Source organism: Carex rostrata, chromosome 2 (genome assembly GCF_964058835.1).
Source record: "Carex rostrata chromosome 2, lpCarRost1.2, whole genome shotgun sequence".
In the NCBI taxonomy this organism is placed as follows: domain Eukaryota; kingdom Viridiplantae; phylum Streptophyta; class Magnoliopsida; order Poales; family Cyperaceae; genus Carex; species Carex rostrata.
In genome coordinates this window covers 14,732,043-14,804,131 of record NC_135919.1, presented here as the reverse complement: position 1 = coordinate 14,804,131, position 72,089 = coordinate 14,732,043, and the positions used below count along the sequence as shown (strand labels likewise).

Below are 72,089 nucleotides of genomic sequence, written 5' to 3'. Positions count from 1 at the left end.
GGTTTATTAATTTTAATAAAATGGTATTTTTAAAAATTTCGGAAGATTTCGATTATGTTCATTTTGGTTTCCTCTTTAAAAAACATATGAAACTGTTGTAGGTCACGATATTTGGCCTCTAAAAATCATGTCAACAAAATAATCCAATGCCTTCTCAATTTCACCTTCCTTGCACAACTCACCTATAATTGTGTTTCATGTCACGACTTCATGCCCTCTGGAAAATCATGACGTCAAGAAAATTCAATGCCTTCTTAGTTTCCCCTTACACAACCCACCTAAACAGTGTTATGAATCACAACATCAGGCTCGCACCATTTAGAATATTTGTTGCTGCCTCAGTTTTGCCTTTCCTGCAAAGCCCGTCTAATTTATTTTTTTTAGGTGATGACATTAGGTTCACACCCTTTAGAAATCATATAATGTAAAATATCCATTACCTTCTCAATTTTACATTTTTTGCACAACACATAGAATAGTGTTACAAATTTTGAACATTATTGCATTGTTTTGTCTGTGTTGGCACGCATAATTAAATTATATGTCTGAACATTAAAGCACGCACAACAAGATAATCTAACACGACTTCTGATTTTTGTAGCGGTGAGGACAACACATCAAGAGAATTAGATCAATATTACTTTTATCTCACGTAGCACAACAATCTAATACTTCATATTGTTAGTTTGTTATGCCCCTGTATATCCATTGCAATGTTATTACTATGTACTTATAAATTAAATCTAAAAAAATGTAAAATTTAGTTTACAAGTGCATATCCATATGGAGATCATGTTCAACGATTTGGATTGACCGTTAGAATTTTCAAATTGAAGATTTGAGTTCATAGCATGAACCAATATGCATAGTACCATAGCCTCACTCAAGATTTTCGGTTCTTAATTTGTTTATGCAGGTTGAAGAAATTGGAGAGTCCAAATTTATTATGAAACCTTCCGATTTGGGTAGAATGGCTTAAAATTATGCATGGTGATTGGCAAAAGAACCCAAAGATTATTTTGTGTTTGATTTTCTGCGGGGATCAAAAGAGTGATAGGCCTAAATTATATACATATTCGATCTGATTTTTATCACGAAATAACATCAAATATCTTGTATTTTGAATATAAAGTGAATAGAATACACCTAGGATCAAGTTACTGCGTTTGTTTGGTTTTAATTTAGAGAAAATGAAGAAAAATGAAGAAAACCGAAGAAAAATGCTCAGTACAGACGCATGGTTTGTGATACGGCCACACTAAGTACTTAGATGGATTTCTGGACGCGCACCAATTTTAAAAAAATATAATAAGCTATTCATCAAAATCCGTTCGGACGCACGGATTTCGATGCGGCCGAAATCTGGACGCACAGGAAAAAACTGAGCACAGTGCAGACGCACTGTAGCAGCCAGTGCGGATGTACTGTAGCAGTCTGTCACACCCCAAATCCACGGGGGTCTGACAGCCTGCCGCGTGTATAAATCAAGCGGCACATATACACGCAAGGCAGTGGATCTTTTATATGCATTGCCAATATCCTCATCTGCTGCGTCCGAGCAACAAACCTGAAAATAATCGGGAGGGTGGGGGTGAGAATAAATTCTCAGTGCGAAATTTGCCACAGTTTAGATTATTGGACTTGCAATCAAACTCTATATTAAAAAATGAAACTCAAACAATAACAATGCAAACAGTTATATAAGAAACATAAATAACAGAATGCCAATGCACAACAACAGTTAAATCAACCTGCAACACAGTTTACGGAATTTCCAAGATGAATTTCAAACACAACATATATTTTGGCTTAACTCGATTCATAACTCAGTTCATTAGGGCTTGTAGCAATTACAGGTGTTCTTTCGAGCTGAACCTTTATCAAACCCACATCTGTAGGGTTACTGACACCTACAGATGGCCAACCGCTGGACCCTTTATCTGACACCCATCTGCAATCGCTTGGCTTAACAGTTTATTAAGGTCTGGTTCGAATCATATAAAGAAAATCCACTTTGGAATCATTCCAATAGTCGTAATATTCAATTGACCTTTCAAATGCATTAGCACGTAGGAAAATGCCACCGAGTCATAGACGTTACACATGTCACCCACGACCTCAAATCACATATCATAACATATCACATATCATCACATAATCACCCTCCCTCGTCCCAACCGGTACTGGGAATATCGAGGGCCGTTCACCTAAGGCCATTTAGGATCCTGGGAATCCAAGTCAGCATACAGCCCGACTTGGCAAATTCATTGGATCCAAGTGCTTAACTTCGTAAATCCATTCACATACATTCACATATTCAAGTCCTAATGAACTGAGTTATGAATTCCAAGTGCTTATACCTTTCGGCTCATTTATAATCATTTCCATTCAAGTCCAATTCCAAAATTATATATATATGGTCGGCCCTTATATAAACTTTCACCTTATTACACTTTGGTCCATTGGACGTATCAATTATTTTATTCCAATTCAATTTAATTAAAGACTCATAATTTAGTAAAGGTTTAAGCCTCCTATTTAAAATTTACAATTCATTTCAGATTCATTATAACTATTTTCACTTTCAAGGCCCATGTATAAAATTCTTATGCATGTCATACATTTTAATACAATGGCTTACTTATTTAATTTAGTCCAATGCATACATAAACAAAGGCCCCCAATTCATTTAATCAATTCATCCACAAGCCAACAGTAACGGTCACGGCCTAATTTATCACATATACCAATTTGGTCTTAAATTACACAATTTCATTTCATTTATGCCATATTCCTCTCTTTTTTTTTTTTTATCACTTAACCTCCATAAAAATTCACACACTTGCACCTTAGTCATATAAACCATACACCTTTCCGTATATAGACACAATTTGCAAAATTTACCAATTTAGTCCTTGTTCAACCCAAGGCCGAAAATATAAAAGAGATGAACAAGAGTTATCAAATATACACATCTAATCAATTTATTCTCATACTAATTTGGTGGTTGTACGTATAAAAGATTTAAGAGGCACCCAATAATTTTCCCCAATTACACAAACCATAAATCAATTAAAACCAAATAAATTTCAGATTTTACAATATAACCCCTTATACTTAATTTATTCGAACAAATCGATCGAGTCGGGAAAATCAACAACCCGTACTCGAAACTTAACCAATTCACATCCTACGACATTAATCAATTCATCAATACACACAATTCACGAATTTTAGAAATTAACCGCAAGAGAGGATGTCAAGAAAAGTGATCGGTTCCGAGGATTTCGCCTCGCCTCACGGTCGTCTAAAATCAGCGAGCACCACATGAAATGAGCACTTCCAAGTACCGGGACAGCACCAATCGAACCGAGGCACCACCAATCCTAAACCCTAGTTTCTAGGGTTTCAAGGAAGGGGAAGGGGGCAGAAACCGAGAGAGAGGATGGGGGCGGGCTGGGGTCTTCCGAACCGAGAAAGAGAGAGAGAGGAGAGCAGTGGGGCGGCAGCGGCGCTGCTGGCCGTGGCAGCGGCGGAATGGGAGGGGGCCGCCCTGTTTTTGGCGGAGAAAGGAGGAGAGGGGGCGGGGGCTGCAGCCCTCACGGCCAGAGAAGAGAGGAGAGCAAGGCGGCGGGTTTGGTGGGGTTCGCCGGCGACGGGAGGGGGCGGAGCCCCTCTGTTTCTTTGGCGTAGCAAGAGGAAAGGGGGGCTGGGGTTGGGGTTGGGTTTCTGTCACGTAGAGGGAGAGGAGAGAAAGAGAGAAAGAGAGAATGGAGAGGGTGGGGTGTTAAATGGCCTGCTTTAAGATCCGTGCTGCAGCAAAATCAAATGGTCTAAACAATTCATAATATAAACATTGTTTCTTTTAATTGGTTTTAATTCCGTTTCTTTCATAAATTCAAATCGAAAGTTCATAATTTTTTTTGTAACTATATTTGTGCATATAATTTGTGTATTTATCTCTCAATTTAAGATTCGAATAATTCATTCTCAATTTAAGATTCGAATAATTTGTTCTCAATTTGTATAATTTTTATATATTCCATTAACTCTCTAAAATTCCTAAATGAACTAGTTTTATAAATTCTAAAATCCAATTGTACGAATAATTTTGTATAATTATGCTCTTATTTGGAATTCAATTTATTTATTTATTTACACGAATCTAATTAAATAAATTTCTTCTTTCCTAAAACTTAAAAAGAATTGTAACGGATTTTCTAAGTTTCTAATTTACCGAATAATTATAATTTTATTCCTAGTGCTATATTTTATTTTATTTCTAAATCTCTAAATTTTATTATACATAATTTTATACATTATTTATATTACGAAATTTTTGTTTCGTTTTAGTCGGTCATTAAATTTCTGAACGATCGTTAATTAAATTAAACTTTTCATTTAAGCAATTTGATCGATTTATCAATTTAATCAAGTTTTAAAAATTTCGGAATGTAACACAGTCAGTCAAAAATAGAGCCTAAACTTAAAGGACAGTGATAATTAACCCCGCAATTAACCCCGCACAAAATGCCAAAAAATTCCAGCTGTCATTTTTTTTTCATAAGGTATTAATACTTACGTACAGAAGTATTTATCTCGAAGAACGAAAGTATTTATCCCTAAGCACGAAAGTATTTAGGGGACCATGCACATTTTTTTCATGGAGGGTGGGGGGGAATCTCAAATCACATGGGGGACCATGCACATTTTTAGAGGTGGGTTTTTTTTTATCTCATTTCAATCTCGTCCATATTTCTCACGATCTATGAGAAATTTTGCGAATCTAAAATCACGAACGTTTTTTAAGTAATTTTCTCTTTCAAATGAGATCCATGATGATATACTTTCGAGCAAGTCGTTACAGAAGTATTTATCCCTCATCGTGCAAGTGCAAGTATTTATACTTATACTTGAAAGTATTTTTTTGCATATAATACTTATAATACTTGATATTAATACTTTCATATGTCAGTATAAATACTTATAATACATGATATTAATACTTTCATATATCAGTATAAATACTTATAATACTTGATATTAATACTTTCATATATCAGTATAAATACTTATAATAATTGATAGTAATACTTTCATATATCTGTGTAGGTATAAATACTTGCACGATGAGGGATAAATACTTCTGTAATAACTTGTCTGAAAATATGTCATCATGGATCTCATTTGAAAGAGAAAATGATCATGATTTTAGATTCGCAAAATTTCTCATATATCGTGAAATATGTGAACGAGATTGAAATGAGATAAAAATAATTTGGAATGGGGGGATGGTGGGGGGATGGAATGGGGGGGGGGGGGGGGGAGTAATATAATTGTTCAAACTTAAAATAGTTATAACTTTTGACTCGTAACTCTGTTTTAGGCTTATGACTACTTTTTGGAAAGCTAGCGAGAACATCTATAACATGAGAAACTAAAAAAGAAAATTTGGTCCAGCGTGGACGCACTCAGTACTTAGATGAATTTTCAGCATCTTAGCATTTCACAGAAAAAAAGTCTGAGCCTAGTGCGGACGCACTCACCTCCAGTGCGGCCCGAAGCACCCGCACTGGACTCGCAGAAATCAAAATTACATGTTTTTGACACGGTTTCTATTTCTGGCGCACCAAGGACGTGTTTTGACAGCCAAATGTGGACAAGACAACCTGGAAAACAATCCAAATATAACACCCACTAACTCCACTTCATAGCCTCTTAATTGGGCATAGCCCTTGGCTATAAAAGAGGGGGTTAATTTTCATTCAAACACATCCATTCTCATCTCTCTCTCCCTTAGTGCATGTCCATTTTCATAAAATATAACGATAAATCTGCGGTAATTCTTGGAGTTTCAGAAGCTTTTCTAGGAAGGAGAAGAAGATCTAAGCAAGAAGTCGGCAAGATTGAGGGTTTTGATCAAAGAAAGGGTGTAATCATTTCTTCTTATTTTTGTCAATCTTTGTAATGGATCTCTCCATGAGGGAGTAGATCTCTCTCTAGGAGTTTAGGTCAATGCATGAACTTGTTTAATTGTATTTTATTCGGTTATTTGTTTTTATTATGATTATTTTATGGGATTTGATTGTTAATTTCTATGATTTATCATTTGTGTTGATTACATAGTTTAGTACTTGAAATCGCAGTAGTCCCACTTTGGAATCGCTTTGTTATGCAAAGGATCCAAAGAAGTTAGGATGAGAGGAGAGTACCAAATTATGAACACAAATATCTTAGGTTTTGGGTTAGAAGCGACCGTACTTTGATATCCATAACCGGAACTATAGAAATTAAGGGTTAGGGTTTGGTGAAGAACGACCATGAAGTCAAACCTCTACTTAGGACACATAGATTGATTAAGTATTGATATGTATTTTGTGTAAACGTGATTGTTAAATATCCCTTTAGGATGGTGACAGCACCTAAAATTCGAGGAACATTAACCCAACCTACCAAAATACTTGTGTCAATAATTAGTCAATATAGGCTAACAAGAGCTCAATGGGTCTAGATAACTAAGGTGAAGAACGACCGTGAAGTCCGAAATTATCTAGGCACGTTATTAATTCACGACCGTGACCCTTTTTAACACTTTAGGTTAGAAACCTCATCAAATCATACATGAATTTAAACAAATACCGAATAGATAGAATTAACAAGGGATTGTAGACCGAATGCCCCTAGATCTCCTCAACTAGAAAGCAAACCAATCTTTCTTTCATTTATTTACTTTAATTGTTTTAAATTCCTCCAATTCGGGTATTGAACCCAAACTTAGGTTTAATTAGAACAAACCCCCTCATTTACTTTATTGTACTTTACTTTCTTTACTTTTTTCTGAAATTAATTAACAAAGTTTAAACCTAGCTTTTAACCATACTCTCTGTGGATTGATACCCGATAATATACTACGCGATAGGATCTGTGCACTTGCAATTTGAACCAAAAGTGTATTTAGGAATAAAATGTACATCTCGTTGTACTAAAACTTAGTACTATACCTTTTTGGTGTAACAAAGAGTTGTTAAGAAAGCAAAATGCGATTACTATAGATCTATGTTACAATACTACAAGAACTGTATATTACAACTACACAGCTAATCTTGGAACAAAAAAAGGTGCCCAAGATTACATATTATTATTCGATGGGTCAAATTAACTTGATATGCGTAATCCGATATAAATTGAGAGATCTATCTGTGTAATTGGTGAGGATATTAAGCCAATCCATGCTTGATACTTCCCTTCCAAAATGTAGAAGTCGTGCTTTGTTGGTTAAAAAAATGTGAGTTCATCATCTAGTTAACATGAAACTGTTCTACGATTTTGAAATTGGCATCTTATATATAAACACATCTAAAGCACAAAATAGTCGTGTCAAATGCGAAGCATCCATTCATGTGGAGTTAAAAAAAATGATAGCATCAAATGAGCAAGTTAGCAATTTTGTTTATAATATTGGAGAAAACTAAAATGTTTCATTAGAATGTTCTCATCTAAATTTTGCGCAAGATGGCTACATCTAACGTTGGTATTTTTTTTATTTATATATACATTTTTTACTTATATTTTCCTTAGTTTTTTTGTAAATATTTGAGGGACAATAGAGATATTGATGATGCATGGAGGAATTAATTAATAATTTTCATAATTTATGTTTAAATTGTTTGAGTTCTAATTAGTTTCTTATTTTGATAAAATTATTTAGTTATAATTTTATATTTCTCAAATTTTCATTTAGCTACTTTGACAAAAAATAATATATGTATATATATATATATATATATATATATATATATATATATAGAGTACGGCTAACGCGCTTCCTCTAGCATATGGGCCGAAATGCTTCCGGTGGAAATTTGAAATTTCAAAATACAAAAAGTCGATCTGAACCGTTCATCTTCTTCTCCATATTAATATCTGCTTGGAGACCAAATTTTACATTTTTCTGAAATTTTTTACTATTTATTAAGCCACTTTGAAAACCGCTGATCCAACGGTAGCTTCTGATTTTTACTGTTTGGTAAGCCACCGTTGGATCAGCAATTTTCAAAATGGCTTAATAAATAGTAAAAAATTTCAGAAAAATGTAAAATTTGGTCTCCAAGCAGATATTAATATGGAGAAGAAGATGAACGGTTCAGATCGACTTTTTGTATTTTGAAATTTCAAATTTCCACCGGAAGCATTTCGGCCCATATGCTAGAGGAAGCGCGTTAGCCGTACTCTATATATATATATATAGAGTTAGGCTGGGGTGCTATGGATAGCATAGTGGCCTCTATGCTACGGCTCAATATTCGAGTTTTCAAAATCCAAATGGTCGATCCGAACCGTTCATCTTATTCTCCATATTAATATCTGCTTGGAGACCAAATTTTACATTTTTCTGAATTTTTTTACTATTTATTAAGTATTTTACAAAATTGTTGATCAAACGGTTGCTGCACAAAACAGTAAAACCGTTGGATTAGCGATTTTCAAAGTGGCTTAATAAATAGTAAAAAAATTCAGAAAATTATAAAATTTGGTCTCCAAGCAGATATTAATATGGAGAATAAGATGAACGGTTCGGATCGACCGTTTGGATTTTGGAAACTGGAATATTGAGCCGTAGCATAGAGGCCACTATGCTATCCATAGCACCCCAGCCTAACTCTATATATATATATATATATATATATATATATATCATGTTTTGACTTGATAGTTTATGCACTGATATTAAATCAATTCTTTAACTGTACAGTAATTGATTATTCACTTATTAACTTACCATGATGATATTTATTCTTTTTATTAAGTAATTGTAGGGTCTCCTCTCTATTTTAGGTATGATTATTGCTGATTCCTCCTTTCCTCTTTTCCTCTTTATTTTTTTTTTGTCATCGTCTAAAATGTGAAAACCAGCTTCTACATTCTGCAGCAATTTCTGCTAGTATGAGTAGCTCTATCTCTGTTTGTTCCTTGAATATTCTTTTACACCTCTCTTCCCATATGACAAAGCATATGACCATTTGAGCTTCCCTTTCTTTGTTTTCTTTTGAGTGCTGGAGGCACCATGTATAGTGTCTTGTTTTTAGATTTTGACACCGCCTGAGTTCAGTTATTTCACTTCTCTTCAGTCTCGACAATCTCTTTATTAGTTAGATATGTTTCTGTTTCATGAACTGTCCAGGACAATTTTATTTTGTTGCTAAATTTTTGCTGACGTCTAATTACTTGTTTGAAGGAATTAATTTTGTAAATAAATGAAAATATTAAATGTAAAAAAACAAAAGTTAGTTATTTAGAAAATAAAAGGTTAACTAATCATCACATTTAGCATAATCATCTGATGCATAAAAAATAAAAATAAAAACATAATATAAATGAATATCACACAAAATAAAAATAAATAAGAAGTCTAAATAAAAGGGCAAAATGACAATCCCAGTTAAATGTTATATTCTAATTCGAGCCATATGTTACAACTTAAATAATTTATATTATACATACCGCAATAATATCTATTTATTAAATACTAAAAGATATTTATCTCTGTTAAAACTATTTGTAATTGCAGTTAAATATATAACTTTTAAATATATTATGCTATAGTTCAAAACCCACTTTTTTTATGTTTTAGCCATAACATATGATTTTGAGCTTGTCATCCGTGTTCTCCACTGGACAAAATCATTTCAATTCTCCACTTCTTCATAATTTTTTTTTAGAGTTGTGCAGAATCGACTATACAATCACCAAAATGGTAATTGTAAAAAATATGATTCTTCAAAGTTTTCTAACGTACATTTTAGATTTTGGCTAACAATTTCTAATTTTAGTTTTAGTGGTTATTTATCTCTGGTGCTTAGTTGTTACAATATTTACAAAAAGTTACGTGTCCGAGTTCTAATAGTTAAACATTTTAAAACTTTTAAAAATTTGTTGATTGTATTTAGTTTGATTTTCTCCAAAGACTAAATTATTTTAATATATTTTGTCCTAAAGTTTGAAAGATGAAAAATAATAGTTTTGAGTTCAATAGTAAAAGGCCATACTACATTTGTGTATATATAGCACGTCAAAATTGAAGAATTTGAATTATATGAGATGAAATAATACATTCGCAATTAATTATCTGGACATTCAAATATAGTGAAAATAACACAATTTGTGCATGTCATGTCACGCTATTTCTCATTTCATAAATTCATACCTACCGAAGAAATTTTTTTATTCATATAAATTATTAAATTCAGATATACGAAAATGAAAAGAGTGTCTTGTTTTCAATAAATATAGAAAGATCTGACTTATGGAGTCCGATCCATTGGTATTTTTCATTTTAAAAAGAAAAATTAGGCACTGATGGGAAAAAAAGTTATATATATTAATGGATTGGGATCATTAAGTCCGATCCATATTTTTGAATCAGACTCAATAATCAGATCTTTTTATATTTGTTGAAAACAAAACACTCTTTTTATTTTCGTACCTCTAAAATTCTCTTTCTAAACGGTGATTCATTCTTAATTTCTTATTGCCATTGAAAGTTGTCATCTGTGTTAAATCAATAGTTAATTCAAGATTTTATATGACCAATCATGTATGAGATTGTGTAGATGTACATGAGGCTTAGTGACTCGAAGTTTTTATTTTTTATTTTTACTTATTTTGGATTCATTTAAGTATGTAAAAAATTATTAAAACTGATAGTTAAGTTTCCAATATAATTTAATATATGTAAAAATATGTATTAGATCAATTCAAAAAATATAATTATTTTTCTAAGAAACATATCATATAGCATTGCATTTTCAGCTTGTTGTATGTATCCTAGATGTTTTTTATATTCATTTGGGACTCACTTGAAATGATTAATTGATTAAAACTGATAGCTAAATTTGAAATATGACCTAATAAATATAAAAATATTTTTAGATCACTTTGATAAACCACAGTTTTGTAGTTTTTGTAAGATGGTTAAATAACTTGCAAATGAATTAAAATGAGTTTGATCATCTTTACTTTTTAATCACCAATATTAACCATACATATTTATAAGCCTTACATTGAAGCATTGAGTTTGTCATATCTCAATTAAAGTAATTTAAAAAAGTCTTTTGAATTTATGTGGTACGAAATGTAACATGCATCAAGACTTGCGGATTAATGGACATAAAGAAAATTTCAATAATGAAAATGCCAATCATTGTTATTTATCCAACAGTATCGCCCAATATAAAATTTACTGTATTAGTTACTAATACGAAAAATAAATAACGAGACATTTTAACTCTACGAGTAGAGTAGGGTTAAAATTAAAAAATCTCATTATTTTCGTATCCCACTAGGGATGCAAACAGTGCAGATAATGATGATATCAAATTCGTATCCACCTTTCAATGAGTGAATACGAATATGGATATAGATAGTAAGCGGATGTTAAAATTTAAAATAAAATTCGTCTTAAACAGATATGGATACGAATATGGAGCAGATAATCTATAGATATGGTTTCAAATACAAATACGAAATAAATAATTGTCAGATAATTGAGTCATATAAACTTTAAGATATAAATACTAATTAAGAAAATAAAAAATTAAGAAAACTAAAAAAAAAGAAAAAAAAAAGAGAGAGTTAGAAATGCATGGGAATTAGAGAAAAAAAAATTGTCTGAAATGGAGGTGTAGAAAGGTAGCAGTTTGGATTTGATATTGAAAATAGTTTGCTAGTATCGTTGAATACGGAAATTACAAACACTTGATTCAAACCGATCAACATGATCTTTATATTAAAATGATCTTTATATTAAAATGTATTTGCAGATCAAATTTTATATTTTTTTTGAAAAAAATTTACTAGTTTTTAAGTAGATATAAAATCAGAAGACATTAGTTTGACTTAAAATTAAAATTATGAATCAGAAAAGACACTGGTTTAACTTAAAAGACGTGTAGACACAAAAATAAAGCTCTTGATTATTGTCTTAAAACTTGGATTTCAATTTAGATGGTAAATTCATAAAATTAGAATACTTGAGTTTTTTTTTTTTTAAAATTTAAATAGCGTCCTGTTATAAATTGTGTATTTGTACATAACTTGTTGAACGTTTTTATCCTAACAGGTTGAATATTTTGGCCATGGATCTATTATGAAATATATATATATATATAGAGAGAGATGGGCTACGGTGAGTTGCGAAGTAAAATGCGTTTCTACTTCACGCCGTATTTTTATTTTGAAAGTCCAAACGACCGATCCGAACCGTTAGATGTTTAATCCATATTGAAATGTGCTTGGAGACCAAATTTTATATTTTTTGGAATTTCTTTACTATTTATTAAGCATTTTTGAAAATTGCTGTTTTGCCGTGAACAGTAAAAAAACAGCAAAATTTTCTGGACCATCAGATCAGCGACTTTCAAAATTGCTTAATAAATAGTAAAAAAATTGCAAAAAATGTAAAATTTGGTCTCCAAGTACATTTCAATATGGAGAACAAGATGAACAGTTCGGATTGATATTTTGAACTTTAAAATCGCAAAATACCAGCGTGAAGTAAAATAGTTGCTTTACTTCGCAACTCACCGTAGCCCATCTCTCTCTATATATAAAACTAGTTACAATTAATTATTTGATTTTTACAAAGAGATTTGTATAATGTTGGTGAGACCATGGTCGTCGTTCATGTAAACTAATTAATTGCAAGGATTTTTACAAAATTGAAAGTTAAATGTGTGGTGCTTTCAATATCCATTCTACAAATAAAAGACCCTTTTGCATTTTAATATGTAAAAAACAATATTTTAATATTACAACAACAGAACCAGAGAATAACTACTAGCTTTTTATTTAGTGGCAAAAAAAGCCATCCTCCACATGAGATGTTGCCTGTTCAAAATACAAATAGACTCTTTTATAAATATTGAAACTTAATAACTAGACCTTCATTATTTTTTCTATAAAAAAATAACTCAGTGAAAGAAAGTTAGAAAGAGAGTCTATTTAATGCTATTACAATTTTTATTTGGCTTGAGCATATTTTAAGAATATTCAAATATTTTTAAATATATTTGAAACATATGCTTGAATAATAAAACTTTAGTGGTATCTAATACATTAAAACTGACAGTATAATTAAAAACACTTCAAAATATCAAGTCAACAGATAGGGGTATGACGTATGACTCCTTCCAGAGTCCTATGATAGGACTGTGAAAGGAATCCGTATCCTCTCCGGTTACGGTTTGAGATTAAATCTCAACCGGTTTGGGATCCGGATCGCAATAGGGGTAATATTTTTGTGCTTTGAGATTTGTGTCAAGTTAAAAAGAACGGTTCAGATCTAGTAATCGTAAAAGATTCCCTTCTCAGGTATTGGAGAGGATGTGAATTCCCACGGTTCCACCTCGTTTAGAAAAAAAAAAAGTTTTGATATATAAAAAAATATATATTTTGCTAAAAGTTGTAGTGTATTAGCCTTTGGGCATGTCAGATTCGCAGACGGGGGTTGCCAATTTTTTTTTTTTTTTTACCCGCAATGATTAATTTTTTATGTATAAAATTTCATAAATTTTTCTTGGTAACGTAAAAAATTGAAGAATCATGTAAATAAGTTATTATAAATCTAATGAGCTATATAAATAAAGTTACAATGGATTTGGTACGTTTGATATGAATCGGACGTATCGGATCATTGGAAATAATTATCGTTTCATCACACTATGACAATGAATTGAGACTGATACCAAAATATTGTTTTTGTTGTTAATTACAAGACAGGTTAAAGGCTATAAGTAGGGGTGTAAATGGGTTGGATATTACCCGACCGTATTCGACTCCGTATCCGAAAATTTAATATGGATATCCGATATCTGAATATCCGTGTGGATACGGATACGGATATGGTTTTGAATTTAATTATCCGTATCCGAATAGTAGATATATATTATATAATTTAATATGTATTTTGAAAAAAATTATGTCATTCATTATTATAAAAAGCGGATATCCGTATTCGTATCCGGTTAATATCCGTATCCGTATCCGTATCCGTATCTGTATCCGTATTCGTATCCGTATCCGTATCCGTATCCGTATCCGTATCCGTATCCGTATCCGTATCTATATCTGAAAAATAAAAACGAATACGGATATGGTTTTACCACTATCCGATCCGTATCCGATTCGTTTGCACCCCTAGCTATAAGTATGCTCTCAGCCAAACCTTTTCAAATTAGACATTTCGAAAATTAGTGCTGTGGCTCCAAATACCTATTTGGATCTTATCTACCATGAAGCTATATTAGGACAGTTGAAGTAGTCACAGGCCATTATGTTGGGCCATGGCTCATTTTTTTAGCCGATTAAAAATTATCTTAGATGTGCAATATTTCATGGGCCGTGTGTTCAAAAAATTATCGAATAGAATCGGCTCATGTAAACATTGTAAGCTTAGAAGCCCGTCCATCTCTTTTTCAAATAAGCCGTCCTGACGTCTGAACCCCTCCCAAATGTAAGTGTACATGATAATTTCAATTTCTTATAATCCGAATTTCAAAAGTTGGAATTTCTAAATAAAATCTGAGTGAGATTATTTTATGGTGATAATATGAAGCTTGATTATTTTTTTTTTTCATAGACGTGCTAACGACCAACATCTATCCGTACTTTTGATACACATACATTCCATTTCATTTCCCAAACCTGTTTAAAATTCTAAAAATGTCTCTTTGTACTTCGTCTATTTTATATGTGACAAAAAGAGGAGCATATTGAGAAAAAAAATTGAAGCCTTCTATTTTGTCTGGAAAGATGCAGCTAGCTCCATTTAAAATAAAATAAAATAAATTAAGGCTCTGTCAATTTACGGGTCCATTTGTAATTTAACAGTATTGTTTTTTTTTATATATTATTTATTATTGAATATGTACAGTAGTCAGTAGATGTTGTGAACTTGTGATGCTCATTTGTTTCCCGTGCAACAATAACACTTTGTTCACAGCCTTAGTACTTTTTAACACCATCCACATTCTGAACTCCGCTCTAATAAATAATTATTATGTGACTACCATGAAACAAAATATATTTTTAGTTGACTATATTTAGGTAAGCCAATATAATAAAATAAGCATAATTTACTATCACTTGCCATTGATATATTGTATGCATTTTTATTTTTAATTTGTTCAGGTTGATGTACTTGCTATATATTTTAATGTGTTTGCTTTTGTGTAAAATGTTATTTAACAAAAATTTCAAAGGCAATAACCGTATAAAAAACAAATGTGTCCTTCATTTGCATAGGGAGTTGTGACTAATCTGTGCCTAGGCTTCCTTAATTTAAGGCAAATCACTGTTTTTTTTTTTTTTTTTAAACTTTCGCAGCTTAAAATAAAGTTGGTGATTTTTTTTTGAATAATTATACTAATTTGTAAAATTGTTAAAAACAAATATTGCTCTCTTTTATATATATATATATATATATATAGAGTAAGGCTTGGGTGCTATGGATAGCATAGAGGCATACGGTGCTACGGCTCAATATTCGAGTTTTCAAAATCCTAACGGTCGATCCGAACCGTTCATCTTGTTCTCCATATTAATAAGTGTTTGGAGACCAAATTTTACATTTTTTGGAAATTGTTTACTATTTTTTTAGATAGGTAGAAAATCAAATATCTGAATGGTGAAGAATTTTTTAGATCAAGTAATTTTCTACCTAGCTAAAAAAATAGTAAAAAATTTCAAAAAAATGTAAAATTTGGTCTCGAAACACATATTAATATGGAGAACAAGATGAACGGTTCGGATTGACCGTTAGGATTTTGAAAACTCAAATATTGAGCCGTAGCACCGTAGGCTGGCCTCTATGCTATCCATAGCACCCAAGCCTTACTATATATATATATATATTTTTTAAATCATGAGCTGGAGACTTGGAGGAGCGACTGACCTTTGTGATGTGTGCGGGTTATGATTGAGGATCTAGATGTGATGGGGGAGCGACTGGTACTCCATCATCTCCATGTGAGTTAGGATAACTAGAATAGCGAAATTTGAGAATAGTAAATAAGAATAGAGAAAAAATAGTGATTTTTAGATTAGTGTGAAAATGGTGCTATTCGAATTAGTAAAAATGTTATTTGGATTGTACATTTGGAATAATGAATAGTTGTATCCAATAAATAATAGTGTTAACAGGGTGCTAATTAAGAGAAAATATAGACAAGTGGGGGTCTTAAACGAATTGTTATAACGTGGAGATAACATAAAATAGAGTTAATTTTGTCATTTCGGAAGTGTGTTAACGAAAATCCGAGAAAGAATCATTTTTCCCTCTCTCTTCACATTTTCGAATAGTAGTTATTCCAACATTTACAAGGAATAGAGAATAGCAGTTATTCTAACTATTCCGAATAGCAAAAATGTTGTTTAGATGCACATTGTTATTCCGAATAGCCGCTATTCTAGAATAGTCTCTATTCTTGACACTCTCCAGAGTGTTTTTGTTAAGCTATTTAAAGCCGGATCTTACTTCACAATTGAGGGACTTCTAATTTTGTTGTAGGATTATCAGCAGCCGTTTAAAAAGTATTTGAATTAGGCATCAGATATATATTGTTAAAACTCAGACATTACATTGGGCCATTTTGCTTTGATTGATGCTTCTTTTTCATTTGAGCACTGAAATATTCTTTGTTGCTATTCCAGCTAAGCTGCTTACTCTATAGAAAAGGTTAGATTAGAATGGAATTTCTAGTTCATCTGATGTAAAAAGGTTATCTCTAAAAGTATCATCAATCAATTTCTAATGTTATCACGAGATGAACCTTTTCCTTATTTTCTTTTTTTCATGATATTACATGAGATAAAACCTTTTGGAGAGCATATATTCAAATTATTTTTACTCAAAAATATATTCAAATTATTATTGTACTAATTATCATGCTCTCAGACCAGAAGTTCAGCATTAAGCCCACAACCGTTAGATGCTTTCTGTTGATACAACTTACCTTTTATGCTAGCTGAAGAAATATTTATTTTTATTATGTTTTCTTTTGTAATATATTCAAATATAAAAGAAAATATGTACAGCAGCAAAGGTATGCCCTAGCTGCCATAATCTCTGATATAAGAGGTGGTGTTCTCTCATATAAAAGCTAGCATGTACTCAGATTTTTACCATTAAAATAAAATAAGGATGAAGGATGAGAAGAGAATTTCACGAGAGTCGTGTGCTATTTACTTTATTCTCATAAATTGTCACTTTCGAACCTCAACAAATATTTCAAATCTCATCAGAATTTGACACAGCGTAGAATAAAGTACTTATTCTGTTTTTCAGGTTCAAAATCCTATTTTGGTTTAATTGAATCCACGCAACACTACCTTGTTGCAAAGGAACATGATTTTTTTTTTTTTTTTTTGCATTTTTATTGCAAAATTTTAAATATAAATTATTAATCTATATTTTTTCATGAAAGATGCATCCACAATAATATCACAAAATTTGAATTTCACTTTATACTTGAACTTGCACATCCCTACATTTTTCTGGAACCTTTTAAGGTGGTGTTTCGAACGGAACATTCTACGTAATTTTACGGAATTTGTACTGTCGGATTGGAAATGCAATGGCAAAAAACTCATGCTGTCTCTCGATGTCTCCGCTTTTGACAGTTTTGTTATTCTGGTATTAGACTTTCTGATATTCCAGTTCGTGAACAATCAAATCTAATGTTGTCTGCCATGGCTTGAAAATATTGTGTCGCAATTCTCAATTCTCGAACCTTTTTATCGTTGTTTGAAGGAGTGGGTCCCCACAGAGACATATCTAGTGGAGAGTCTATGGACAACTCTCCTTTACACATCCTCCAAGCTCTTATCCAATATCCACTGCCTGTGCTTGCAAATGGAATGCATGCTACCGTTGCATTTTTTTAATTATCTTATTGTAGGTATCTACAAAAAAAGACCTTCAATTTCGACATTTGCAAACTGTCGTTCACAATTTTTGAAAAGGATAAGTAATATTATATTGACAATTATTTTTGGGCAGACTTTCGAATGAAGATCAATCATATAAAAGAAAGAAATTAATGAAAAATAAGAGTTAATTTTACAGAATTATAATATTTTACTCTAAGTTATATAAAAGAATCACTACAAAAATTTAGAAATGAAATGATCCCCATTCCTTCACTTAATTAACTTCCCATTCCTTACACTTAACTTCGCCTCTAATTATTTATGACAACTTATTGAAAAGTCATTAATATAAAAGTGCATATATTTCTTTTTTATATTTTAAATATGATGTGTAACAATCTGGTATAATTTTAAAATAGACTAGTTATCCATAAAACAATTTAGTTTTAATAGCATTTGATGACCAAACCATTCTACAATTGCACTAAATTTGATACTCAACATATCTAAATTTTAAAAAAATATTGTAATAATTTTTTTTGGTAGCTACTTTTTTTTTATTGTTATAGTTGTCAAATGAATATGGTTGTGTGTATATTTCCTTTTTTTTTTTTTTTAATAAAAACAGTTGTCAAATTTTAGTTGCTATGAAGAAACATGATATTTTATTCTTTGTTGTTATACTGTGATATATTGAAGTATTATTATATAAATAACAGAGATCTTAAAATATCCATGGATACATTATTAACAATTAATAATCCTAATTAAAATATAATTTAGTTTATTTCGGATAATAAATGGCCATGGTCCATAACTTAAATAATGAGAAGGCAAGGTTACATTGAAAAATTCTTCATATATAGATAAGATTCAATTTACTTTTTTGAGTGTTTTCTCTTCTCTATATCTATAATTTTCTATATCAATTTGGACCTGGATGAGCGTGTAACCTTTATATCCCTTGAGCACTTTTTAAGTGCACTAAGGTTTCATGTATATATAATTAAGGACGGATCTTTGCATGTGTGGTCAATATTATTCTTTTGCACCTGCACCGGACATTTCATTTGCCTTTAAATTAAGCCTTCGCCATTAAGCAATAAATTTGAATTTACAATTATACACGACATTAAAATTGGATACTAAGAAAGAAAAAAGATTAATCCCGCCTCTCTATCTAGGTGTGATAAATCTCGTTTGATTTTTACAACAAACATCTTAAAAAATAGCTTAAGTTAGAGTTCATGAAGTGCTCAATTAAATTTTTTTTTTAATAGCTTTAGAAAATAGTAAAAAAATCCAAAAAAAAAAAAATTGTCTCCAAACACATTTTAATATGGAGATTATGTTGAGCAGTTCAAATCGACTGTTTAGACATTAAAAACATAATAAAAATGTGAAACGACATGAGATATTTGACTCCATCATATATAGAAAAGTAAAAACCCTTTCATTAGCAGTGTTTTTGTTTTCTAAGAGTTCATGAATAATTAAGCTATCTAAATAAAATTTTAAATATTTTTTATTCAAGCATTAATTGTAATTCTGGCCAAAAATTTATTAGTTAGGCCAGAAACGTTAAATTCTGATTTATTATTTAATTCACACGTGGCAGATCAGTATGGTAGGTGCAACCTTTTAAATGGACAAAGAGGACTTTTCTTTTAGATAAACAGATTAACATGGCAAAAGGTTTTATGCCGAAAAAGAATCATCACGGACCAATCTTTTGGTACTATTTTATTGGCTAGTATATAATAGATTTTTAATGATTAATATAGGCAACTTTTTTATACAGTATACCTTCTTTTGCAGCAAGTTATTTGATCTATCTAGGCATCAGCCGACATTTTTATTAATATTTAACTTAAAATATATTTTATCACATTTATCTAGGTTTAGAAACTTTTATTAAAAATACCCAAATCGCCAATTTTAATTGGCTATTTGGGGATTTTTTTTAAGATTCTAAAATCATGTAGTTTGAGAGAGTTTTGAATTTTTGAATCATAAATTTATGGTTTTGATGACTTTTGAATCATAAATGAAACCATAATTCATTGAAAACATCGATAAAAACACAAAATACGTTATAACTACATTTTAGAAGATTTGCATATGTAATTCTTGATATATCTCTTTGAATTTTAAAAAAAAATTACCGTGTAAAGAACATATATTAAACAATCATAGATAATTTTAATGATCTTTGAATAATAAATGAAACCGTAATCCATTAAAAAAAATAAGCAATCGCATACAATAAATAATAAATGCATTTTAAAATAAATACATGGGTAATTCTTGAATAATCTCTTAAGCTTTTGAAAAACTAATATCGATCGTTGTATGTCTACTATTGATAGAAAACTTAAACTGAATTTCTAAGGCACTAAACGACATTTTTTTGAAGCACTAAATGACGTTTTCTTGAAGCATCATTTTATATAACGTACACCAATTTACAGATCAACGACTAATACTTATAGTGTACTTTTATATTCAATAGTTTTAATGAAATATTAAATAATACTAAAATTGCATGAGATCTTGTACATGCCGAAGACACAAGTCCAACAACATGTATTGAACTTTTTTTTTTTCCATTTTTTTTTAAAATAAATAAATTTAATTTGAGAATGTATTAAGATCGTCAAAATATTAGTTGTCAGCAATCCCATCTCAAATATAAAATTTCAACAAGTAGTTGTTGGTGATAGCTAGGTTGTGCTTGACATGCTCTCCATGTTACAGATCAACACACACAGCACTAATAATTAGTTAACGGTTTACTTAAAGTGGAAGGATTTCAAATGAAATATAAATCGAAACTTTGACAAACAATAAAAGCAATCAATCAAGTCGTAAAGCATGGGAATGAAATGACAAAAGGCATCGCCATCTCGTCACCTGATTGCGTTCCTGAGTCATTGGTCAATTTTTAGCAAGGGATCATGAATTTATGATGTCAAAACCGGGACCATTTTTATTTGGGACGTGATATGAGTACCCGCACTCTCATCTCTCTAATTTTATTTGTTCAATCTTATCCACATTTTTCATGATTTATAAGGAATTTTGCGAATCTAAAACCACGAACGTCTTTTACGCAATTTTATCTTTCAAATGAGATCCATGATTACATACTTTCGAGCTCGTCATCACACAAGTATTTATACCTCGTTATTTAAGTATTTATACCTAATATTTTTCACATATGACACTGCTGACATTTAAAAGTATTAATATCAAGTATTACAAGTATTTATACCTATGCACGGAAGTATTTATATCTATGTGGTCAACTATTTTTGTTAGAGAAAGGTTGACGCAGGGACGATTAGAGAAATGTGATGCGGAGATGCGGGGTCCATGATTAGGGATAAAATACTTACAAAGTATAGGTATAAATACTTGCACGATGAGGTATAAATACTTGCACAATGAGGTATAAATACTTGTGTGACGATGAATCCGAAAGTACGTCATTATGGATCTCATTTGAAAGATAAAATTGCGTAGAATACGTTCATAGTTTTAGATTCGCAAAATTTCTCATAGAACGTGAGAAATGTGGAAAATATTGAAAAAAAAAACTCACCTTAAAAACGTGTATGATTGTTCTCCCATGTAGTTTGAGTGGTCCCTCTATATAGTTATATCAAGTTAGACATGCAAGTATTAATATCTTAATTTGCAAGTATTAATTTATTATCTTCTAAGTATTTATACCCATGAATTTAATTAAACTTGGAAGATCACAGTGTTGTGAATAAATTTAATTAAACTAGTTAGTTAAGTTAGTTATGAAAAATTTAAATCTGTTTAAGAGATGGGGGTACAATGCGGGTACTGGAGTGTGGGGATTGAAATAATTATTCTTTTTATTTATCCCAGATCATTAGTTTCCTCCATATTTTGTATAATTTATTTTGCAACTTAAAACCTTCACAATCTAAATATTCAGGATCTCAGTTTGCCAACTACTAGTAATTAATACATTTTTCAAATAATTGAATTATGGAATTAGGGGGTGCATGGTAATGAGTAATGGAATTATCTTCTGCATTAGAAAAGATATGAACTTTTTCATTGCATCTTTTAAATATATTTCTAGATAATTGAACATGCGTATGTACTTGAATTTAATTTGAATATATTTTATTAAATTTAAAATACATGCTCTCTCTCTCTCTCTCTCTCTCTCTCTCCATGAATCTGTGGGGTGAGCTGTGTGTGGGTGGACTGTTGGATGGTGGAGTTCGTGTAGCGGGTCGCTAGCATGGTGCGTCAAAATATGACCGGTCTCATGTGGTTTTCAAAGTGATTCTTTCCTGTGGTGGGTCGTTCTGCATGGCGGATCAAACTTTAGGATGTGGGAGCAGAAATGAGCTTCTCCAACTTCTGACTTTATTTAAAAAAATATTGTGTCATTGTTTGTTTTTCTTCTTATTTCCTTCTTTCCTAGTTTTTCTTTTATTTTATATGTTTTTATCCCTTTTTTATTTTATTTAATTAAATATAGAAGAAAAAAGTTCGCTACTTAAAAAAATGTATGTCCAATTTGGGATATCCTAACAATTTTGCTGCCATAAATCATAAATGTCATGACATTCCTCGCTATCTATTTATATTATGGCTTGATTATTTTTTCTTTTCTTTTTAACATGAATGGTATAACGTACAACAATTTACAATTTTTCCTATTTATAGAAGCATGATTTTATACCACCATGTACTAGTTTGCGAACAACTTGGGCTGCAAACGAATCAAATTTAATTCAGTTTGAATTTGAGTTTGAACTAATTTCGAACTGAATTGGTTTGAAATTGAAGTAGGATTTTGAATTGAAAAGAAGAGTTCGAGTTTGATTCGGTGCGATTCAAACTAGTTCGATTTAGTTCATTAATAGTTCGAATTGAGACGAATCAGAGAAGAATCACCATGTTTTTTTTTTATCTTGCTTTCATAAATTGAGAGCGAGCGAGAGTGAGGGCAAGAGAGAGGAGTAGTCGTTAATGAACAGTTAGCGAATCAATTTCGAACCGAGTTAGATCCAAGTTCGAATCAATTTCAAACTATACTTGTTTGATTTGTTTCGGAATGAACTTCAATCAAACAACTTAATTGCAAACTTTTTTTCAAATCGAACTCACTCGAATCAGGAGATATGATTTTTTTTTTTTTTTTGCCAGCTCTACCATGTCTTCTTATTTAATTTGGGAATAAAATGTGATATCGTCTCCACTGAAACATCTATTAACCTACGACAACTATAATCCATTCTCTTAAAAAAAGGTCAAAATAACCAAAACCAACAATATAGTTATCACAAAACATCCCTCCAAATTTATTAAAAAAAGAAATAGCAAACATATCAGCGGTCAATATAACCTAAACATCTCTATTTTAATGTTTGTTACAAAAATCTGAATTTTTAATAAAATAATATTAATATAACCCCAACCATCTGAGTTTGATTGTACAGCTAAACATCTCTATTTTAATGTTTGTTACAAAAAGTATAATACACACTGTGATACCCTTTTAAAAGAAAATAAAACAAACATTTCATTACTTTTATGTTTTCTTTCTTTCTTTATCAGGAGTAATTTGGTTATCATTTTCTATGTTTTAAATCCAAATTAGCCCTAGTGCTTGATGAGCACACTGAATCATTAGGATGCATGCATACACATAAGATATATTCTGATTATAGATATATTCTGATTATTTCTCATTCTTTTACAATTAGATATATAATTTCACTATCTCTATCATCTCATCTGTGCAATCTTTTTACCGGGATTTGAATCCGCTGCCACTAAATCAGTTGGTAATAGAGAATTCACACCTGATAGATACCAGAACTTGCTGTTAGATATGCAATCTGGACAGCTAATTTTATTTTGAGCAAAACGGTCTTAGAAAAAACAATGTAATAGGGATCATAAACAAATTCGTCTGAAATTACACAGGTACGTATCTGATAATTAATAAAAAAAAAAATGCACGAGAAATTGTCCTTTATATTCCACTAAAAGGCATAGGTTCTGTGGATGGTAGCCGACCGTGAACTGGTGCAACCGTGCAAGCATGCTCATCTCCTCTTCGATCTTCCAAAGGTAACTATTATTCTGTTAAAAAAAAGGGTAAAAATCTAAGTACGAGACTAATAAATTCCCTCTCCTTTTAACTTATTTTTATTTATGACTGAAACCTCATTAAATTAGAAAATGGAACGTCGAGTTCGGCAGAATGGAAATGGAAGTACTAAATAAAATTTCAAATTCGTTCGCACAAATCTCAACATAAATCGAACATTTGAAGCCCGACTATAAATAAAATTTATCTAAAATTCTTAAAACAAAATTCAATTCCTAAAATATGCATACAACATTGTAGGGGTGTCAACGAGCTGGCTCGGTCTGAGCTAGATCCTAGCTCAGGTTGTTAATTCTGGACCGAGCTACAGCCGAGCGAGCTAAAACCTCTGCTTGAACTCGTGACAAGTCAGCCCGAGCTAGCTCGCGAGCTGACGAGCTGGCTCTGGCTAGATCTTGTTTTAAGAAGAATTATACAAATTTTTGGATCGAGCTGAACCGAGCTAGTCAATATAAAATACACACAAATTCGTACAAATTCATAAATTGATGCCTAGCCGAGCTAGCTCGCGAGCTGGCGAGCAAGTTAGGCCCCAGCTCAAACTCGTTAATTTTAGATCGAACTAGTGGCGAGCTGGCTCGTTAACAGCTCAGTCCAATAACGAGCGAGCGAGTCACAATCGAGCCACGAGCTACAAGCTTTTTTGCCACGCCTACAACATTGTAGTAACTCAGTGCCCGGGCCCACCTATAGTACGAAGCTACGTATCGTGTCATTTAAACCTACTGCCTGATGCTATGGCAAGTTACATTTTCAATAGAAGTCCCAATATATATATATATGTACTAATTGGACAAAAGTATTTTGTACATGTACTCAGTTTAAAATTGGTATCACTCGAATCTTAGAATCTTACTCTTATTTATATGTTATTTGTAAAATTGACATCTTTTGTATCTGATATATGGAATTTGGGAGTTTGACTCCTATATTTCTCCTAAAAAAATGAACTAGTAACGAATAATTACTGAATGAATAAATTAATAACTCATATAATAAAGAGAGGGTTCAAATGCCTCCATTTCTTGTGCCTCCACCATACCTCTATTTTTAAATTATTAATAACTTAAAATTTAAATCATAAACATCAAAATAAAACCATTAAATGTGATATATGATATTTTATCTATGTGCGCATAAAAAATTATCACATTTCGGTTTTGTTTTTATGTGAATCAATAAGTTGAAAAAACAATGTCTAAAAATTATTTACATTAGTACGTTATTACAAGCACTTGATGACAACTAAAACAAAATTGAAATGTTATAATTTTTTACACGTGCATAGCTAAAATGATATAGATCATATCCAACGGTTCTATTTTGACTTTTAAGTTTTACATTTTAAGTTATTAAAGTTCTTAAAAATGAATACATCAAAAATGAAGATATTTGAACCATCCTCAATAATAAATATATAACAAACAAACAAATATATTGCTTTAGACACATCATGTTTATAATATCATAAAATATAAAAATATATTATCAATCTCGTTATTTAAAAAAAATATAAATTACTTATTAAATAAAACTATATAAAATGTTGTACAAATCAACTTATCATAATAATAATAACAAACAACAACAACAATATATTATATGTTTTAAATCGACAAATAAAAAATTATCATATATAATTAGTATGATATATAATAAAGACGTGACGGAGACAAAAAAAAATACAAACATTTGAATCCTCTTTCAAAATATAATTAGCACGGAATAATTCTTACTCGTATTCTTCTTTGATAAATTAAAAGAATGTTTTCTGAGCCGTATTCTTATATGTTAAGCTAACAAATATATATATTTTTTTTCATGTCTCACCGAATACAATATAAATAAATAAACAAATAAATGAACTTCATTAACACCTCTAATTCTCAGTGTTCAGTAGCAACTATAAATCTTGAACATAAAATTTTCTTCTGTTCATTAATAACTCCATCTTTTGAGTAGAACTAGGGTGCTCTTAAGCTTACCAAAGTTTTGGTGAACTTAACTTTAAAACTCATCAAATCAATTTCAATGATGAATCCGAACCGTTGAAACCCGTCTACTTTACGTGTGATGCATCTACATGTGAAATTTTTAAACATTCGAATTAATTTAGTATAAAGTCAAGCGGTCAAAATGTGAATTCATTTTTGAATGTTTTTTGAATGTTTTTTGACCGCTTGACTTTATACTAAATTAATTCGAATGTTTAAAAATTTCACATGTAGATGCATCACACGTAAGGTAGGCGGGTTTTAACGGTTCAGATTCGTCATTTGAAATCGATTTGATAAGTTTTAGAGTTAAGAGCACCCTAGTTCTACTCCCATCTTTTCTCGGAATTTCTAAGGAATTGTAACTAGATCTGCAAACTTCCGTTTGGATTCCCATAACTGGATAATAACAAATGTTTGCTTTTCTCCGGTTCACTTTGTTTCCGTCCTCTTACTTATTTCTTTTTATTTATTTATGAATTCTTTTTCCCTTCTCCTTTTCTACTTTTTGACGTAGCCGCATAGCCACCTTTGTTCCTCCCATACCCAGCTTTTCCCTCCCCGGCTCCCCCCTCCTCTTTCTCTCTCTCTCTCTCTCTCACACACACACACACACACACACTACACACACCCGAGTACACTGAGAAATAAGAGAAACATCAACGGGTCTGAATTTCTCAAACGGAAATGGTCACTACCACTGCACCCTTCTTCTCCCTCCTTTCTCTTCTCTTGCTCTCCACCTCAGGTCTGCTCTCTCTCATTCTCTCTCTATTCTAGTTCAGGTTTAATAATTACGTATTGCTAATCTGATTTAAATCATTTTATTTCAGGGAGTTTTGCGGGGTTTTCCCATGATGCAGCACAAAAGACATCAACTTATCTCCAAACCAACAAAAATTTCTATCTCCAAAACTTGATATTGAGAACCACTGGTACCAGTAAAGCCACCTCCATTGTACCAACTTGTTATCTTTTCCTTTACCCATTTCAGGGTACCAAATGGGTCGAAACAAACACCTTGACAGTTCTTCCTTCACTCAATATTTCTGCCATTGTAGTGATCGGCGGCAAAAACTCTCTCGTAACATCTCTCTCTTCAGTGAAATCTATTTACACCTCTCTCAAATCCTCAGGATTCAATTTGAATGTGAAGGTCTCTATTATGTTTTCTCTCTCTTCAATTGCAAACATGGTTGAGTACAATAACAAGTATTTTGAGAAAATCACTCGATTTATAAAGAATTCAGGGTCCTTCATGCTAATTGAAACAAGCTTGGATAAAGATTTTGTTGACAAGATAGCCTCTATACCGAATTTGGATATCCCATTGGTTCTCCACTTGAAGGGTTATATTCCCCAAAGTGAAATATCCAAATTTAAGTTTCCATTGTTAAAGAAAAGAATTTTTGGTCTTCTTTCAGAGGGACAAAATTCAAATCTATTCTTCAATTCCCATCACAGAGACCTTAAAGAATATTCACTTAAATCCATAAACCATGATGCCTATGACCAGGTACCGAATCCTGCTTACACCACACCAATTACTGTTCCATCAACCAACCCTTCCCCGCCAGTAGTTACTGTTCTTCCTGAAAATCCTACAATGCCAACTGGCACCACATCTCCCTTGAACCCATACCCAACGCCCATTACTGTACCGGCCACAAACCCTGTACCAACAACGCCTGTAACAAACCCTGTAACAACCCCTGCAACAAACCCAATAACAACATACCCATATCCTTACCCGCAAACTGGTACTGGTACTGGAACCATCCCAACTCCCACGCCAATATATACACCACCAGTTACCATGCCAGGGACTGTTCCAGTTGGTACTGCACCTGTTGGCACTGTACCAGGTGGTACCAGCACGGTGCCAGCTTCTGGTCAGACATGGTGCATGGCAAGGTCAGGTATACCAGATGCGGTACTACAAACTGCACTGGATTATGCATGTGGTATCGGTGGGGCTGATTGTACTGGTCTTCAGCCAATGGGGAATTGTTATAACCCTAATTCGGTACAAGCTCATGCCTCTTATGCATTCAATAGTTATTACCAGAAGAATCCTTCTCCAACAAGTTGCGACTTCGGTGGGGCTGGGATGCTTACCAATGTAAATCCAAGTAAGATAATCCTAGACTATGGTGACTTAAAATTGTTGTACCTGTACAAGTTGGCTTCCGTACCGTGCTTTGTAGCTTTCACGGGTGCTTTTGGGGCACATTTGATTTTAGTATGCACCTCTAGGGTTGTAGATGAGAGTAAGAAGAGGAAAATCTGTTGCTTCTGGTTTGGTTCTGGTTGGAATGTAAACTAGACAGATCAAAACAGAACCCTACTCAATTAAGCCGGTATGGCCAGTATAGTTAGTAATGCAGGTACATGACCTAGTTGATAGGGTACATAATATTTTTGTAAGGTTTTGGTACATGCTTCTAGGATCATTGATTTATTTATACATTGCTTTGATTTTATCAATAATTGTATATCTCCCTCTGTAGGTGTTGGTACTTGCGTCTTCGCATCTTCAAGGTAAATATTGTTCTCTTTGTAAAATAAAAACAAACAGTAAGCTCCTTGTTATTTAATTTCAAACATGATAAGACTTTTTTCTCCTTATTTTTTTAGCTCGACCTCTGGATATACTCCTACAACACCAACTACAACTGCTCCTAGCCTCACTCCCTCTCCCATCTATGGTACTGGTACTGGTACTGGTACTGGTACTGGTACTGGTATTGGTACTGGTATTGGTCCTGGCACAAGTACTGGTACAGGAGTTAGTCCTGGATCAACAGCTTTGAACTCTGGATCTAGTTCAGTATTCGGAACCGACACCCCAACAGGCACAACAAGCAGTTCAGTTTCTCTCTCCACGAGTTGGATAATTCTACTATTTATTTTCACTTTTATTTACTTGAGAGGAAACGTATAATAGCCAGATAGCCTCATCTCACATCCAAAAGGCAAGGGAAAATCGGGATGCAAATGAGAAGAAAAATAGGGAGAATACAGTTGATCTTGCAAAAGATGGCAAGTCCAAAAATGTTCCAAGACTTTGGAATATTTTAATTTTGTGTGTCAATGATATTGTACAGGAGTGGATGTGTATATTGTATGGTAGGTCAAGTTCACAATGTAGGGAAGGTGATCATTAGGTGAGCTTAGAACCGCTTAGAAGGATTTTTGTACACTTGATGTATCTACTATTTTAGTTATGTACTTTAACAAGAAACTGAAAGGGGAAAAACTGGATATTTCCTTTCTTCAGTTGGAAAATAATAATATTTCTATTAAAGATGCTTGGCATGACTGGTTCCAAAACTGGGTTCTGAAGTCTGAACCATGTTCGTCAGAGTGTGTATCCTCTGAGATATCTCATATTTTGAGGGACTGACGTGTCTGGTGTCTATTCAGGGATAGTGCAGGGGCCAGTATTATTTGAGTATTGAGATTCGTGCAAAACATATTTGAACGGTTGAGATTTTCCAAAAAGTCATGCAAAATATGAGATATGATGCGAGTTCTGTGCGTCATGGGACTTTGAAGGTAAATAACTTGGAGTTAAAATGGATAGTTTACACTGTGATCGGAACACTACACTTGGTGGAGTTCAATTGATTTCAATTCAATGGTATTCAATAGAAATGATTTCCAATTGAAATTTGTTGATTGGAATAAAAATAAAACAGAATTGAATTCAAGTATGGTTTTTGATTGGAAAGTCTATATAATAGAAGGAAATGATTTCACTTCAATGAAAATGACACTTTTATCTTTGCTTAAGTGTTTCTTTTATCTACTAATACTCCATTCATTTTTTTCTCAATTTATTTGACATGGATCAATTACCTACTGAACTTTGACACAAAAAGGTATTTTTTTTTAATTTACACAAAATAAACGATAGAAGAAAGAAAAGAAAATATAAAATACATAAATAAATGAAACAGAAGAGAAACTATACAAAAATTCAAAACTTGGGGCAAAAGACTAATGTATATGTACTGTTCATTTTTTTTTGAAGTTCAGTGAGCTTGGAGCTCTTTTGACATTTTTGTATTAAGAAATAAAAATTCTGTACACCTCCAGGCTAACCAGTAAGCAGTAGCCCTCAAATTTAATAAATTATACACAACATCACTAAGGCACCTGGAAAGAAATTATAAAAAGAATATCCTACGCTTCCTTGTTTCTTATGCTCATAAAAGCGCCATCTATTGACGTACTTGCGCTGTGAGTACCATGTATTGATGACTGGTACCATACCAGCAGTTGGTACTGTACCTTCAATCGGTACCGGTACCGTACCAGTAAGTGTCACACCTATTTCTCCACACAGAATTGTCCAGAAATTTTTTGCATATGCCCTCTCTAGTTACTGACCCCACAGTATCTCCTCCAGAGTACCACCTCTTCCATAACATACTGTACCAGTATGATGTTGGTAGTCTTTATTGATTTGTTTCTTTATCTTTTCCTTGATGACATCTTTAAAATGATGCAACTCTTCTATGATTATTCTATAGAAGTTCTCATGTAGCTAATTGTGATTGTATTCAAAACCAGAGCAGTATGACTTGCCAGAAATTGCATCAACTTGATACCTTTTGTATTGATCACTTCAATAATTTTGAATTGAGTTCACTTCCATCGTTATAATTTTGAATTGAGTTCACTTCCATCCTGCAAAATCAACTATAACAATACTTTAAAAAACAATTCAGAACTTAGTAAGAATTAAGCAAGTTCTTTATCTGATACAACATTTTAACATCACACATATACTATAATTAAAAACAAACATAGAATTGGTCCTGAGTATTCCCTTCATCCTCTCTTTCTATTTCTCTCATGCCCAAATCTTGACTTAGAAGAAAAAATAAATTACCGGAAGGAAAAAACTTAAAAGAAAAAATAGAGCTACATGATAACTTAGAAATTAAATAAAGTACCCAAATTAAAAGTTTAAACTGCTAGCTGCTCTCATATTCTAAACTGTAAATTAAGAAGAGTTGAGGGGCTCCTTTGCAAACTTAATTTTCCTTTCTGACAGCTTTCTTCCCCATTTACCAGTAATAGATTGCTGAAACACTATTTTCATCTTTCTCTGCATCGCAGAGGCTAGGCAACGAGACTTTGAAACTACAAGATAGTACAATTTTTAATAAAATCTCACCCCAAATTGCTGAATCTTTCTTCAATAGAAGCTTGTCTCTTGGATATGGCTAATCAATTGAAATCAATGAATCGCTGGAACTTGACTCCTCTTCACTTTGTAGAGTTGCAGAGACTAGTTGGATTGGGAGCGGAATATAAAGAGGAAGAAGAAGGGTATCGCTGGAAATAAAATAACGTCAAAATTTTGGCAAATGAACTCTCGCCGAATCTCTTGGTTTTTCACGGGAAAATTTTTGGCGGAAAATTTCTCTCCAATTCGCGTCAAAAGAAATCGTTTCTCGTCAGCGCCAGTGTTCCGATCTGAGAATTTCGAAATACGTCAATTCTATTTCTCATTTAACGAGAAAATGTTGGTTCCGATCAGTGTTAGTGTGTGCGCGCAGGCTCGTGTTTTTTTTCTTTTATGTCTGTTTAATGTTTATACTCCAGCGCTTGGTAGCCACTACCTAGCCTCTCAAAAATAAAAATAAAAATTGTTTATACTCCAGAGCCATTGCTCTCACAAGATCTGCAGAAGTGCAGATACTTCTAGGCGTAGTCCGTTTGATCTCTCTTAGCTCGAATTCTCATCCTCTAAATGTCTCAAACTTTCCGTTGATCGGTGAAAAATCCAGATCGCTCAAATTCTTTCTGCACGAATCTTAAATCACAATAATACTATCACCGTGCAATCCGAAATTCCGAATAGGCACAGAAAAATATTTGGCCCAACTTTATATAAACTGAAAATTTGAGATATCGAGGAACGAGGATGCATACTCACTCTGCTCTCCGTCAATACTTCTCCCGTTGTTAGAAATTTAATGTCTTATGCGTCCGACCAGAAATTGATTTGCTGTTATACAAAAGTCTCATCTTTTTCATTGCAGAAATTTATTGCCTTCTATAGAAAATAAACCAAGTAGACGTCACAAGCCACTATAACTTGGTCGCACTAGCATCTACTGAATATGCTTGCTTTTTGTAGCCAACAATTGATGAATACCGCTCAAGACTATGCAACAACATTACAAAACTTAAAAGCGGATCATCTAAAATAAACTAAGACATCAGGCACCAAACTTGGCTGCATAAACTATATAAGCAATCCTCTAAATATGAATTATCAGTTTCAAACGTCATCTAAGAAATACCAAGCAGATCTCACCAGCTACTAAACTTTGTATATAATAGCACCAGCATTCTATACTGTTTCTCTCCAGTTTATTTCCTTTACCATTGGCCATGTTACGTTTACCTTTTCTTTCGTTTGTTATACTTCTGGAAACTAGAGATGAAAGATCAGAACTGACACCTAATCATTTTAAACCAGATTTGACCTTAGGCACCTCATACAAAAGTTGAACAATATCTATAAACTACAAAGATTACAAAATTATGAAAAATTGATTTCAGACAAATAATAAAATTGCTTACACGGGAAAGCTCCATCACAACAAAACTGCTGACCCAGGAAAGAGACAAACCCCTTTGTTAAAATGACTTATATAAGATAATATTGCCCTGCAAATATACATTTAAGCCTTAGGATACCTTTCTTGAGAGGTTCTTCATACCCGACCCAAGACACTTGAGCAAGACGGTGCCAGAATTCGGATCAGGTTTAATATCAAATTTCACACCAAGAAAATCTCTGATATTTCTTAGAGTTTCTATGCCATATGGTGTGAGCTTTCCTACGCGCACCTTCGATATGTCAGGTGGACACAGAGCGCACAAAATAAATAATAAACCCTGTTTAAATGAAAACAGAGGTCAAATTAACAATTTTTGGAATATATTATAAATTTAAAAAAAAAAATCACAGTTAACCAGAAAGAGCATCAATGAATAGTTGAACACCTCAACAATAAAAGGAACTACTATTTGCCCCAAAAGGAAAAAAGAAAATCCATAGTTGAACGCCTTTATATGTGAAGTACCCAAAATATACTTATTTTCCATCTGTGTAGAGAGAAATATAGGAGAAAAAATGGGTATCTTAAAATCTTGCGAGTTCAGAGAGGGTGAAATTTAACTTGTAACTTTTGCACTATCCAAGTATCACCTAATGATGTTTAAAACAATAAGCCAGCTTGGCTTGATTGAACTTGGGCATAGCTCGTTTGCAACAGTGCAACCACCAGTTTCATGTAAAGTTTCTCAAAATGTAGGCTGCATTACAGCATCCATTAGAACACAAACAAAAGGTAAAGCCATTCACAGCCTAAATTTTTGGTATTATGCCAGTACTGCTTGGCACCACTTCACAGCCTTTGGTTTTCTCATACAGTGAAAAAAATAATAAAAATAATAACTGTTGCTGCATACAGTACCAGTAAAGTATGGTACAGGCACATATCAACCAGAGAACTGACCTGATGGGTTGAGTCAACCACTCCTCCCTGTTCTATTTCTTCAAGCAACATTGAGGCAGCTTGTACACCAAGCTCTTCTGGGGGTATCAAATTGGGCTTTTCATCCATTTCTTCTTCCATTTCATCAGTTTTTCGGTCACTAAGAGCCATATCAGCTGATATTAGACAACCTGTGGTTGTTTCGGCCACTAGAGATATGCCGTAACCCGGTGAACTGGCAAAATAAAAACAAATGTAGAGAAAATTTATCTGTTTGTAAGGCCATTTTTGTAAGCTGCCTATATTAGTTCAGATATTACTTCTATTAAAGCGGAATGTTTACTACCAAGCAAAGTTCATTGATGCAATTCCATTTTTTCTTTGCTGGGAGCTTGACTGGTTGGTATTAATTAATGAAACCTGTTTGACAAAACTAGCATCTTTTTTTCTCAAATTTTTGAGATGAAATATTTAAAAACTTTGGGCCAATCCTTCTGGTCTTGCTAGATCACAATATTGATGCTGGTACTAACAGGTTATACCTCTCTGTTCTAATTATTTAGGAGAAAATAACTATTATAAATGTCAGGGCAATAGAACTTGGTTTAAGAGCAAATTAATAATCAATATTTACCTCCCACCAGTGGCATTTGTTCTAACGTCACTGAAAATATGCACATCTGGTATGAAACTATTAAAAATCCCACGGGCAGCGTAAATCATGCTGTTCACAGTTTGGGGAGAAACCTTAGTTGAGAAAGCAATTCCTCTGATCCTCTTTACCATTCCCTCATCTATCCAATGAGCCGCCTGAACATGAAATTCCAAAATTAATAAACAGACAAAAACATAACAAAGATCTTGTTGTAATCCTTCGTGGTACATATACACAACATTCTAGCCCTATAAAACAGATGTGTACAAAACCAAAGAAAAGAACATTGGTCTTGCCAAAACCCAGACAACATTACCCACATTCCCCACCAACAACAAACAACCCAGGAGAAAAAAACTCAAGTTCGAGATCAACTACAAACCATTATATGGGGGCAGCAGCAATGAATTACCAGAATGACCCATTATGGAAAGAAACTATAACCGGAGACAACTACAAGGTAAGACAGAGGAAAAACAATGCAATGAAGACTCACCAACAAATTACTAGGGACGATCGGGATTTGAAGAAGAACATCACCACCTCCTAGAGGTGGAGCTCCTCGCCGCTCTATTTTCAAATCGAGACCATCACCTATGGGGACGCCAAATCGCTTTAGCAGGTGCAGTGTAGTTGTTCTGAAGGTATCAACTGATGGGTCTTTTGAGTCATTCGTGATCCCTGCACAAAATTACGTTCAAAGAAAAGATGGTGTAATAGATGAAATATCAAAGCAGTGTGAAAGATGAAAGCATGGTAATTTGTGAAATGTGTGTATATCATAAACCTGGTAACAAATTGAGTTCTTGTAAGGAATTACACTTTAAGGGTAAACCCTTATAGGTTTACTCTTTACTTCTAAATTATGTAGAAAAACATAGCACGTGATAATAAACATGTAAGAAAACTGAAAAAAAAAAAAATAGATAACTAGTTTTACAAAATGCCAATAGAGCAGACAAAGGTACACTCTTATTGTTTACACTTTACACTGGCAATTACTAACATGAACTGATCAACAATGATAATATATGCACCATCTAAAAGATAGACTAACAAACCTTTGAGCCTAATGGTGAGAGGTTTCTTTCCAAACAGACCAAGAATAATCAAAGGCTCAATGAAATAACCAATGGATCTGCTGAGGCCACAGTCATGCACATGCCTTTTGCCACCCATCAGTACTCCTGGTTTGTACCTCAGTTTCGTCCCTGAACAGAAATAATTATAAACATAAGAGAGAAATTGAGACTTGCATATCATTTGAGGTCAAACATAGAAGTAAAATATGCTCTAAATGTTTGCACATAGCACCCTACATATCTGACGTGCATCATACAGTAAACATCTTCGAGTAATTTGCAAATATCACTGCTATGTTAGTGCAAGGAAAAAAATGTTTGCCATATATTGACAACAGAAGTTAAGCCAATTTCAGATGCAGCTATTGCCTTCTATAAAATCTCATTACTTAGCCCATGAGCCAAAGATTTCAGTGAGGTAGTTGGCCGAATTCACGGATAACTGATGTCTATCCTCTTTATGAAAACCGTGTGTTTAATAGCATACATTAACCTAGAAATGTCTGGTTTTAGTTGCAAATGAAGTAAAATGGATGATGAAATCAACAAAAATAGGATACATCCCAAACGATGGTTTTATAATAAGGCACAAACCAGTCTCGTTGATTTCAACGAGGCAATCGTCGGAGATGGATTCGAGGAGGCGGAGAAGAGAGACCTCATACGACCTGAGCCCCGGAGAGGACTCCTCCGAACGTATGTCTTCTACCACCACCGGCGTCCCCGCCAGCGTCGCTAGAACTAAACGCTGTCTTAAGTGCCTACTCCCCTTCAGCCTCTTGTACGCCACTTTCCCCATCTCTCTTCTCCGTCGAATCGATGCTGAACCAAAACCCTAGCTGTGGTGATTTCCCTCTCTGATCTTGTCTAAACCCTACTGTTTTTATTTTTTGAAATTTTGACAGCCAAATTTTAACAGTCACTATCAAATATAATTTTTATTAATTAAATATAAATTATATCTATTGTATTACATTCAGAACATTATTAATATCAAACTACATTTATATTTAAACAATAATATCGACATCAAACATCACAAATAACTGAAAACAAAATAAACAAGAGGGAATTTCATGTATACCCCTCAAAAACTTTAAAATTACGTATTCCCCCCTCTAAATTCTATAATAACATATTTACCCTTCTAAATTCTAATAACTAAAAAATTTACTCAATTAATCGATAACTAAAATTAATTAGATTTGATATTCTATAAATTACAATTAATTGCCTAATCTCTAATCTCTTCCTTGACCGTTTCCGTGGACACAAAGACAGTCATGGCGGATGACCTTCTTTGATCCCCTAGCGATCATTGCTCCTTTATCTCTATTCTAAAATGAAATCCTAACCCAAAAAGCATTACCGCTTCCACCTTCCTTTCCTCCCTTTTCTTGCTCTCTCCTTCCTCTTCTGCCATATTGTATCCACACATGAGGCACGATCCATGCATATGTAACCACTTCTCTGTGCACTCCCCATGGTACGTGTGCCCACATAGCATCTCCTTCACTGCCACATGTTCTTTCTCCAAGCAAACCACATGGCATCTCCTTCACTACCACCTCTTTTTTTCCCAAGCAAACCACACACTCTGCTTCTTCTTTGTTAACAATTTTTTAGTGCTTCAATAGACGTCAATCTTATTTTGGCTGAGAGGATTCTCCGAGGAACACAAGGACAGATTTCGTGCTAATTTGTCTTCTATGCAATCTTATTTTGAGTATGGCCACAGTTGTAGTAGCAGCAATGGAGCAGGTGTTGTCAATCTGATATGGGAGATGATATACCAGAATTGCCGATGATTAGACAAGTTCTTGCTGTTGAGAAGAGGAAGACCGGGAAGAGGCTGAACCTTGGGCTCATGTTCTCTTGCTCAGCCATAGATCGGATGCTGTGATTCGAAAGAGAAAATTGAGAAGAAAAAATTGTTTGGTTTGATTGTTGGAAAAAAAAAATTCCTTTTTATTTGGGAGTTTGATATGTAAAATGAACAACAAAAGAAAATGGATTTATAAGTGGGGAGTAGGTAATGGAACTCTCTGAAAGAATTGAGAAGCTCCATAATTTGTCACACCAGTAATTAGCTGTTAGTTTCCGTGCTCTAATGTTCAAACCCAATTAGCAAGAAAGAATCACATTTGCACAAGCGAGATCGTATGGGAGAGAGAGAGAGAGAGAGAGAGAGAGAGAGATTATCCATCATGGCCTCTGTTTATGTCTACGGAAACGTTTCAGAAGGGAGAAGAGAAGAGATTAGATAATTAATTGTAATTTACAGAATATCAAACCTAATTAATTCCAGTTATAGGTTAATTGGGTAAAATTGTGAGTTATTAGAATTTAGAAGGGTAAATATGTTATTATGGAATTTAGAGGGGGAAATACGTAATTTTGAAGTTTTTGAGGGGTATACATGAAATTCCCCCAATAAACAAATCCTAAACCCTACTGTTTTTCTTTCTTTTTTTTGAGGGAAAACCTGTACTTGGATTTGATATTGATTTCAACAGCGAGTGCTGGTTTGGACTCTAATGTTCCTAAGAGATGACTATCTCGGTCCGGTTGATTTAGTTCCTGGTTCGGTTTGATTCAGTGCTTTTTCGGCTGCACATTCCTCTGAGCAGGTGACTGTCTCGATGTGGTTGATTTCGTTCTCGCTCCGGTTTGATTCAGTACCTTCTTAGTTGTGATTCGGTATAGTATGCCAGAAGAAACAAGGCAAATAGACGCACAGATGAAACAATCACAAGGCTTCTAGAACTTTCAATCAAGCAAGGATTATCAAATTTGTATCCATAGGATGCACATATCTCTGTGTGTTTTTTATTTGTTTTATAGCTAAATGTTTTCAAAGACACTCGTTGTCTACTATTATGTAACAGCTGTTTGTAACTTTCTGAATCTGTATGTATTCTAGAGACCTCTATCATCTTTTCTTTGAATATATGCTGGTACACAAGGCAAGTTTGGAATTGTATGGGAGGTCTAGTTCAGAATACTTGTGATGCCTCTTGGAGATTTTACAAACTGATAACGCATGAGGAGAAGAGAGTATGGGCCACAAGATTCACGGGTGTTCTTTGGGATATTTGGAAGCAAACAAATGAGTTCATTTTCAAGAAGAAGAGGTTACCTCCCAAGAATTTAGCATTGCTGATCAAGGAGGAAAATGAGTTATGGTTGAGATGTGCTATAAGATGGAGGGTTACAATAAGCAATTGATGTACATTTGTAAGGGGTAGCAGCCTTTTATTTTGTTGTTATTTAGTTGTTAGGATTTTGTTGTACTAATTACATCTATTTTTCAAACTTGGTAGCTTCTACCAAGCATTTCAAAAAAATAAAATAAAATAAGTGTGTCATCTTTTATGAGGCCGACAGTAGAGGCGTCGAGTCAATATACTTAAAAAAGCTACTAACAGTCTCCGAACACTAATTTTAGATAATGTCCGAATGTAATTGAAAAATTGAAATTTTAAAGTGTGTCATCTTATATGAGGCCGACGGTGGAGACGTCGAGTCAATATTTTTAAGGAACTACTAACAGCCTCCGGACACTAATTTTTAGATAATGTCCGGATATAATTGAAAAGTATCTGTAAACCTCTTCTAATATTTTTGTAAACTTCATTATTCAATCTTGTAAAACAATTCAATGAATTCTGCAAAAACTAGCGACTTTTTATTATAGTGTGCTCCCCAATAAATCTCCAGTGTAACTGCTTTGATCAGGATCACTTATAATACTTTGACAAGGACCACTTGTAAAAAATTTCTAACGACTTTTCAAACTTAAAAAATGTTTGTAAACCTCTTCTACTAATTATGTAAACTTTAATACTCGACTCTATAAACTAATATAATGAATTATGCAAAACTAGTGATTTCATTATAGTGTGGTCCACAATAAACCCCATTCTAACTGCTTTGATCATGACCACTTGGACCACCTGTAGTACTTTGACAAGGACTAATGAGACTATTGGTAGAAGTTCTCTAACGACTTTTCAAAACTAACAACTAATCCGAGACCACCTTAAACTCCGTAAATTATTTGTTGAATACTCTAAATTGTTTCTTTGAATCCCGTAAACATAACTATGTAAACCGTTTTTTCTAAAAACACATTAGAAGTGGTCCAAGCCATTGGGGAGATTTTTCGGGGATTATAGTCTAGGGATATTATCTTTTCTTTATTTTCAATAGGACTAATTTTGTAGAAGTCATCCAATTTTGTTATTATTTTAAATATTAAGTATATTTTAATAATTTTTAATGAAAAAAAATACAATAATAGAAGCTTGTTGTGGATTTTTTTTAATAATACATATTTTTAATATATTTTGAATCTTAAATCAATTTTTATATATAATTTTTATAGAAAAAGTATAGAAATGGAAATATATATTTGAAAAAAAAAATTGAGCTAGGAGAGCAACTGCCATCGAACGCTGGATTTGTAAATTTGTTGGGACCGGCGCAAGAAATACGTGATGCCTTTGGAGTTTGGAGACAATTTGTCTAATTCCTCTTGTAGAAAGGCCCGATTTTTTTAAAAATACACATTAAAAAATTAATTTAATAAAAATAACCAGATTTGAACTGAAATTTTAAAAATACCCAAACCGCGGATTTTTTCCGCGACCCAGAATTTTTATTCCGGGCCGCGGAAAAAATTCGCGCTCCGAAAAAAATATATATATATATTTTTTTTAATTTTTTATTCCGGGGGCGGATATTTTCCGCGGCCGGGATTTTTTTTTTTTTTTTTTTAGAGTTCGGAGAAAGAAAATATTGTTTTTTAGGCCCAACTTTGCACCTCTGTTTAACATATCAAAACACCTTCAAAAATCATGAAAATTTATTCACATGCATTCTTGACTTCATAGAATAAGACTGTAAAGTTTCATACAAAATCTCAAAACAGATCGTGAGATATCGGTTCTCAAAAATTGCTCGAACTGCTGAAGGAGTGCTTATGAGCCCAAATTTGCACCTCTGATTAACATATCAAAACACCTTCAAAAATCATAAAAATTTACCGACATGCATTCTTAACTTCATAAAACAAGACTGTGAAGTTTCATACAAAATCTCAAAACAGATCGTGAGATATCGGCTCTCAAAAATTGCCCGAACTGCTGAAGGAGTGCTTCTGAGCCCAACTTTGCACCTCTGGTTAACATATCAAAAAACCTTCACAAATCATGAAAATTTACCGACATGCATTCTTGACTTCATAGAATAAGACTGTGAAATTTCATACAAAATCTCAAAAACAATCGTGAGATATCGGCTCTCAAAAATTGCCCGAACTGCTGAAGGAGTGCTTCTGAGCCCAACTTTGCACCTCTGGTTAACATATCAAAAAACCTTCAAAAATCATGACAATTTAGTTACCTTTCTATCGTCATTCAGTCATTCTAAATAAAGAAATCTCTCGTGTTCCGTTCTCTTTGCTCTCATGTAAGGCGGCACAAAAAGTTCGTAGTTCGTGATTTGATTTGAGTTTGATTCAAAAAAAGTTCGTAATTAATTCAATTTGAAATTAGTTTGTTATGAAACAAATCAAACCAATTCGTTTTGAATCTTATTCAAACTCAAACTCAAACTGGGTATATATAGTTTGTTCGAAATTGATTCGTGAACTTTTTAGATTCGAATCTCAAATAATGCAAATAATGGCTTTAACCATTAATGAAGCACTCCTTTAGCAGTTCGGGCAATTTTTGAGAGCTGATATTTCACGATCTGTTTTGAGATTTTGTATGAAACTTCACAGTCTTATTCTATGAAGTCAAGAATGCATGTCAGTAAATTATCATGATTTTTGAAGGTTTTTTGATATGTTAACCAGAGGTGCCAAGTTGGGCCAAAAAAACAAGTTCAGCAGTTCGGGCAATTTTTGAGAGTCTCACGATCTGTTTTGAGATTTTGTATGAAACTTCACAGTCTTATTTTATAAAGTCAAGAATGCATGTCGGTAAATTTTCATGATTTTTGAAGGTGTTTTGGTATGTTAATCAGAGGTGCAAAGTTGGGCTCAGAAGCACTCCTTCAACAGTTCGGGCAATTTTTGAGAGCCGATATCTCACGATCTGTTTTGAGATTTTGTATGAAACTTCACAGTCTTGTTTTATGAAGTTAAGAATGCATGTAGGTAAATTTTCATGATTTTTGAAGGTGTTTTTCTATGTTAATCAGAGGTGCAAAGTTGGGCTCAGAAGCACTCCTTCAGCAGTTCGAGCAATTTTTGAGAACCGATATCTCACGATCTGTTTTGAGATTTTCTATGATACTTTACAGTCTTATTCTATTAAGTCAAGAATGCATGTCGGTAAATTTTCATGATTTTTGAAGGTGTTTTGATATGTTAACCAGAGGTGCAAAGTTGGGCCTAAAAAACAATATTTTCTTTCTCCAAACTCTAAAAAAAAAAAAAAATTATTTAAAAATCCGGGCCACGGAAAATATCCGCGCCCGGAATAAAAAAAAAAAATTTCAGTTCAGATCGTGAAAAATAAGACTGTGAAGTTTCATACAAAATCTCAAAACAGATCGTGAAATAAGACTGAAGTTTCATACAAAAAAATTAAGATCTGGTTATTCCGGGCCGCGGAAAAAATAAAACTTCAGTCTTATTTTATGAAAAAAATTTCGGAGCGCGAATTTTTTCCGCGGCACGGAATAAAAATTCTGGGTCGCGAAAAAAATCCGCGGTTTGGGTATTTTTAAAATTTCAGTTCAGATCTGGCTATTTTTATTAAATTAATTTTTTTAATGAGTATTTTTTAAAAAATCGGTAGAAAGGCGAACAAAGTTTAAAGCTACTTTTATACCATATCTCTTGAATTGACTCATGTCTTCCATTTAGTTTGTATTTGCATATTTGTTTAAATCTACGATGAATCTTTTTAATTTTAGGCAAAATAATCCATTTTAGTTGCACGTGCACTGCCAAAGATCTACATTAATTACTCTATGATAGTTTGACTCAATACAATTCTACATTAATTACTTATGACATGACAAAACAATTTCGATCTCTTGCTGCGTTCACCTGTTGGCTATGGCGCATGTTATATTCTCTACAGAAACTTTTCGAGATTTAATTTGTGTAATACTTTTGACTATTTTAATTGAAACATGACAAATGAGCATTTAGTTTTGCAATCATATTAAACTTTTTTTTTTTTTGGCTAAATGTCCTGCACTAGTCCTCCATAGCGGAAAAAAAAATTTAATAATCAATCAATCATTCATTCCCGTCTCACTTTAAATTGGGAACATAAATCTGAGAAAAAAATATGCTAAAATGATCTCCTTATGGAAGCACGGTTCCATGAGATATAAGTTTCTGAGACCACCAATAATGCGGTACTATATTTTTCAGGCATTAAATACTTAAACTTTATCTTGACCATATATTTGTTCGAATTTTACTAGTTCCATCTATTTTCTGAAGAACAAAACAATATTTTTCTCTTCTGAAGGTTTGATTTTCTAATTTCTAAAATTAAATCTCCTTTTTCATCACTGAACTTCCAAATCTTCAACTCTTTCTATGATTGGATCACCATGCAATATGGATCTTGATAATTCATATACGATAACACCGGATAGGACCACAGAAGAACACGAATAAAAGACAAAAAGAGCGTAAAATATGTTATATGCAGCCTGTCTTTTGGGTTTTGGACCATTTTTGTTACCCTTGGTTGAAGTCATTATACAAGACTCCCCACATACAGAATTCGTATCCTCTGAGATATCTCAAACTTTGCGTGACCTTATGGAAAATCCCAACCGTTTAAATACGTTCTACATGAATCTCAAAGCACACATAATACTGACCCCTACATCACCCCCCAATAGGCACAGGACACGTCGGTCATGCAAAAGTTGAGATATCTCAGAGGATACGCACTCAAATAAATTTGGCTCTGCTAGAAAGGTAAATTGGTCCCAAATGTCATCGGAACACCAGATACCAGTTGTCATATTTTAACTACAGAAGATCCTGACTTTTATTGAGGGGAATCCAAAGAGCTCTATTGGTTTCAGATTCCCTCTACATTGTACACTTTTCATCTCCTCAGCGTTGATTTCTCATTTGTAAGAATTAAAAGCCAGTACTTATATTTAGAATTCAATCAATTTTACATTTTGTTAGGGATGCTCCTCTCCCGACGAATGATTAACTTGATTTAGAAATTAATGATTCAATCCCCAGAGACATGATACTTTTATCTAAATTAAAAGAGTTTAGTAGGTTAAAAGCATCATATTGATGAGCATGCGGCATGATTAATTATACTTGTGGGAAAAGGAAGAGCGACATGGTTACTACGTGACAGTGTTTGAAGGACATTAGATGCAAATATAGTAAAGTATATGACTGATTGCTAAAATAAAAACTGCACTTCTTTCACTAGCCTTTTCAACTGTAACGGATGAACTCTCTTTCCAGCACCAAAGGCACTTTCAAATTCCAAATCAATCTACCCTTCTCCTCCCTTTCCCTCTGATCCAATTTGTATCTTCTTCGTAGTACCGTTCTCTTTTCTGAGAACCCCAGGAAACCCAATCGGGCAGTGAAGTGCCATGAACTAAGAGATAAGAGGAGGTGCCATGGTACATTTTCTTCTCTTCTTTTAGATGCCATGGGTTTTGCCTGAATTTCTCCTCTCTTCACTTTTGAGTCTGATTTCTTGGAAAAAAAATGAAGAAATCTGCAACTGTGAGTGGTTTTCTTCTTTTCTTGTTTTCCCTTCCATTAAATTGAGTTACTTCATATTGTTGTACTTTAATTTTTCTTTGATTGATGGTGGATGGTTAATGTCAGGGTTTCAAGTTTGACCAATGATTTATTTTTTGGTTCGATGGCACTAAAAATGGTTGATTTAGACAAAATAGGTTCTATTAAGACCACTAGCAATTTTTGAAATAAGATGTTTATTGCGACATAAACATGTAATAATCTTGTATTGGTCCCATAACCAGTACAGCAGTTACTGATACAGTCCTAATTATTTTTTTAATCTAGAAGCTTTATCTAGAATTAAGCACTGCTACAAAACAAAAGGGTACCTTATGTAATTGATGCAACACCAATATTTTGTTTGATTTGGAAATTCAATTCAGAACTAATATAAGCATTGATCTTTTGGTATCTATTTAGTGAGCTTCCTGTACCCTGTACCCAATGGTCCATAGTATAACCTTAATACTAGCAGACTCAACCGATACGCCACAGAAATTTCAATGTTATTCCTCTTTTGGAAGTATTAAATATTTTTTATTATTGTTTGAATATATATGATTCAATGGCCCAAATCTATACGTTTGACCTTTTCTCGTACAATTTATGTGCTTGAATTGCCCAACTCACAGACATCCTTTTCTTCTTTTATTTTATTACGGAAGAGAATTTTCCAAGAGTTTGTGATAGGATTTAATTCCGGCCCTTTAAGCACAGAGCTGATTTAATTAGTGAATGATCGAATGGTGTGTGCAGTTGTACCTCGTTTGACTGGTACTTGGAACCAAAATATTGCTTCCCCCTTAATGTTCTATAAGCTGGGTTATTTTGGGTAAGTTTCCATTTTTTCTCTTGAGTTTTAGGATTCAAAATGCTGGCCAGTTATTGACCCGCTTCCTTCTTATGGGAGGGGACGAGAGCTACCTGGCGGAAGGCATAAAGCCTTAATTTTCGGATCCAGCCTTACTAATGTCATTATTACAGGTTACCCTTCTATTATAACATTAATTAACTGCAATTTTAATGTTTAATTTTAACCAAGAATTTGGGGGTTTTAAATCAATGTAAAGATTAACATTAGGATAAATTGATGCTGCTAGCACAAAGAAACATTACTAAACTTTTTGCACATTTACGGTAATCACACTACTTTTACTGGTCCCACGAATTATTCATATCAATTCCTTGGAGAAGTTTGAAGAGATAATGACTGTTTTTATTTAATTCCAGTTTTGTATACTGGATATACAGTAAGCAGAAAAAAAAATACACTAATATTACTTTTTTCTTCTATCTTTTACACTTCTTTCATTTCTTCATTTTATGATGAACAGTCAGGTGCTCATACAAAATGTGACTGTTCTTAGTGTTCTAGCTGGTATGCACAGGTATTCTACTTCTACTAAAACTCCACCTTGGGACCAAATTGTACAAATACATATTCTTTTCTATTTATTGACCTAAAAAGTAGAACTTGAACCATTTTTCCTATGTCTTGATTTACACTGCAGATCTATTTATCCTCATTTTTCCTATTGTACATATTTCAGTCTCTTCACTAAATTGGTCTGTTGACTTTTATATTGTTAAAATTCATTCTCTGGATCAATAGTATTATTTGTACCCAACCACACAATGTTGAACTATAACTCGATTTTAACCTACTCAATTGTTTTCAAATGTCAGTAACACTGGAACAAACCTGAGCCCAAGTAGACCTAAACGCAAGAAGCTAATTTTAGCCTGACTCGACCTAATGCTAACCTGATATAACATCTCAGCCCTGTTAATCTGTATTGCAACGAGGTTTGACTTGATCAAGATAAACCATATGACCTGACCCGACCCGACCTGCCTTGCCAGATAGTCACCTCTATTTAGCAGGATTACTTGCAGTGTGCCTTATCCATGTCCGCCATAACACTGACAAGTGGTTTCCAATAGAAATGGAACCAAAAGTACTGTATTTCTGTATGTGTCCTTGTTGGTCCACCATATCTATGTTTACTGGTCCCACGAATTATCCATATCAATTCCTTGGAGAAGTTTGAAGAGATAATGATTGTTTTTCTTTAATTCCAGTTTTGTATGCTGGATATACAGTAAGCAGAAAAAAAAATACACTAATATTACTTTTTTCTTCTATCTTTTACACTTCTTTCATTTCTTCATTTTATGATGAACAGTCAGGTGCTCATACAAAATGTGACTATTCTAGCTGGCATGCACAGGTATTCTACTTCTACTAAAACTCCAACTTGAAATATGGAGTAGATTTTTCTTTTCTTCTTTCCTATTTTACCAATGAAAATGTCTAGAGGGTTCTTTTGTTAACTTTCCAATTTTTCTCTGAGTGAAACAACTTGGACTAGTTTAAAATAGCACAAACAGATTCAAAACGAAACATCAAACGTCTTATTAAAATTCAACAATTACAAAACAGAGACAAATTAACTAAAAATATCCTCCTTCATATTCTAAAAACATTAACTAAACATCAAAAACACATAACATATACAAATATCCTTCATTTTCTAAAAATATCAACTAAACATAAAAAAGCACAGCTAACCAGCAATAAAAGAGGAGGGAGCTATGGGGCTGCAGGGGGCGGAGCTACTGCGAGCTGCTGGCGGAGAAGGGATGCAGGGGAGCTACTGCAGCGAGCTGGTGGTGGAGTAGGCTGCAGGGTAGTCGGAGAAGGTGGTGGAGGTGGAGAAGGTGATGGAGGTGGTGGAGGTGGCAGATTGGCGGTTGTGCAAACCGGGTAACCAGCCTCGTGAAGGGCCAGGAAAACGCTGAGGTTCTGGAACTCCGGTACAGTGCTCTCGAAATAGCTAACGGCAAGTTTTGTGCCAAATGTACAGATCACATGAATCAAAACTGGTATTAGCAGCACATGCTCCCAGCCGGAGGTGAGAAAGCTTCGAAGGATCATATTTCCCACGATTACCAAACTAGTGAAACGGAGGATCCTGACGGAAAGAGGTGTCACATTAAACCAATGGCAAGACAGTGCGTGAAGAAGACATGCAAATTCCAATGCATAGGCCATTGCAAAAATATAGAAAGCAAGGACGTCGTTCTCTTTTGTCTTTTGAAATCAAGTATTGCATGTTTCCTGGTTTATTGTTAATTAATCTATTTTATGAAAACATATTAATTTGTCTATTTTTTTTTCTCTTATAATATGTTTATGTTATAATGTAAGGATACAATACCAAAGGTCAGGTGAGAACATTCTAATGAATCATTTTAGTTTTCTCCAATATTATACACAGAATTGCTAATTTTCTAGATATATATGAAAGTGTTCATTGGATGCTATCATTTTTTTTAACTCGACATTTGGCACATTTGATTGGATGCTATCTTGGCACGCATTTGGCACAGTTTCATGTTAATTAGCTGATGAACTCACATGTTTTTAACTAACAAAGCATGACTTTTACATTTTTGAAGGGAAATATCTAGTATGGACGTTGTTTACTTGTTACTCAGTTTTGCTCTTCAACACCCAAAAAAATTATTAATGGGGAGAATCTCTGAACTGAATATAAATTTAATTATTAGTGAGGCTATGGTACTATGCATAATGTGAATTAGTTCGTACTACGGATTAATATTTTTATTTTCAAAATTTTGATAGACAATCTGAACAGTTGAACATAATCTTCTATGAATTTGAACTTATAAACTAAATTTTAGAATTTTGAGAAATTTTTACAATTTTCAAGCCAAACCACTCTATACGTAGTACCATAGCCTCACTCTTTAATTACCCTTCTTTTCTAATTTTCAATTAATTGGTATAGTTATTTTAATTTAAAAGAAAATTTTATCTTGGTTAAAATGAACATACTTCTCGACTTATATGATATAGTTTAGAAATTACGGCAATTTTCTTTTTATTCATTTAATTATTTATTTGTAAATACCCTTTTTGCTAATTTTCAATTAATTGGTATAATTATTTTAATTTAAAAGAAAATTTTATCTTGGTTAAAATGAACATACTTCTCAATTTATATGATATAGTTTAGAAATTACGGCAATTATTGTTTTTTTTTTATTCATCTGGTATTAATACACGCTATTCCAAATATCCACCCATATATATGCGGGCCCTTTCATTTTCCTATTCAACTTTGCACTATTAATGTTTCTCAATGCAATCTCTCTCTCTCTGTTTTTTTTTTTTTTATTGGAGGGGAGTTTCTTAATTCATTCGCTGCTTGTAGGTTGTTTGCTTTGAGCAGCTGAAGCCCGGAGAGATATAAAAGTGACAGTCGTTTGTCTATTTCGTTTTGGTACGACTCGTGGCATGGGGTACCGATCAGATCTTAAAGGATAGTATTAATAGGCCCAATTACAGTGTGCATCTTTAAAGGAAATTCTGATAAGGTGGCAATTGATATTTCCTACAGGGGAGTGCTATTTTGAGCTAAGCCATTACAATATTGAGCGGTGAGAAATTTTTTTTTCACCAATTATCTATTTTACCCTTCTATTCTCTCTCTCTTCATTATTTATCTTAATTAATACAAAGTTAACAAAGAAAATAATAAAGAAAAGATTTTTTCAAAAAAAAGAAAAAATATATTCCAATCCCACAATGATAGACTTAATAATTAATACACTTATCCAATGGTTTTACGTCTAGGTTTTAATTTTCTGGCACACACTTTTTGGTTTTATCAGTCTATGTTTTAACTTTATGTGTATGTGTTCTTTGGTGTAGGGTAGCTCATTTTTTGTGGGTTTGATTTAAAAAAAAAAAATTAGAGTTGTATGTTTTTCTTTTCATATCGGGTGACAGGTGTGCCCTTCTAAGGCTATAAGATTATTTGCACTTTTTTTTGTTTGTCACTGGGGTATATATGTTCATAAACTACACAATGATGGACTTGATTACCATGGCTGGGAAGGTGTGTAGTCATCAGGTTTTTTAATTTTAGATTGAAGGTACCTGCAACTGTGCCCGTTAAATAAAAATATAAATCAGATAATCAGTGGAAACATTCATATCTATAAGGATCAAGGAGAATGGTACACTTTACACCGCTTACATAGTTACAACAAACCTGAACCGTTTTTTTTTTTTTTTTTTTTTTTTTGAAAGAAGGGTGAGAGTCAAGCCAAATTTCTTTTATAATGACACAAAGCTGTTTTTATATTACATGGAATAAAAACATAAAAACAAAAAGTAAATAAGAAACAGTAGCAGGGTATGAGATGTATTTTTTTTCTTTATTAATTGTTTTTTTTGTTAACTTGATATTAATTAAGATAGATAATGAAGAGAAATAATAGAATGATAAAATAGATATTTGGTGAGAAAATTTTCTCTCACCGCTCAATATTGTAATAACTTAACTCAAAATAGCACTCCCCTTTCCTATACCAGTCGATGAGTTTCTTCATTTCAGTGACCAGGAAAATTCTCGTGTGGTGCTGGACACATGATGGTTTATACACATCGACATCAATCTAGGTGTGTTCGGATGTAAAATTCCTACAGGAAATTTCATGGGTTTTGGGATGTTCTTGTTATTCTCATTTGAGGGCATTCGAGAGACCATTTTTTTACCCAAATTTTTTCTGAGGGAATAACTCACTCTTCCCATTTCAATGCATTTTTGGGCCTCAAAATTCCCGACCTCAGAACTCATTTTTTTGTTCCCATCTACTCTCTCTCCAATGACATGGACCCCAATTAAAATAGTCTCTCTTTCTCCACGTGACACATGAACTCTCCTCTCTCCTCTCTCCTTTTTCAAATAAGTGCATGGGAGATGGGTATCTATAAATGATGCCTCTTCTTCTTCAAAATTGACTGTGGAACTAAGCAAATTGTGGAACCATATTTTTTTTTTCTTTTTTGCAATTGCTGGATTTGTAAGTTGTTTGTAAAACAAATCATAAACTGTTACAACTTTGTTTGGTGAATGTTTATTTTTTTAAATGATTTTAATTGTTGTTTTCTTATTTTTTTAATTATATATTTTTAGTGTTTGTTTGTTTTCTTATTTTTGTTTATATATTTTAAGTGTTTATTTGTTTATCAATGTTTAATATTTTTGAATGTTTTTTTTAATATTTATTTTTTGTAAATGTTTCTAATTGTTGTTTTTTTATCAAGATTTACATATTTTCTTATTTTATATGTACCCATTTTAGTAATAATTTTTATTAGATTTGTTTCATCTATTTAATATTATTATTTAATCAAATTTATTTAATTGCATTATTATAATTTTATTAATAAAAATAATTGTATAATTTAAAAAATAAGCAAACGAAAATATTGTATTAATCGTCCCCAATGATCAATTTGTAAATGTTTTTAATATTTTATTTTTTTTGTAAATGTTTTTAATTAAATATTTAAAATTTAAAATTTTTGTTTGTTTTCTAATTTTTGTAATAACATAATTTAAATGTTTATTTTTTTGTAAGTGTTTGTACAAGTTTATTTTTTGTAAATGTTTTTAATTACATATTTTAAATGTTTGTTTGTTTTCTAATTTTTGTAATTATATATTTTAAATGCTTGTTTATTTGTTTGTTTGTTTGTTTATAAATGTTTATTTTTTGTAAATATTTTTAATTGTTGTTTTCTTTTTCCTTTTTTTAAAATTTATTTATAAATAGATTCTTATTTTATTTGTACCATTCTAGTAATATTTTTATTAGAAATCGTTCATCTTTTTAATATTATTATTTAATTAATTTTATTTAATTTCATTAATATAATTTTAAAAAATATGTTTATCAAATGTTACAATTTGCAACCCATTAAAATATTAAATTTACAGTATATTATTGGTCTAAATAAATAGATGGTGGCAAGACAGTTTTTTTTCTTTGTAATTTTATATTTAATTACTTTTTTATATTAAGATAACTTTAACATAATTGGTTAAAATCAATACAGAACATAACGCTATACTATTCACAAAAAATAATTAAATAAAAAATTATTTATAACTAAACTAAACTAAAACAATCAAATAAATATACATATTTTAAATAGGAAAAATTTCTAGTGTATCCATACAAACTTTCAAAATAGCCAATTTTCTCATGAAAACACCTTAATATCCAATATTCCCATCAAAATTCAACATTCTTTCTTTTATCCCCTTTCATTTATTTAAGTTATTTTTAGTAATTTTAAAAATAAAATTAACAAATTTACCCTTCTCTTTCATCTCTCTCCTTCTCCTCCGTTATTTAAAAAAATAAAGATACAAGTACTGAAGTACGTGAATATTGTTGAAAAGCTATCGGTGCCTTAATTTATGGCTTCATTTGTTTTTGGCTTAATTGGCTTAATTTCGATTTTAAATATTATGCACTTCCTTTGTTTTTGGCTTTTTTCTCATTCATGGCTACTTTAAAGGTAGGTGTAAATTTTCTAATTTGTCCTTAATTAAATTTTAACTTTCGGTGAAGGTTGTAACTGCTTAGCGATATATGATTTTTGAATTGCGTTATTTGGAGGAGCTTGCAGAACTGTGTAGGCATTTTGCTAATTTCTCAGCATCCTTTTCACCGATGAACAGATGGAACAGTAAGTGTTGAAAAAAATTAATTGCTCTTCGACACTGTCGGTAGATCCAAAATCCAATCGCGACCCAACCTAACATCCATTTTTTAACCAGAGAAAAAAAAAACATATTTAAATCTTGGTGCGGAATAGCATCACCACATTTTTTGTAGATGCATCTTATGGGAGTATGACCTACAGCAAAATTTCTATGAATTTCTTTGTACGTGCAGGAGGAGCAGATAAATTAGTGAAAGGGGAGGAGATAGAAGAGATGAGGGTATATTTGTCAATTTTATATTTAAAATAACTAAATAAAAAGTTAAATAAATAAAAGGGTTAAAGGAAAGAATGTTAAATTTTTGATGGGTATATTGGATATTATTTTGTTTTCATGGGAAAATTAGCTATTTTGAAAGTTTGCATGGGTACACTAGAAATTTTCCTTTATAAATAAAGATTTCTCACAATTAATCCTATGATACAAACGAACACTCATTTTCTCATATTTCCATAATTAATCCCGTACGTTCCGTATCCGTGGGTTCCCACTTTTTCAAAAGTGAATTACTATTCTCATTCCTATTCCCATTCCGTAATCCCGTGACATCCGAACACGTCAGGTGGGAAGATGAAATAGCAATATACAATCATTTGGCGGAGTTTGGCACCATCGAAGGTCAGGATTTTTGCTTTTCTTTGTTTACATAAAAGGCTTCTCACAAGAGATATGATGCTTAGACGAAACTTGAATTGCAAAGAGAAGTGTCCCATGTGCTTAGTATCCTCTCAAAGAGGGTATGAGCCACAAGATTCATGGGTGTTCTTTGGGATATTTGAAAGCAAACAAATGAGTTCATTTTCAAGAAGAAGAGATTACCTTCTAAGAATTTAGCATTGCTGATCAGGGAGAAAAATGAGTTATGGTTGAAATGTGCTATAAGATGGAGGGTTACAATAATTACATTTGTAAGAGGTAGCAGTCTTTTATTTTGTTGTTATTTAGTTGTTAGGATTTTGTTGTACTAATTACATCTATTTTTCAAACTCGGTAGCTTTTACCAAGTATTTTTTTTTTTTTTAAAAAGTGTGTCATCTTATATGAGGCCGGCAGTGGAGACGTCGAGTCAATATTTTTTAAAAAGCTACTAATAGTCTCCGAACACTAATTTTAGATAATGTCTGAATGTAATTGAAAAATTGAAATTTTAAAGTGTGTCATCTTATATGAGGCCGACGGTGGAGACGTCGAGTCAATATTTTTAAGGAAGCTACTAACAACTTCCGGACGATAATTCTTAGATAATGTCCGGATATAATTAAAAAGTATCTGTAAACCTTTTCTAATATTTTTGTAAACTTCATTATTCAATCTTGTAAAACAATTCAATGAATTCTGCAAAAACTAGCGACTTTTTATTATAGTGTATTCCCCAATAAATCTCCAGTCTAACTACTTTGATCAGGATCACTTATAGTACTTTGAGAAGGACCACTTGTAGAAATTTTCTAACGACTTTTCAACTTAAAAAATGTCTGTAAACCTCTTCTACTAATTATGTAAACTTTAATACTTTACTCTAATAACTAATATAATGAATTATGCAAAACTAGTGATTTCATTATAGTGTGGTCCACAATAAACCCCAGTCTAACTAACTGCTTTGACCATGACCACTTGGACCACTTGTAGTACTTTGACTTAGACTAATGGGACCATTGGTAGAAGTGGTCCAAGCCATTGGGGAGATTTTCCGGGGATTATAGTCCGGAGATATTATATTTTCTCTATTTTCAATGGGACTAATTTTGTAGAAGTCATCCAATTTTGTTATTATTTTAAATATTAAGTATATTTTTATAATTTTTAATGAAAAAAAATACAATAATATAAGCTTGTTGTGGATTTATTTTTTAATAATACATATTTTTAATATTTTTTGAATCTTAAATCAATTTTTATACATATATTTTTTATAGAAAAAGTATAGAAATGGAAGTATATATTTGAAAAAAAAAAACAAGAATTGAGCTAGGAGAGCAACTGCCATCGAACGCTGGATTTGTAAATTTGTTGGGGCCTTTATATGATCCGATTTGTTAAAAAGGAATAGTAAGGACATCTCCATTTTAATAATAATATAATTATAAATGTTGGTATAGTAATGATAATATCATATATGTAAATCATTTTTTTAGCAAAATTTAATTATTTAAAAATTCGTCAAAATGGACAAATCAAACATTTATAACTAATTAATATTTGATAATGATATCTATTAAATATTGAATCCGTCTCATAAGTTCAAATTAAGGATGAATTGAAGAGATGAAAATGACTTTAATTTTTAAGAAATGATTGCTATGGTTGCACAATAACAATATTTTATAATCACATGGAGCAAGATGCCGAAATTTTTAAATATACCATTATCCTAAAAAAGATAAACCAAACTACTACTTCTTTCAAAATTTCAAATTTTGACATGACCGCATTCTCAAAATGCGGCCACTTTTCTGCGGGCCGCATCTAGGGGATGCAGCCACCTTTTTTTTTTTTTTTTCTTTCTTCTTCTTCGTGTAGTTCAATCTGAACGGAAAAAAAAAGATGGCCGCACCTAGGGGATGTGGTCATGTCAAAAATTGAATTTTTCAGAAATTGTAGTTGTTTGGTTTTTTTTTTTTGAAAGTATGATATATTTAAAAATTTCGAAGCAAGATGTTCCGAACAAAAGTGAAAAGTTGTTTGAGAGCTCTCCTCTCCCTATTGATCAATTATAATAGAGGTTTGAAAGTTGTATAATGTGAAAATTGTTTTCACATCAGCTCAGTGAAAAATTTAAGGGATGCGAAAAATTGCTTATACTTTTGCTCACTGGTAGATTTAAAAAATGCGGAAAATTGCTAAATTCTCTTAGGAATAATAATTAATAATTTTGTCTTTTATTCTTTTATAATTTTTGCAAGTGCTAATATTTTTCGGACTTCTTTATAGAATTAAATTACACTACAATAATTTATTCAACTTTTCTCAATCTTAATTTTGTGATTCCGCTCTTACACCAATTCTTTATTGTCACCCTACCATCTTCATGATTGTCGGCACTGAAAATTTTCACTTGAAAAACCGTATAAAATCATAAAAGATAAATCGGAAAAAAGAAGAAGAGTTTATTAGAATTAGAATGCATACAAGATTGATTTTGATATTGATATTTCGGTCATAGAGTCGCAATCTAATGAAAAATTGAACACTAATTCCATATTCATGACAAAAATAGGAGGTTCCTGGTGCTCTCTTTTACGTGTTATTTGTCGGCAAATGCAGCAAAAAATATTCATAAACCCTGAGAAAACACCACAAAACATCCACAGAATGATAATCTTCTTCTCTGGGTTTAAAGCTAACTAAGTCTCATAGTACAATTAAAAGATATTAGCAATGGTTTAAAGCAAGCTGACCTCTCCATGTGCCTATGTATCCAAAATTGGGTTCATGTACCCCACCTACCCATCTTGCGGTAAATTTGAAGAAATAAAAGACAGCAAGAAACTAAATTTTGGTACTGTTGTACCTATTTGTTTATCTTTCTTGCTTTTATTTGTTAATTAATTTTCTCGTTGCCTTCATTCCAGCTGGTACCGACGTACCGTCTATCTAATGCCCATGCGCAGACACGTCAGGGACTCTCGGATGCTTTCAACCACTTTTTGTTAAAAATGGATTTACGGATCCTTTATCGTTCTTATTTTTGAGATATAGATACGTATAAATTCGGATCAATATAATATTTGAATATCAAATAAATACAGTTAAGAATTTAATATTGAATATATAAAACAACTTATAAATTAACTTATAAAATGTTCATTTCTTTTACTATTTATTAAGCTACATTGAAAATTGATGATCTAATGTTCCAGTTTAGTTTTATTGTTTGGTTAAGCTATCATTGGATCAAAGATTTTCAAAATGACTTAATAAATAGTAAAAAAAAATTCAAAAAATATATATAAAATTTGGTCTCCAAGCACATTTTAATATAGAGATCATATCTAACGGTTTAGATTGATTTTTTAGACTTTGAAAATTGAAAAACGACTTAGTTGCACAGAAACTTCACAAACAATTGATTTGATATTAGCTACACACACTCTCTCTCTTTGTGTATATATCACTAAATTCATTTTTCGTCTTATAAGTTTTAAGTTTGACTAGTATGCTATCAATAGTATAAGATGCTTTGTGCTATTATCCCTGACACTTGTTAAATTGGCTTCGAACGACCAATATAAACGTTTTAAATTGATTTACTCAACAATTGATGTGTTTACATACAAATTTTATAAATCATCGAAAAAAATTATAAGTTAATATTAATATTTTTATTTTTTATAATTTTTTTACCGTTTGACTTTATGCAAAAATAAATTTTAAATATTTTAAATTTGCATGTAAACATATTATTTATAAAGTAAATTAGTTTTAACAGTTTAAATTCAATCATTTGAAGTCTATACAATAAATTTTCAAATCAATTGCATGATATATCGCGATACTATCAATAATATATCAGACAAACTCTTTGGCCTTTCTGGTAAATATCTACTCCGGCTTCTGATTATGGAATAAGTAAACCACGTCACGTAATTGAAACTGTCAAAAATATAGACAAAATAAAATCAAATGAAATGACCGTTTATATAATCTGACAGCTTAAGGTTTTAGAATAACCGTTTCGTATAGTGTTACACTGTTTTTCTTTTGCATTACCAAACGACTACTTTTCATTAATTAAACGAAGATAAATAATTCAAATTGCAGGGACCGATGCAAGAATATGGGATGCCTTTGGAGACAATTTGTCTAATTCCTCTTGTAGAAAGGTGAACAAAGTTTAAAGCTACTTTTATACCATATCTCTTGAATTGACTCATGTCTTCCATTTAGTTTGTATTTGCATTTTTGTTTAAATCTACGATGAATCTTTTTATTACTGGGGCAACATAATCCATTTTAGTTGCATGTGCACTGCCAAAGTTCTACATTAATTACTGTATGATAGTTCGACTCAATACAATTCTACATTAATTACTTGTGACAGGACAAAACAATTTCGATCTCCTGTTGGCCATGGCGCATGTTATGCTCTCTACAGAAACTTTCCGAGATTTAATTTTGTGTGATACTTTTGACTATTTAATTGAAACATGACAAATGAGCATTTCGTTTTGTACAATGAAATTCCAATCCTATTAAACTTCTTTATTTTTATTTTTTTTGACTAAATGGCCTGCACAAGAGTCAGAAAGAACAAATAAAAGAAAGGGAGGGAGAGAAAAGGGGTAAGTGGAGGGAAATGTTTCATGTCTCAAAAAGAAATTATACAAGTTATCATTCGTGATGAGGTGGACGCCACATCAATTTTTTGAATGAAAAATGTGACAGAGTGACTTAATCGAAACTAATACAAAGTTCAGTGGCTACTGAGAAACAAATCAAATTTGAGTGACCAATTCGTAACAAAGAGCAAAATTTAGTGTCCTCCGATGCAATTTACCCTATAATTATTTAATACTAATTTAATATTTAAATTAATATTATATTACATTTAATATTAAACTAATATTATATTTAATTTAAGAATTTTAATATTAATCTAAGCTGATATTATATTTATTTAATACTAATCTAATATAATATTATATTATATTTAATATTAATTTAAAAGTTAAACTAACTATAATTGAAAAAAATCAAATATTTTATTAATAACACTAACCCCATTATCTCTATTCTTACTAGCCCACTATTTTTATGGATTAGTAGAATAGAGCTATTTTTAAGCTAATCGAATTTGATAATTTATATTTGGATCACTAAAATTTAAAAATAGTAGAGCTAACTCAAAAATAACTTTATTCTTGAGTGATACAAACATATCCAAAGAGAAAGAAGTCTATGCTGATCTGATTCGCAACTCGTGGAATCTCTTTCCATTGTCTTTGTAATGTGTATGTCCCCGGTCTCTGACACCTCCACGCCCAATTCACCAGTAGGTGGTGTTATTTTAGCGCCTCTCTTTTGAGACCACCAATGCCGCGGTACTATATTTTTCAGGCATTAAACAATTTAACTTTATCTTGATCATATGTTAGTTCGAAAATTGCTAGTTCTGTCTATTTTATAAAGAACAAAACAATATTATTCTCTTCTGAAGGTTTGATTTTCTAATTTCTAAAATTAAAATCTCCTCTTTTAGCACTTCCAAATCTACAACTCTTTCTATGATTGGATCACCATGCAATATGGATCTTGATATATCATATACGAAAACACCGGATGGGACCACAGAAGAACACGAATTAAAGACAAAAAGGACGTACTATATGTAGCCTGTCTTCGAGTGCGTATCCTCTGAGATATCTCAACTTTTGCGTGACCGACGTGTCCGGTGCCTATTCGGGGGTGATATAGGTCAGTATTATGTGTGCTTCGAGATTCGTGCAGAACGTATTTAAACGGTTGGGATTTTCCATAAAGTCACGCAAAGTTTGAGATATCTTAGAGGATACGAATTCCCTGTCTTCTGGGTTATGGACCATTTTTGTTACTCTTGGTTGAAGTCATTATACAAGACTCCCCAACCCCAAATACATGGGTACTTCGAGCATCTAGATTTTCAGTGGTCATAACAGTGCACTAAAATGTGCGTCATATCACTGACAAAAATAAATTTGGCTCTGCTAGAAAGGTAAATTGGTCCCAAATTGGATCGGAACACCAGATACCTATTGTCATATTTTAACTACAGAAGATCCTGACTTTTACTGAGGGGAATCCAAAGAGCTCGATAATGGTTTCAGATTCCCTCCACTACAATTGCCCCCAGGCCCCCCACATTGACATTGCAATTTGTACCCTTTTCATCTCCTCAGCGTTAATTTCTCATTTGTAAAAATTAAAAGCCAGTACTTCTTATATTTAGAATTCAATCAATTTTACATTTTTAGGGATGCTTCTCTCCCGACGAATGATTAACTTGATTTAGAAATTAATGATTCAATCCCACATACATGATACTTTTATCTAAATTAAAAGATTTAGTAGGTTAAAAGCATCATATAGATGAGCATGCTGCATGATTAATTATACTAATTAATTATACTTGAGGGAAAAGGGAGACCGACATGGTTATTACGTGACAGTGTTTGAAGGACATTAGATGCAAATATAGCAAAGTATATGACTGATTGCTAAAATAAAAACTGCATTTATTTTACTAGCCTTTTCAACTGTAACGGATGAACTCTCTCTCCAGCACCAAGGGCACTTCCAAATTCCAAATCAATCTACCCTTCTCCTCCCTTTCCCTCTGATCCAATTTGGATCTCCTTCATATTACCGTTCCCTTTTCTGAGAACCCCAGGAAACCCAATTGGGCAGTGAAGTGCCATGAACTAAGAGACAAGAGGAGGTGCCATGGTACATTTTGTTCTCTTCTTTTAGAGGACATTAATAGTCACTGTCATGATTTATATTATATCCCCTTTTTCTCTCTCTCATTTGGCTTTTCTCTTTTCTGAGCTGGTCGGTTGGTTGTGCGTTGTGCAAAGAAATGGCAACAGAAGGCTGAAGGGTTTTGCTTGAATTTCTCTTCTCTTCACTTTTGAGTCTGATTTCTTGGAAAAAAAAATGAAGAAATCTCCAACTGTGAGTGGTTTTCTTCTTTTCTTGTTTTCCCTTCCATTAAATTGAGTTACTTTATATTGTTATACTTTAATTTTTCTTTGATTGATGCTGGATAGTTAATGTCAGGGTTTCAAGTTTGACCAATGATTTATTTTTTTGTTCGATGGCACTAAAAATGGTTGATTTAGACAAAATAGGTTCTATTAAGACCACTAGCAATTTTTGAAATAAGATGTTTATTGCGACACAAACATGTAATAATCTTGTATTTGCTTTCTTGTTTTGGTCCCATAACCAGTACAGCAGTTACTGATACTGTCCTAATTATTTTTTTTAATTTAGAAGCTTTATCTAGAATTAAGCACTGATACAAAACAAAAGGGTACCTTACTACCTTATGTAATTGATGCAACACCAATATTTTGTTTGATTTGGAAATTCAATTCAGAACTAATATAAGCATTGATCTTTTGGTATCTATTTAGTGAGCTTCCTGTACCCTGTACCCAATGGTCCATAGTATAACCTTAATACTAGCAGACTCGACCGATACGCCACAGAAATTTCAATATTATTCCTCTTTTGGAAGTATTAAATATTTTTATTGTTCGAATATATATGATTCAATGGCCCAAATCTATACGCTTCACCTTTTTTTTTGTACAACTTATGTTCTTGAACTGCCCCAACTCACAAACATCCTTTTCTTTTTTTCCTTTTTAACTATAGCACCGAAGGGTGAATTATTAAGTTTGTATTCTCCACGAAGTTCAATCCTGAATTGGTCTTTGAATCTGCAAAAAGAAAAGAATAAATAAAGCAAAAAAGTGATCTTAGTAAATTACCGCTGCTATATAATTGGACAATGAAAATAATATAGAAACTTAGATCCCAAATTGTAATTGAATTTGAATGAGAAATAGGATGATCCTCACATAGATTTTCATTATTTCCGTATAGTTCTGTCAAGCACTATTTTTGGCTACATCATTTCTCAACTTATTGTGGGCCCATGCATCAGTCTCATATTGCAAGTCCATGGAACCCACCAAATACCGCCCGCACAGCGTGACCATAACTGAGTTTGGTGCCGTAGGAGATGGGGTCACACTGAACACGAAGGCATTTGAAAATGCTATATTCTACCTTAACTCCTTTGCAGACAAAGGTGTGGTTTCTACCCATTCAATGCTCTAGAAACCTGAAGCGATAAACAATAGTGTTTCTTTTTTTATTTTTTTGTTATGGGCTTCTTCTTATTTCTCTGTTGACTATTGAACACCAATACCCAACATTTACTAGATTTTGGCAATTTTGCCCTCTGTCTAATGCCCACTTTAAGTAAAACCCAACCAAACGTTTTTGGTGGCTAGGTTCCAAATTAGAATGAGGTAATTTTGAAGTGATTTAATTAAACTGAGCTGGAAAGTTCAGGGGCAATTTAATCATTCTTTGAGTAATTTAGTTTTAATTTGGGATGTTACAAGTTGAAATCTTGGGTGCTTGGAGGGTTATAGGAATCTGAGTTCATGATCTCATGCTCTGGTGCCATTTTGCCAAAAGAATTGCCGTACAAAATTATGCAGACAGGGAAGTTGATCTTATCATATTATATTCTAACAGGTGGTGCGGAGTTGTTCGTGCCTGCTGGAAAGTGGCTGACTGGTAGCTTTAACCTCATCAGCCATCTCACATTGTCTCTGCATAAAGATGCTGTGATAATTGGATCTATGGTAAGTGATGAAATTTTTAAATATCATGGGAACTGGTTTTACCAGTTGGTACCAGGCCAGAATCAGGTGTCAGTATTTGATTATGGAAGAGAATTTTCCAAGTGTTTGTGATAGGATCTAATTCAGGCCCTTTAAGCACAGAGCTGATTTAAGTGAATGATTGAATGGTGTGTACAGTTGTACCTCAAATATTGCTTCCCCCTTAATTTTCTATAAGCTGGTATGCACAGGTTATCTACTTCTACTAAAACTCCAACTTCAAATATGGAGTAGATTTTTTTATTTTTTTATTTTACCAATGAAAATGTCTCGAGGGTTCTTTTGGGTAAGTTTCCATTTTTTCTCTTGAGTTTTAGGATTCAAAATGCTGGCCAGTTATTGACCCGCTTCCTTCTTATGGGAGGGGACGAGAGCTACCTGGCGGAAGGCATAAAGCCTTAATTTTTGGATCCAACCTTACTGATGTCATTATTACAGGTTTAATTTTAACCAAGAATTTAGGGGTTTTAAATCAATGTTAAGATCAACATTAGGATAAATTGATGCTGCTAGCACAAAGAAACATTACTAAACTTTTTGCACATTTATGGTAATCGCACTAGATAACTGCTCCAATTTAGTCCTAACTCACAATTAATGTCTCCTAAAGATTGAACTTGAGAAATTTTGGTCATTTGGTGACTTGTACCATATGATTTTTCAAATAATGTACCGCCTAAGTACTTTCCAAAATCTTGGTCTGAAGCAAAGTGACCTAAGCTTGGTACTAATAAATATACTGGTACTTTTGTTTCATAGGTGCAAATGGAACTATAGATGGCCAAGGAGCAATTTGGTGGGAACGGTTTCAAAACCACACACTTGACTATACAAGGCCACATTTAGTCGAGATGATGTATTCTACTGAAATAGTCATTGCAAACCTTACATTTGTGAACTCACCATTTTGGGCTATCCACCCTGTATATTCAAGGTATACCACTTTGATCCTGAACAGTTGTAATTTTCATTATTTTAAGTTGGTCCTTGAATTAGGAATTGAAGTTGGTCCAGCCAATATCTACATTAAATGGTTTAGTATATTTCATATACACAAATATAGATCACGTGGAAAACAACTTGGGACCAAATTGTACAACTACATATTCTTTTCTATTTACTGACCTAAAAAGTAGAGCTTGAACCATTTTTCCTATGTCTTGATTTACACTTCAGATCTATTTATCCTTATTTTTCCTATTGTAGATATTTCAGTCTCTTCATTTAATTGGTCTGTTGACTTTTGTATTGTTAAAATTCATTCTCTGGATCTAGAGCTTATTATTTGTACCCACCCACACAATGTTGAACTATAACTCGATTTTAACCTACTCAATTGTTTTCAAATGTCCGTAACACTGGAAGAAACCTGAGCCCAAGTTGACCTGAACTCAAGAAGCTAATTTTAGGCTGACTCGACCTAATGCTAACCCGATATAACATCTCAACCCCGTTAATCTGTATTACAACGAGGTTTGACTTGATCAAGATAAAACCATATGACCCGACCCGACCCGACCTGCCTTGCCAGATAGTCATCTCTATTTAGCAGGATTATTTGCAGTGTGCCTTATCCATGTCTGCCATAACACTGACAAGTGGTTCCAGTAGAAATGGAACCAAAAGTACTGTATTTTGTATCTGTGTCCTTGTTGGTGCACCATATCTATATTTGAAGAGATAATGACTATTTTTACTCAAATCCAGTTTTATATGTTGGATATACCTTAAGAAGAAAAAAGAAATACACTAATATTATTTTTTTCTTATATCTTTTTCACTTCTTTCATTTCTTCATCTTATGATGAACAGTCAGGTGCTCATACAATATGTGACTGTTCTAGCACCCCTTGACTCACCAAATACGGATGCAATTGATCCAGGTACACGTGCCTTGTTTTTAAAACATGAACATGACAAAAATGTACAGTCTGCTAACTTATGAGAATATAAATCAATCCAGTCTCTCAGAGAAATTAATACCATCCAATTGCACAAGGTCAGAAATGGTTAAACAAAAAAAAGAGAAAACTACCAGAAATGACAATAAAAAGGAAAAGAAATTCATATAAACCAATACCAAATATAAGTATTACCCTTATTTAATTGCACATACTAATTCTTGCCAAAAATTCCAAATGTATGTAGATTCATCTACAAATGTATGTATTGAAGATTGCTACATAAGCACTGGGGATGATGTTATAGTCATAAAAAGTGGATGGGATGAATACGGGATCTCATTTGCACATCCGAGTACTAACATCAGCATTCGTCACATTACTGGCCAGGCTGGCTCTGGTGCCGGGATTGCAATTGGCAGTGAGATGTCAGGTGGCGTATCAGAAGTTCATGCTGAGCATTTACACTTTACAAACTCTCTCCATGGCATTCGAGTAAAAACCTCTACAGGCCGGGGTGGGTATGTTCGTAATGTGTACATCTCTGATGTGACCATGAATAATGTAAGCATAGCTATTAGGATCATGGGGCAGTACGGGGACCACCCGGATGACAAATATGACAAAAATGCACTTCCTATTATTAGTAGGATCACTATAAAGGATGTAATTGGGTTCAATGTTGGTACTGCCGGCATGTTGGAGGGCATTCAAGGAGATAACTTCAGCAACATTTGCTTGTCAAATGTTTCATTTGGGTCAGTGAAATCAAATCCTCCATGGAAGTGTTCAAACATAGAGGGCTACTCCAACATGGTCACACCAGAGTTGTGTAATGCGCTAAATCAAGTGCCACTTCAAGCAACTGATTGCTATGAAGATGATATTTTGGAGCACCCACCACATAGATCTCATGCAAGTCGATCACGCAGACCTTTTCTTAAGTTGTCTTCAATGGATTAGTGCAGGTTTGTTTTATTGTGTATGGTGTTTATTTGTCTATTAATTTTGTGATTCCTATGGTTTTTGTTTTTTCCTCCTGTATTTTTGTACATAGCTCAGGGAGTTTGGTTGTTTTCTGCATGTTCCATTTGTAGTATTTATTTGAGAATCTTCTCCAATTTGTAATGAAATAAGAGATTGTTGGCTAAAATGCTGTAAGGTGCATGGGCATTTTAGCTTTACAAAGGAATATATTTATGGAGTCATATTGATTGTAAAATAATAAGCAATAATTTAAGGCACAACAGGAAACAATAAGAAAAGATTTAATTTCTGAACTGGGGTTACTCTACTATCAAGGTTACAAAAGAAAGAGAAAAGAAAGACAATGCTTCAGGCTATATACATGCACAAAATAACTAGCTACCAGAATCCTTCAAGTAAATTTCATCAGAAAAAACCTCGATGTCAGATGTCAACAGAGCAGTAGCCACAAAATCATCGAATGCTATGCCATAACTCTTGATCCTCGCACTATTACCAAGACTGTCAATTGACAGCTCCGGCAACTGCATGCTTCCCTCCAAAAACTGCACAACATGCCGCATCCTCGGCCTTGCCATAGATTCAGGATGAGAACACAACAACCCCAATTTGATCACCAACTCAGCCTCTGCTTTGTCAAACAAAGACTCCAAATTCGGATCAACTATGCCAAGAACATTCCCCTTCTTCCACGATTCCAACACTGTCTCAACAAGCCCCGGCACATCCTCATATGCATTAAGTTCCATCGGTCTCTTTGCACATACAACTTCCAAGAGAAATACTCCAAAGGAAAAAACATCACTGCTTGTCGTGGACTTGCCGGTTCGGCTGATCTCTGGAGCTAGGTATCCCAACGTACCGACAATGTGTGTGGTTTGTGGATTGGTTCCGTGGTCGTACAATCTTGCCAGACCAAAATCACTTAGCTTTCCATTACGATTGGCATCTAGTAAAACATTACTTGACTTGATATCCCTATGCACGACGACTTGCTCCCAGCCCTCATGCAGGTACAGCAGGCCAGTTGCTACATCTTTGATGACCTTAAACCTCTCACTCCAGCTTAGAGGCGGTTTCTGGCCACCGAAGAGGAGTTTATCGAGACTGCCGTTCTCCTCATAATCATAGACCAAAAGAAGCTCGCCTTGACGCCGGCAGTAGCCAAGGAGCTGCACTAGATTCCGGTGCCTCAACCGGCTCAAACTCACAATCTCTGACACAAACTCTCTGGCCCCTTGTTTTGAGTGGTGTGATATTTTCTTCACAGCAACTTTGACTTTTGATTTTGGCAGGGTGCCCTTGTAAACCTGGCCAAACCCACCGGACCCGATTAGGTTTATGTCATTAAATCCTTTTGTTGCATTAAAGAGATCCTTGTAGGATATCCTATGAGGACCATATTCCAACTCCCAATCTTCTTTTATCTCTGAAAATTTCTTTATCCGCTTTACCAAAAGGAAGAGACCGATAACCAAGGAGAACACAAAAAATCCTACGGTCAAAGGCAACACAACAGGCAAGACCATTGATGTTCCTTTGTTGCTGTCAGTTTTATTGTATGGAATGGATGGAAGGCTTGAGAAGTCTAGGGTTTGAGCATTGCCTCGGAGGATAAAGCTCCACCCTAAAACATAATGCTTCGCCGAAGCTGCACCCGTTGATGAGGAGAAACCAACAAACATTTCATCAAGGACGATAGCTGAGAGGTTGACTAGAGATGTGAGAAGGGGAATTTCTGGTCGCTTGGTTTTAATTGGAGCCATTCTGACTTCAAGCCTCATATCTTCACCAGTGTAGTCTATCCATACCTGCTGTGCTTCCCCGCTTGCCAGTATCAGTGTTATGAACTCGCTTCTATCTTTGTCATAGTACCCGGCTGTAGTAGAATTCAAGGAAATCAAGCTGTTCACATCTATTCCGACATGATTATGGTTAATGTCAAAGAACTCAATGGTTTGTACCGTGTCTAGCTCGACTGCTATCAGGTGGTTGCTTACATTGCCATTGTCGGTAGTGTTGACGAGACCTAAGTGCTGACTTGGCATAGAACCAGGCAGATCTTTCGACGGAGAGATCACAAAGGCGAGGCCATGGCCTCCGACGTCTGGATACTGAGATATAATGGCAAATACAAAGGTTGTGGAAAAGGATATAGGATGGCCACTGGAGGGGTTCACAAAGTTAATAGGAGTTGGATGGAATGCATGGCCTAGGGATTCCTGGGAATAGTTTGTTAGCTGTAGGAGGCCACTTGAGGTGATCTGTGCAATGCCACTTAGCACCAAGTTTGAGTTGGTAAATCCATTAAAGATGAATTCATTGTTGTTGGTGGTGGTAGCAATGCCAATGGCCAGGTGAAGAAAGAAAATCAAGAATAGAAAATTCTGAGGTTTTGGTGCCATATATAAAAATTGGATATGGATAAGAATTTACATGCATGATAGTGTTTCCTTCAGGTTTGAAAAGGTTACAGCTCAGAACGTGAGTATACAAATTAAGGAACTGTTAATTCTGGGTGTTGCAGTACCATTGGTGGGTTTATTGCATGATCACCTGTCAAAATGTATCATTAGATAAAATATATCAGAGTCAAAGATTACATCTTTAATTTCTGCATAAGCTTGTTGAATTAGAAAATGAAGTATCCACCACGCTGATATTAAATGCATTGATGAAGCCTAGCAAACGGGTTATATATATATATAACATATACATGTGGATAAATTATCTCATTTCATGCTTATTTAGAATTTAGTTATTTGTTATATTTTTGGGGACTAGATCGATATATCTTCCAAGTGCTTATTAAACGTACGAATCTGCCAAAATTAAAATATTAATTGAGCACTAAAACAGTATTCAAAATGAAAACAGTACTTACAAGTTACAATGGAAAAGGTTTTGTCTTCAAATTAAGGACAAGCCAGGGGAAGTATTTTAAATTTGAACATCAGTTAAAAATACTTCTCGCATTCCAGAACAAAAGGCCAACAATTAGCTATAAGATTAATTCTTCGAAAATCGAGATTGGCGTTGAATTTTTGCATCTGCTTATAGGTTTCCAACAATTTTATGCACATGATGACCTGACAATACTATATATCTCAGATGCCTCATGAGAACTTCTGACAACATTAATTTTTTTTTTTAGTTTGCTAATATTAATCAAGTATATATATGTATCTTAATTTATGAACATATATATATAAATATATCTATACACAGGAAAACAATAATTATCTACAAAAACTCGGAACGCAAAAATGTCACCTTACCACGGGATGCGATGCAGCAACTAAATAACACCACAGAAGGCCCTTCTTAATTCGCCGAGTATCTATTTCAAAACAAACGTCTCCTTACCGCTTCATTTGCCTTCTCCCTCTCTCTCTCTCTCTCTTCTTGAAATGGTTGGAGCAACTGCCAAGATCCTCTTTCTCTCTGTGGCGTTTACTATGTTTAATTCGTGCACAATGGTTACACGGCAGCAATTATATATCCCATCAGATGAGCTGGCCGAATTATTAAGCCCATTTTATCTGCTTATTATAAATTCTTCTCAGATCAAAGACATGTCTGGCTTTCAGGGAGAAAGAAGCTAGCCTGGTCTGTGTTTCTCCATTCTCGAATAAAATAACCAAGTCAAATAACCCAATATTGATCTGCTAATAAATCCCCCTATTGAAGTTTCTTTTTAGAGTGAGGCTGTATATGGTAACATGTATATCACAAATCAGTCTATATTATAGACTCGTATTTTCATTTTCAAATTTAAAAAGTTCAGCATGTATTGTAGACTCGTATTTTCTTTTTCAAATTTAAAAAGTTGATGTCTACCGCTTAACATAATATGCATATAAAAGTATATTTGCATACATATCAAATTTTATTTACTATTTTAAAATGAGTAGAAAATCACTTGATCTAAAAAATTTAGATCATTTAAAAATAATGATTTTCTATCTATTAAAAAGATAGTATTTAATAAAATTGTAAAAACTGTAAAAGCATGGTATCCATATACACATTTTAATTAAAAAAAATATATGTTTAACGGATTGGATTGACTATTTAAACTTAATATATATATATATAGAGAGAGAGAGAGAGTAAAGCTAGGGTGTGATGTGCTCACCAAGAGAGTTTGGTGAGCACAACTCCAAAAGTTCATCGGATCGACTTCAAACGCCAAATTCAAACCGTTGAAATCCATGTGCATACAAAATTTTGAAAGTTTTGAGTTTATTTGCTACACGGTCAAGCGGTCAAAGAAATAATAAAAATTGACTATATAAAACAACTTATAAATTAACTTAATAAAATGTTCATTTCTTTGACCACTTGACCGTGAAGCAAATGAACTCGAAACTTTCAAAATTTTGCATGCACATACATCACTTATGAAGCACATGGATTTCAACGGTTTGGATGCGGCGTTTGAAGTCGATCCGATGAACTTTTGGAGTTGTGCTCACCAAACTCTCTTGGTGAGCACATCACACCCTAGCTTTACTCTCTCTCTCTCTCTCTCTCTCTATATATATATATATGAGATGGGTTACGGTGAGTTGCGAAGTAAAGCGACTATTTTACTCTACGCTCATATTTTGTGATTTTTAAAGTTCAAAACGTCGATCCGAACCGTTCATCTTGTTCTCCATATTGAAATGTGCTTGCAGACCAAATTTTACATTTTTTGGAATTTTTTACTATTTATTAAGCAATTTTGAAAGTCGCTGATTTGATGGTCTAGAAAATTTTACTGTTTTTTTACTGTTCACAGTAAAACATCAATTTTCAAAAATGCTTAATAAATAGTAAAAAAATTCAAAAAAAATATAAAATTTGGTCTCCAAACACATTTCAATATGGATTAAACATCTAACGGTTCGGATCAGTCGTTTGGACTTTCAAAATAAAAATACGGCGTGAAGTAAAAACGCGTTTTACTTCGCAACTCACCGTAGCCCATCTCTCTCTCTCTCTCTCTCTATATATATATATATATATAAATTTATAGCACGAGTCGACTGTAATATGCCTAATGTTACCATAGTCATCCTTCTTTTTATCCTAAGAGCATCTACATCCCTGAAACTCTTGGTGTTTCTAATATGATGTGGCAGTTTCTTTTTATTGTATGCAGTAACGGATCTAGGATTTTAACATAAATTTTTTTTAATTCCATTGGATTGTTGTAATTTCATTTGATTTTGTATTTTCTGTTTTTTAAAGTACATATATATCTAAATTACAAGATATATATATCACATTTTACAGGATATCACACATCGAAATGTTATGTTGTAATTGTTGTTTTTTTTTTTGTATTTACCTTCTCTCATTCATTTTTCCTTTGCAATGACGAATTAATTTGATCTATTAATTTTACAGTATTTTCTCTGTTAATTTTACAGTATTCATCTTGTAATTTTACAGTATTCATCTTGTGAAAATCTGGAGGAAATAGATGATAGAGAGACGATATGGAGTATTGATCTGTTAATTTTACAGTATTTCCTCTATTAATTTTACAGTATCCATCTTGTGATTTTATAGTATTCATCTTGTGAAAATTTGGAGGAAAGAGATGATAGAGAGGCGATATGGAGTATTATATGTTAATTTTACAGTATTTTTCCGGTTAATTTTATAGTATTCATCTTGTAATTCTACAGTATTCATCTTGTGAAAATCTGGAGGAAAGAGATGATAGAGAGACGATATGGAGTATTGATCGTGTCATTTTACAGTATTCACCCTGTTAATTTTACAGTATTCATCTTGTGAACAGTTACTAATGTTTAACAATGTGGTTATGAATATTTGATGTATTGATGATTTATAGTTTGCATCTTTGTTAGTTTTATTGTTTCAATCTTTTAAATTTATAGTATTGAATTTTGCAGTGTGTTTATCTCAGTTTTATAGTGTTTTAGGTTTCAGATTTACAATTTTATAGTTTGCATCTGTTAGTTTTATATTTTACATTTGGAAATTTTACAGTATTAAAGTTCTATAGTTTGCATCTTTATGTTTTACAGTATGTATAATTTTAATTTATAGGATATAAATATTAATAATTGAAGAAAAAAATTATGAATTTTTTTTCAGAAAAAATTAAAATTAATTTTAATTTTGAAAAAGAAATTTTGATTCAAAAAAATTAATTTATTATAATTTCCGGGACTATTTTGAAAAACTGCAAGTTTGAGAAGTGGTTCAATTTTAAAATGTTCTAGAATATTTTAAACTGTCATTAACGGTAAGTTAGAGAAGTATATCAAGTGGTCCCGCATCAAGTACAGTTAGTTTGGCAAGTTGTGCAAGTTGCAAGTACACAAAGTGGTCCCACTGAATGTTAGAAATTTAAAGTGTGTTTTTTATAAGATTTGTTATACTAGTTACAGCATTGAATTAGTAATTTTACAGAATTAGCGCAAGTCAAATGACAGTTTTTCTGTGGACAGACGCTTCTTTTTTTATATTGTGGTTATGTGCATATTGAAGACTCCTAAATATTTAATTTATTATAGTGTAACTTCTGCCGTAATTGTATTATAAATCTGACCTAGGGAATTGCGACAAAGTATACTTCTAAGTTGAGTTTAGAGATTCAATGAATCTGGACATAGATTATGATTGGTTTGTTTTCCCGTTCTCCCTATTTCTTTATAGTTGCGATATATCCAAGCCTTAAGATTGCTTTAAATATGCTAATTTTTTATAAGATTAAAATTGAGACTTTGGACCGGAAGTACAAGACAAAAGCTCATATTAATTAATTATGGTCTCGGATTTTCTGATTTTATCATGCTAGGTAGTCGAATGTGAAAGAACAATACTTTAAAGCAAAACGATTGCACGACTTGTTAAACAACAATATTGTAGATTTTAGAAAATGTAAGGTCAAACAGGCTCGAATGATAATAATTAATTGTTAGTCTTAGAGATTCGTCTCTTAAGTCTTAACTTTAACAATGGTAAACACTAATTAGAGTATTTCTAGGTCTCTGAATCTGAAGCCTAAAAGAGGTTAAGTTCGAACTGAACCACTTATTGTTTAATTCTAATAATATGCTGCATTTGGATCAGAGTGTCCTAATTAATTGGAAAGCAGTATTTTGAGAACAAAAATAAAATTTCTTTTTTATATTATTTAATTTGCTCTTGACTCTGCACATTTAATGCACACTAATAAAAAAAAGTACAAAAAGAACCAACTTTTGGTCTATTGACAAAAGTAATGCTCTCTGTGTCTTGTAGGTTCGAACTCCGAAAGAAATAATTCTTTGTGAATATTAATAGTTAGATGACTTAATCTTCAATTTTTACTTAAAAAAATATGCAATACAAATTGTAAATACACACTAACCAGAAAATAAAAATATAACTTAAAGAACATGAGCTATACAATTTAAACGCAAACTCCATTTTATAGGAGTAATAGTTATTTGAGATTTAATAATATTTGAAATGATTTGGGATCAGAATCTTGGACATTAGATCCCTCCTCATAATTATATGAGTAGAATTAAAAAAAATCAATTAAATTTTTGATTCAACACAAATAGGTATTAATCTTCCCAATTATATTTTTATAATTGTATTGATGAGAATGTAACTTCCTTGTCATATTACTTTTTTAGAAAAAAAAAACTCAAAAACAGAAGCGCTATTCTCAACGCTCAAATTGTATTATTGAGATTAGAGACAAAGTTTTCTCACATTATACCGGATACACTCTTATTTATTACTTTTTTTTAGTAATAAATAATGATGCATCACTCTCCTCTTAAATTTACCTTCATTATTGTTACCATTGTTTCATTTTTTCGATGGTTGTTAATTGTTGTAGCATGAATATTAATTTGGGTGCCATCAATATAAGTGTTATTAATTTCATTTTTTGGTGCAAGTCCTATCAAGTTCTTCATCTCACATATATCTATGTAATGATAGTTTGAATTGTTTAAATGTATACATGTAACACTGCAAATTCTTGAATCGAATTTATTTTCACAAATTCTGTCTCATTTTTACGAGTAAAATAACTCAACTAT

The 72,089-nt window shown here is 32.8% G+C and overlaps 3 protein-coding genes and 1 pseudogene across 8 annotated transcripts; 2 read left to right on the top strand and 2 right to left on the bottom strand.

Moving 5' to 3' along the window:
- Positions 1–26,625: 26,625 nt before the first annotated feature.
- Positions 26,626–29,404, top strand: LOC144544218 (uncharacterized). Of its 3 annotated transcripts, none has more exons than XM_078292662.1 (5): positions 26,626–26,836; positions 26,922–28,220; positions 28,599–28,629; positions 28,726–28,838; positions 28,875–29,404. In XM_078292662.1, the coding sequence occupies exons 1-5, from the start codon at positions 26,776–26,778 to the stop codon at positions 29,030–29,032; spliced, it is 1,662 nt and encodes a 553-aa protein (XP_078148788.1). In that variant the 5' UTR covers positions 26,626–26,775; the 3' UTR covers positions 29,033–29,404. The 3 variants fall into 3 exon arrangements, with proteins under 3 accessions (XP_078148788.1, XP_078148780.1, XP_078148771.1); XM_078292654.1 differs by having other exon boundaries at positions 28,726–28,844; XM_078292645.1 differs by having other exon boundaries at positions 28,726–29,404.
- A 3,206-nt stretch (positions 29,405–32,610) lies between these two features.
- Positions 32,611–36,234, bottom strand: LOC144544214 (putative RNA 3'-terminal phosphate cyclase-like protein). Its single transcript, XM_078292635.1, has 6 exons — positions 35,946–36,234; positions 35,331–35,480; positions 34,766–34,950; positions 34,249–34,424; positions 33,636–33,849; positions 32,611–33,012 (listed from the first exon to the last, which is right to left on the bottom strand). The coding sequence occupies exons 1-6, from the start codon at positions 36,148–36,150 to the stop codon at positions 32,803–32,805; spliced, it is 1,140 nt and encodes a 379-aa protein (XP_078148761.1). The 5' UTR covers positions 36,151–36,234; the 3' UTR covers positions 32,611–32,802.
- Positions 36,235–44,020: 7,786 nt separating this feature from the next.
- LOC144544585 (putative polygalacturonase) lies at positions 44,021–64,189 on the top strand. Of its 4 annotated transcripts, none has more exons than XM_078293135.1 (8): positions 58,924–59,156; positions 59,288–59,384; positions 60,324–60,531; positions 60,987–61,096; positions 61,453–61,573; positions 61,895–62,069; positions 62,948–63,018; positions 63,284–64,189. In XM_078293135.1, the coding sequence occupies exons 2-8, from the start codon at positions 59,367–59,369 to the stop codon at positions 63,997–63,999; spliced, it is 1,419 nt and encodes a 472-aa protein (XP_078149261.1). In that variant the 5' UTR covers positions 58,924–59,156; positions 59,288–59,366; the 3' UTR covers positions 64,000–64,189. The 4 variants fall into 4 exon arrangements, with proteins under 4 accessions (XP_078149270.1, XP_078149245.1, XP_078149261.1 ...); XM_078293127.1 differs by having other exon boundaries at positions 58,949–59,156; positions 59,259–59,384; XM_078293144.1 differs by lacking the exons at positions 58,924–59,156; positions 59,288–59,384 and adding an exon at positions 44,021–44,097.
- Positions 64,190–64,283: 94 nt separating this feature from the next.
- Positions 64,284–66,504, bottom strand: LOC144544576 (L-type lectin-domain containing receptor kinase SIT2 pseudogene; annotated as a pseudogene).
- Between the last annotated feature and the right edge of the window lie 5,585 nt (positions 66,505–72,089).

Bases quoted from the DNA above. Each gene is read 5' to 3' on its own strand.
- LOC144544218 (XM_078292645.1), top strand. From the start codon at position 26,776: ATGGTCACTACCACTGCACCCTTCTTCTCCCTCCTTTCTCTTCTCTTG. The intron at 26,837-26,921 runs GTCTGCTCTCTC...ATTTTATTTCAG, and splicing joins TCTCTTGCTCTCCACCTCAG to GGAGTTTTGCGGGGTTTTCC. The intron at 28,630-28,725 runs GTAAATATTGTT...TTATTTTTTTAG, and splicing joins TGCGTCTTCGCATCTTCAAG to CTCGACCTCTGGATATACTC.
- LOC144544214 (XM_078292635.1), bottom strand. From the start codon at position 36,150: ATGGGGAAAGTGGCGTACAAGAGGCTGAAGGGGAGTAGGCACTTAAGA. The intron at 35,481-35,945 runs GTTTGTGCCTTA...ATTTCTGTTCAG, and splicing joins CGTTGAAATCAACGAGACTG to GGACGAAACTGAGGTACAAA. The intron at 33,850-34,248 runs GTAAATATTGAT...TTATTTTGCCAG, and splicing joins ACAAATGCCACTGGTGGGAG to TTCACCGGGTTACGGCATAT.
- LOC144544585 (XM_078293144.1), top strand. The intron at 60,532-60,986 runs GTGTGGTTTCTA...ATATTCTAACAG, and splicing joins TAACTCCTTTGCAGACAAAG to GTGGTGCGGAGTTGTTCGTG. The intron at 61,097-61,452 runs GTAAGTGATGAA...CTTGAGTTTTAG, and splicing joins CTGTGATAATTGGATCTATG to GATTCAAAATGCTGGCCAGT.